The sequence below is a fragment of the Camellia sinensis genome, chromosome 1 (assembly GCF_055761805.1).
Source record: "Camellia sinensis isolate YWXY chromosome 1, ASM5576180v1, whole genome shotgun sequence".
Taxonomy (NCBI): Eukaryota; Viridiplantae; Streptophyta; class Magnoliopsida; order Ericales; family Theaceae; genus Camellia; species Camellia sinensis.
The window spans coordinates 64,494,638-64,566,726 of record NC_138961.1 but is presented as its reverse complement, the minus strand read 5'-3'; the positions used below and the strand labels follow the sequence as shown (position 1 = coordinate 64,566,726).

The 72,089-nt window shown below is 33.8% G+C and overlaps 2 protein-coding genes across 2 annotated transcripts; one reads left to right on the top strand and one right to left on the bottom strand.

The window, feature by feature from the left end:
• Positions 1–15,062: 15,062 nt before the first annotated feature.
• LOC114304387 (cyclin-U4-1) lies at positions 15,063–19,514 on the bottom strand. Its single transcript, XM_028249550.2, has 2 exons — positions 19,102–19,514; positions 15,063–15,456 (listed from the first exon to the last, which is right to left on the bottom strand). The coding sequence occupies exons 1-2, from the start codon at positions 19,452–19,454 to the stop codon at positions 15,204–15,206; spliced, it is 606 nt and encodes a 201-aa protein (XP_028105351.2). The 5' UTR covers positions 19,455–19,514; the 3' UTR covers positions 15,063–15,203.
• Positions 19,515–48,035: 28,521 nt separating this feature from the next.
• On the top strand, positions 48,036–52,072 carry LOC114268670 (nucleoside diphosphate kinase 1). The gene is made up of 4 exons (XM_028209868.2): positions 48,036–48,378; positions 48,992–49,040; positions 50,783–51,014; positions 51,740–52,072. Exons 1-4 carry the CDS (start codon positions 48,328–48,330, stop codon positions 51,852–51,854), a joined length of 447 nt encoding a protein of 148 aa, XP_028065669.2. The 5' UTR covers positions 48,036–48,327; the 3' UTR covers positions 51,855–52,072.
• Positions 52,073–72,089: the final 20,017 nt, after the last annotated feature.

The following is a 72,089-nucleotide window of genomic DNA, read 5'->3' as shown; positions in this document are numbered from 1 at the left end:
CCCCGATTCCCCTATGGATAATTGCATTTCTCTTGAAGATGACACCAGTCCAAGTGTTGGTAATAATCCAACTGTTGGTGAGGGTAGTGTCTCTGCAAGGGGTAAAAGGCCGATAGGTAGGAAATCTGCAAAAGAATTATTTCGGAAAAATCAAGTCGTTCAAGCTGAAGTTCAAAATATGAGCACACAATTGGACACATTTAACCAATACCTTGCTGAGAAGGAAAAGAAAAAAGATGAAAGAGAAGAAAAAAAGATTCAAGCAATGCAGGAGATGAAAGAACTTGAGATGAAAAAACATGACTTCGAAATCAGAAGACAAGAACATGAGATGAAAAAACATGACTTCGAGATCAGAAGACAAGAACATGAGATGAGAAAGGAAGAACACCAAATAATGACTGCGGACATTTCTCATTTGGACCCTCAGATGAAAGTGTATTACACAATGCGAAAAAATGAGATTTTTGCCAAGTGGTCCTCAAATGTGAGCAGCCCAAATTTTTATTTCCCCCTACCTCCTGATGAATAATTACGGGATAAATGTTAGTCTTTATTTTTTGCAATATCATTTATTTTTTGATGTAATTGTTAGCCTTTTTTTATGTAATTATGGGATAAATGTTAGTCTTTATTTTTTGATGTAATTTTTAATGAAATTTCATGTTGTTTTAACAATCCAACCGTATTTCATGTAATTTTTAATGAAATTTCATTTTGGTGGTTGGTTGTTGATGTGTAATTGGTGATTGTTTATTTTTTATGTGTAGTTAAAAAAATTTATTAAATATGTAGTGATATATTTTTTGGTGGGGTGAATTAATCAAACAAATTTTTTTTTTCAATTTTTTTTATTTTTTATATTTGTCTAGTTGGAAATAATATAAATATATAATTTTTTTAACAAACAGATAAAAAAATGTCACAAAAGACAAAAAATAAATAAAAATAAAATCACAAAAAACCTATATCCAAACAACACCTCCAAAGTTGGAGGGAAAGTTGGTTAAGATTTGCCAAAAATAGCAAATGACCATTGGAGCACCATTGCTATAATTTGGCAAAATAACACTATTCATTGCCAAATTATAGCAATAGCAACCCCAATATAGCAACAACCATTGGAGATGCTCTTACAGATGGCCAAAATAGCTCCGGAAATTGTGCTCATCCACCTCGTCATAACGATATTAAGGGCTTGTTTGGTTTTGACTTAAGGCTAAAATAAAAGTTAAAAAAAAATTTAAAAAGCTAAAATATTATAGGTAGCTTTTTTGATAAATCCATTTTCTAAGAGCTTTATTCCATCAAACCCATATTCTTTTTGAGTATTCCATTAGGTCCAATTTGAGATAAGAAGACCAAAATACCCTTTTCATCTACTTATGTTCCATTTAGTTCACATTATTTTCTTATGTTTCAATAAGTTCTATGAGTGACATAATTACCAAAATACCCTTAATGTGAATGTTTACACCGTCAATATAAATGTTTATATCGTCAATGTGTAGGGCCCGGCTCATGTCGATCCTCGTGGGTGCCCGGAAAAATTCGAGTCGGGCCGGGCCGGCCTACAAGCCAAAAAAATAGGCCCGACCCAGCCCATTGATAATATGAATATTCACATTGACAAGTTAACATATAAAATTGGCCTGTGGCCCGTGGGCGGCCCGAAACCAGCCCGTCGCCCGGGGCAGGCCCGGGTCGGCACGTTCACAATATGAATATTCACATTGACATATTAACATTAACATTAACATTGACAAGAGTGTAAAATTGGCCCATGACCCGTGGGCAACCCGAAGCTCGGGCCCGGCCCGTTGACAATGTAAATATTCACATTGACATGTTAACATTTACATTGATAGGAGTGTAAAATTAGCCCGCGGCCTGTGGCAGGCCCGAAACCCGCCTGCGGCTCGTGGGCTGCCCTGGGCGGGCCCGGCCCGACCCGTTGATAATGCAAATATTCACATTGATATGTTAACATTCACATTGATAAGAGTATAAAATTAGCCTGCGCCCCGTGGCTGCCCGAAACTAGCCCACGGCCCGTGGGCGGCCCGGGGCGGGCCCGACCCGGCCTGTTGACAATGTGAATATTCACATTGACATATTAACATTCATATTGATAAGAGTGTAAAATTGACTCGCGTCTCATGGGCGGCCCGGGGCGAGCCCGGTCCGGCCCATTGACAATGTGAATATTCACATTGATAGGAATGTAAAATAGGTCCGTGGCTCGTGGGCGACCCGAAGCCCGCACGCTGCCCAGGGCGGGCCCAGCCCGGTTCGTTGACAATGTAAATATTCACATTAACATATTAACATTAACATTGATAAGAGTGTAAAATTAGCCCGTGACCCGTGGGCAGCCCGAAGCCCGGCCCCGGGCTGACGCGGGCCCGGCCCGTTGACAACGTGAATATTTACATTGACATGTTAACATTCACATTGATAAGAGTGTAACATTAGCCCGTGCCCCGTGGCTACCCGAAACATGTCCACGGCCCGTGGGCGGCCCGAGGAGGGCCCGGCCCGGCCTGTTGACAATGTGAATATTCACATTGACATGTTAACAATCACATTGATAAGAGTGTAAAATTGACTAGCGTCCCATAGGCAGCCCGAAGCCCGTGGGCGGCCTGGGGTGGCTCGGGTTTGGGTCCGGGCCTACCCCGGGCCGCGAGCGAGTTTTGGGCAGCGGACAAGTTTTACACTCCTATCAATGTTAATGTTAACATGTCAATGTGAATATTCACATTGTCACGGGTCGGGCCAAGCCCGCCTCGGGCTGCGATCGGGTTTCGGGCCGCCCACGGGCTGCGGGCTAATTTTACACTCCAATCAATGTGAATGTTAACGTGTCAATGTGAATATTCACATTGCCAATGGGCCGGGCCCGCCCTGGCCCAAGGTCGGGCTTCGGGCTGCCCACGGGTCACGGGCCAATTGTACACTCTTATCAATGTGAATGTTAACATGTCAATGTGAATATTCACATTGTCAACAGGCCGGGCTGGGCCCGCCCCGGGCCGTGGACGGGTTTCGGGCAGCCACGGGACGAGGGCTAATTTTACACTCCTATCAATGTGCATGTTAACATGTCAATGTGAATATTCACATTGTCACGGGTCGGGCCAAGCCCGCTTCGGGCTGCGGTCGGGCTTCGGGCCGCCCACGGGTTGCGGGCCAATTTTACACTCTTATCAATGTGAATGTTAACATGTCAATGTGAATGTTAACATGTCAATGTGAATATTCACATTGTCAACGGGTCGGGCCGGGCCCGGCCCGGGCAGCGGGCGGGCTTTTGGCTGTCCATGGGCTGCGGGCCAATTTTATACTCTTATCAATGTGAATGTTAACATGTCAATGTGAATATTCACATTGTCAACGGGCCGGACTGGGCCCGCCCCGGGCCGCCCATGGGCCGCGGGCGGGTTTCGCACCGCCACGGGACGGGGGCCAATTTTACACTCCTATTAATGTGAATGTTAACATGTCAATGTGAATATTCACATTGTCAACGGGCCGGGCCGGGCTGAGTCGGGCCCGCCCTGGGGGGCTGTCTAGTTTTATACTCTTATCAATGTGAATGTTAACATGTCAATGTGAACATTCACATTGTCAACAGGCCGGGCCGGGCCCGCCCACTGTCCCTGGGCGGGTTTCAGGCAGTTACGAGGCGCGGGCTAATTTTACACTCCTATCAATGTGAATGTTAACATGTCAATGTGAATATTCACATTGTCAACAGGCCGGGCCGGGCCCGCCCCGGGCTGCGGGCGGGCTTTTGGCCCCCTATGGGCTGCGGCCCAATTTTATACTCTTATCAATGTGAATGTTAACATGTCAATGTGAATATTCACATTGTCAACGGGCCGGACCGAGCCTACCCCGGGCCGCCCATGGGCCGCGGGCGGGTTTCACGCCGCCACGGGACGGCGGCCAATTTTACACTCCTATTAATGTGAATTTTAACATGTCAATGTGAATATTCACATTGTCAACGGGCCGGGTCCGCCCTGGTTCGCGGGCGGGTTTCGGGCCGCCCACGGGCCAATTTACATTCCTACAAATGTGAATTTTAAAATATGAATTTTCACATTATTAAATTGCTAATCGTTGAAAAAATATTTATAAGGATATCAAAATTAAATATAAGGGCATAAGTGCCTAAGAAAATAGTGTAAATCAAGAAAATAGACTTTATGGAATAAAACTATACATACATGGGACTAAATGGTTAAAAAATTTCTTCATGGACTTCTTGGGTTAAAACATTTCTAAATTGGACTTATCAATAAAAATCTCAATATTATATTATGCATATCAATCAAATTTATTTTATTTTTTTTATAACAAAAAAAAAAAAAATATTCTAACTTTTTTTACCTTATCAAAAAAAATATATATATATATTTCTAAAAAGTCACTAAAACATAAAAAATTACCAAGCAGGGTGTTTCTCCAGTTGATGCATATATATATATTTCTAAAAAGTCACTAAAAAATTACTAGTGCTCTTTCTCTTCTTTCTTCTGCAAGGTCGAGTTCTAAGGCTATGGCTTCTCCATTTAAGTTTGGATCAAAATTTTCGCTTCGAATTGTGGGGAGGCCAACTTCTAGTGGGATCACTACTTCCATTCCATAGGCCAAGGAGAATGGTGTTTCTCCAGTTGATCGCCGAGGCGGGGTGCGGTAAGCCCATAAGACGTGAGGAAGTTCATCTGCCCACTTGCCTTTTGCTTTCTCTAGCCTTTTCTTTAGTCCATCCAAGACGACTTTATTTGATGCTTCAGCTTGCCCATTTGCTTGGGGATATGCCGGTGTGGAATTGTAGAACTCTATCTTGTATTCTTCACAAAAGCTTCTGAAGATTCTGCCGTCGAACTGAGTACCATTGTCTGAGATTAGTGCTTTTGGTATGCCAAATCGAGTGATGATATTCTGCCAAACAAACTTCTTCACATCTTTTTCTTTGATTGACGCCAATGCCTCTGCTTCCACCCACTTTGTGAAGTAGTCTGTTGCTGCGAGAAAGAATTTTCTGCCGCCAGGTGCTGTTGGAAGTGGTCCTACTATGTCCAAGCCCCACATTGCGAAAGGCCATGGGCTAGTTAATGGTAGGAGTTCTCTTGCCGGTTGATGTATTTGGTGCGCGAATTTTTGGCATTTCTCACACTTCTTCACATATTTTTCTGAGTCTGCTTGCATATATGGCCACCAATATCCTTGCGAAATAGCCCTGTAAGCGAGCGACCTTCCCCCTTGATGACTTCCACACACCCCTTCGTGTATTTCGAACAAGAATGCTTCTACTTTGCTGGGATGAACGCATTTGAGGTAAGGCCCAGAGAATGACTTTTTCTATAATGCTGAAGATGGAGATAGCCAAAATCGCTGCGACTTTGCCCTTATTTTGTTGGCTTCTTTTTTCTCTTCTGGTAGGATGCCGTCTTTCAGGAACAGGATGATGGGATCCATCCAAGAAGGGCCTAATTCTGCGCAACATACTTCTTCTGCTTCGGGGTCTTCTATGCTTGGTCTTGGTAAGAAGTCGATGAGTAATGGATGAGGGATTGATGTATCTGCCATTGAGGCAAGGCCTGCTAGCTCGTCCGCTCGGCTGTTTTCCTCCCTGCCAATTTGTTCTATCCTTACCACATCAAACTTCTTGATCTCTGTTCTGACTAACTCTTGGTACTTGGCCATTCTGTCGTCCTTTGCTTCGTATTCGCCAGAAATTTGGTTTACCACTAGCAGAGAGTCACTGTATACCATTAGTTCGGTTGCTTTCATGAAGTGTGCCGACTTGAGTCCTGCGAGAAGCGCCTCATACTCCGCTTCATTGTTGGATGCTGGGAAGCCAAGGTTGATTGCTTGCTCTATAACCAGGCCGTCTGGAGAGATGAGGACTATGCCAAGCCCTGCTCTATGTCGGTTGGATGCTCCATCCACAAAGAGCTTCCACATCTCTCCAACGAATAGTTTCCAGCAAGTGGAAGGATCAGATGATGTCGTGAGGTCAAGAATGGTGTTTTCTTCAAGGTCCATGTTGGCTGTCTGTCCTTTGTCCTCTGTTTGAACTGTTGGTGAGCCTTTGTTTGTCTCTTCCTTGTTGTCCTTAGTATGGTCTGCCTTGGTGCTTGATTGACTACCTTCTACTAGGGGTTGCGCTATTCCGGCGTCAACTTCCGTCCCTAGTTCGGTTGTGTCAGTTAGGTCGACTGGGCAGATATGATGACTTCCAGGAGTAAACTCTGCGACGAAGTCTGCCAAAGATTGGGCTTTTATTGCGGTTTTGGGTTGGAATTTGATGTCGAATTGTCCCAACTCTACTGCCCACTTCAAAATTCGCCCACTAAAGTTTGCCCTTTCGAACAGAGCTTTTAGTGGAAAGGCTGTGAGGACGACTATGGTGTGGGCGTGAAAGTAGTGCGCCAATTTTCTGGATGCCATCATTAATGCTAATGCTAGTTTCTCCAAGGGCAAGTACCTTGTTTCGGCTCCCAACAATGTCTTGCTGACATAAAAGATGGGCAGGTGTTGTATTCCTTCTGCGCGAACCAACACTGCGCTGACTGCGTGCTGAGAGACTGCCAGGTACAAAAAGAGTTCTTCACCAGGTACTGGTGTAACAAGTAGTGGTGGGGAAGACATGTACTCCTTCAAGCTTTCCAGAACTTGGTCGCATTCTTCATCCCACTCAAACTTGGCTTTTAAAGCTTGGAAGAATGGTCGTAGTCTGTCTGACGACCTGCTTATGAACCGGTTGAGTGCAGCCGCCATACCAGTGAGATGTTGTACTTCTTTGACTGAGTTTGGTCTCTCCAACTCCTGGATTGCTTTGATCTGAGAGGGGTCTGCTTCTATACCTCGGTTGGTCACCAGGAAGCCCAAGAATTTGCCAGATCCAACTCCGAATGCGCATTTGGACGCGTTGAGGCGCAGCTTGTGTTTCTTCAAGATCTGGAACATCTCGCCTAGATCTTTAAGATGGTCATTCTCATCCTTGCTTTTGACCACCATGTCGTCGATGTAAGCCTCCATTGTTCTGCCTAACAATGGTTCAAACATCTTGGTGACCATCCTTTGGAATGTTGCCCCTGCGTTTTTTAGGCCAAAGGGCATGACCTTGTAGCAATATAACCCCCTTGGTGTTGTGAAGGATGTGACCTCCTGGTCTGGTTCGTGCATGGCGATCTGGTGGTAGCCTTTGTATGCATCCAGAAAGCTAAGTCGGTTATGCCCTGCCGTTAAGTCCACCAGTTGATCTATCCTTGGTAGAGGAAAGCTATCTTTCGGGCACGCCTTGTTGACTGTTTTGTAGTCGACGCAGACACGCCATTTACCATTCTTTTTTGGCACTACAACTGTGTTGGAGATCCATCTTGGGTAGTGCACTTCTCTTATTGCTCCTGCCTCCAGCAGGTTGCCTACCTCTTCTGCCACTATTTCGGCGTGGTGGAGTGCCGATCTGCGTGTGCGTTGAATGACAGGTCTGGCGGATGGGTGGACATTGAGTTGGTGACTGATGAAGTTTGGATCAATGCCTGGCATGTCGTAAGGTGTCCAGGCAAACACTTCGATATTAGAGGTCAAGAATTCCAAGACCTCTAATCTCTCAGCGCTGGACAACGATGAGCCAAGCAAGAAGAATTTATCCGGGTTCTTCTCATCTATTTTTACCTCCACCAAGTCCTCCACCGCTTTCTGATTAGCCTATTTGCCGACGTCCGCGAATAGTTCATTACTCTCTGGTTCTTCCACCGAATGAACGTATCCTTTGGCAGCTCGGCTTCCATTCGCTGTGGCGAAGCATTGTTTTGACATGATCTGATCGCCATAGACTTCTTCAATTATGCCGGTGTCGTTGGGGAACCGCATTACCTGATGGTAAGATGACGCTACCGAACGCATGGCATGCAGCCATGTTCTGCCCAAGATGATGTTGTATGTGGAGGGGACCTTCAATACCCAGAACTCCACTTGTTTTGTTACACTCCCTGCTCTGACTGGAAGGATTATTTTGCCGACAGGCCACTCTGGCATGGAGTTGAATCCAATCAGGGGAGAAACTGCAGGTGCCAAGTCTTTGTCTTGCAGCTTCAGTTGTTTGTATGTGTCGTAGTACATGATCTCACATGAACTACCCTGGTCAATCAGAATCCGCTTGACGTCAAAATCCTTGACTCGAAGAGTGACGACCAGTGCGTCATTGTGAGGACAGTATATTCGATCCAAGTCCTTATCTGAAAAGGACATGACATTTGTTGCCTCTGTCTTCCCCTTCTTGGCGGCAGGTTGGGCACTTAACACTTCCCTAAAGTGCTCAGCCTTCTTTATCGATCCCCTGAGCTCGCATACATGCTCAGGTTCAAAGACTCCATGTATTACATTGATGATGCCTTGTGGTGGGGCGTCAACTGGCATTCTGTTGGGATGATTATTATGATCTTGGGGGGCTGGTTGCGTCCCTCCTTCAATGTATTCGTCCAAGTGGCCTGCTGCCACCAATTCTTCCAAGTGCTGTCTCAGTGGTGTGCAATTCTCGGTTCGGTGCCCCTTTTCTTTGTGGAAGGTGCACCGTGATCTGTCATCGTAATTTTTCTGACCTTCCCCTAGCTTGGCTGGCCACTTGACAAAAGGCTCGTCTTTTATTTCGCTCAGAATCCGATATATTGGTTTTTTGAACACCGTTGTTATGGCAGTGCGGATTCTCAACCATCTTTTGTCTGGGTCTTCTCCGTTATCTCGTCTGCCACGCCCGTTTTTGTTCTGCCTATCTACTGTATTGACCTTTGCTGAGGCCTTCTTTTCTGGTACCGTGGTTGCACTAGATTTTGCTTTTGCACGTGCGCCATCCTCTTCTACCCTGATGTGCTGATGCACTCTTTCCATCAGGGCCTCCATGGTGAGGGGTGGCGTCATGGTAATCGAATCCCTTAGTCTGTTCCCTACTGGTAGGCCTCTTTTATATTGCGCAATGGCTAGATTGGTGGGGCAGTCTCCAATCTGGTTGAATGTTTCCCAGTAGCGACTGTTGTAAGATCTGAGGGTCTCTTTTTCACCCATGTCGATGGAGAGTAACTGGTCTATCTCCACCGGTGTTTTAGTATTTGTCCGAAACCTCGTTACGAACGCTTCTGCCAATTGGGCCCAGGAGGCTATGCTGCCCTCTGGGAGCTTTTCGAACCAAGTCAAGCCTAGGTCGCCAAGACTTGACGGGAAGAGTATGCACATTAAGGCCTCGTTTCGCCTGTACACAGCCATGACTTGGCGAAAGTGGCTCAGGTGTGAATACGGGTCCGTCTTCCCTTCATATGTATTGAATTTCGGCTGAAGGAAGCCTGATGGTAGGGGCGCGTTTTCGATTGCTGGAACAAACGGCGAAGTCTGTAGTCTTGCCAATGCCTTGTCCGTTGGTTCGTAGGCCGGTCGTGGTATTGGCATTCCAACCTCGACGCTTCCATGCGTCCGAGGAGCCAACCGTTGTAAGGCCGAAACTCGGTGTGGATCCCTTGCCCTGGCGTCCTCCTTGCATCGTGCTTTTTCTTCGAGTACGGTTCGTAAGTCGGATGACCTGGGCAGCTCCGTTTGTCTAGATCTGGTTTGGTGTGAATGTGAAGGCCAATACGTGCTTCCTTCAGTGTATGATCTTTCGGATCTCGTCCTCTCAGACCTGGAGTGACGAGTCCTTGAAGATAAGGAGTGAGTGTCGCCTGTCCTGAGGCTTCTGCTCTCTCCCTGGGAGGGTGTAGTATTCCTACTACGATTCTCTGAGTGGCGAGGGGGCGTCTTGTGCTTGTGCCCTTCTCCTGTCGCCACATCTTTAGTCTTCATCTGGCGTTTCAAAGTCTCCATGTCCGCCGCCATCTTTTGAATTAGTTCATCTTGTTCCTTCACGCGATCTTCCAGGGCTTGAGGATCAATCCTTCTCCTTTGCCTGTCAGGACTTTGAGAATGGGATTGACGGGGGCTGTGAGTCCGTCTCCCCCTAGCATCCCTCCTGGAGGTATGTCTTTGGGGCTCCAAGTCCGCCATGGGAGGGACAGAAGGTAATCCTTCACGCCTTGCGCCCCCCTCTGGAGTTAGTCCGTCGACGGCGGACTGCGGCAAGTCTTCAATGTGTGCCATTGAATGAGAAAAGGAGAAGCTTAGTCAAGAGGTTTTTGTTCTTGTCTGTTCTTCCCACAGACGGCGCCAATTGTACGGGGAGGAAATAATTCTCCTCGTATAATCCTGTTGACCAAGTCCACGCTCCTCCGTACGACGTCGCTTTGTCACCTGAAAACACAAACGTGAGCTAGCCGGCGGGTGTGTGCCGGAAACCTCTCCGATGCCTAAGTCAGAAAAATTGACAAATAGACAAAGCTCTAAGTTCACAGGAAAATTGTGTTCAATTCCCTCCTCCAAGGTGATGTTTATGGGCTTTTATAAGTTTCCCGTGGCACAATCCTAGTAGGACTTGTATTTCTCCATGCAGAGTCCTCCTAGGATTCATACTCCAAAGGATAATGCTTATCCTTTTACACCCTCCCCCACTGCTTAAACCAAGTGGGATGGTTTTTACTTTGGCCGAACTACTACATGACCGAAATAAGCTTGGCTATGCAGAGCCACTGAATAAACCGAACTCATCCTTAGTTCGGTCCTTCTGTTTTTCCCTTTCTTATCTCAGCTTTCCATGTAGAACCTATAGTACAGTCTTGGACCGAACCAACGACTTTCGGCCGGTCTAACCCCAAACCGGTATACCTCTAAGGTCGGTATAACTTCAAGGCCGGTCTAACTTCAATTTGCTCCCAGACCGAAGTACATTTACAATCCTCTAACCGAAGTAACTTTATCATTTGTGAGCCGAAGTAATTTCACCTCCTTGGGCCGGAGTAACTTTATCTCCCCAAGGCCGGAGTAACCTTGCTCTCCTGGGCCGGAGTATCCTTTACGGCCTTCTTACTTAGTCCTTCACGTTTTGGGCCTCAAAGCCCAACTCGTAGCTCGGCCCAATTTTTCCCAAAAATTACCCTCTCAAGATTGAAAAGGCCGAACTTTCGTTTCCAGAGAAGAAAGATGACACTACAAACAAAATTCTTGTACTCTGTTTCTGTGATTTACCAATGTTGCAAATTTGCAAGACAATCCGCTTATAATATAAAATTGGAAAATTACAAAAAAATCTTAGAATTTGACCATTGTAACAAAGAGCCCCTTTGGAAAGCTGGTAAAAAATCAACTTTTTAGTTTTTTGATTTTTTTAAAGCACATCAACTCTCTATTTTTTCATATAAAAAAGTCACAAAAAGCCAAAAAAATCAATTTTTTATCAACTTCTCAAAACAACACAAAATTCGTTTGAGAATTGGTTATTTTAATTAGTTTTTTGATTTTTTACGAAATGATATGCAAAAAAGTAGAGAGACTGATGTAACAACTTTCAGTAACTTTTTGGTTATTATAACCACTCCCCAAACAAGACTCTTGCATTTTTAATTTTGTCAATTTAGACCCTAATCTTTTAATTTGTTTTCAATCTAAATCATCAGCTTATTTTTGTCAAGTAAAATTGACGAATAAATAGTATTTTTGTCATTAAATTCAATGTAAGTGTACATAAAATGCCTAAAATATCATTTTTCGTTGAATTTAATGATTAAAATATTATTTTTTTCATCGTTTTACAACACGAAAATAGGCAAATAATTTGAATTGAAAATAAATAAATAAATTTAGTATTTAAATTGATAAAATTAAAATCTTAAATTTATTTTGTTATAAGGATCAAATCCTACATTTTTTTAAAAAAATTTATTTTTCCTATTATATTTTAGGGATAAGATCCCCTATATACCTCATCTCTCTATATCTCTCCTTATCTTTGGATTAGCATTGATGATCCGAACTATCTATCTCATAGGCCCCATAATAAAGGTCATCAATGTAAAAAATTAGCTTCATCGGACAACTATAACTATAGGAACCAATTGCATTTTGTTATATAAAATAGATTATTCAAATTTAATTATACTTACCATTCATTTTATAAAACAAAATGCACTTTATTTTTGTATTTATAATTTTTTGATTAGTTCATTTTCACAAAGGATCCTCTAGAGTGTTTTTTTTCCTAAAGTTTTCTAAAGTAATATATTGTGTGGTTGAGATTTAATGTTGAAAAATTGATGTGACTTGTCATTAAATCTCAACCACACAATGCACCACTCTAGGAAACTTTAGGAAAAAAAAACTCTAGAGGATCCTTGCTCGTTGATTTTTTGCATGGATGACTTTTATTGTGAGGCCTACAAGATAAACAGCTCAGATCATCTATGCGGATTCAGATTAAAATCTATAAGAAGAGTGTGGAGAGGTATGGACAGATGAAATATGGAGGAGAGCTTATCCCTATATGTTAGAGGAAGCTTCCTTCCAATCCAAAATCTAAACTGGAGGGGGCTATTTGGACTAGCGTGGGCCACGACGGGTCTTGTTTCGATGATCTGAACTGTTTATTTTGTTAGGCATTTCATGTATTTTATTCAAAACAAAAACAAAAACGAAAAAATAGGTTGATCCGATAAGTGTAACTTGTTCAATTTACTGTAGTTTTCACTAAAAAAATTGGACAATAATTATGTTTAAAAAAAATAAATCATATATTTTTTTATGACAAAAATAATAAATTGAACAAGTAGCAGTTATCAGATTAATTTTTTTTTTTTTTTTGTAAATGAAATACACGAAATACTTAACAAAATGAACGATTTAAATTATTGAAACGACACTCGTAATGGCCCCCACAGGCCTAACACAACCCTCTCCAATCCAAATTTTGGAAGAGACATCGGAAAAAGACTATGGTATAACCCTATGCACTTTATAATTAAAGAAGAAATTTATATAATTTTATATTTTTAAATTATTACTAAATTAAGGTCATAATTAACAAAAATTAATTATAATTAAAAAAAAAATAACATAACTAAAAGGTGAATATATAAGCATTGCCATAATTCCCCTCCTATATTTTGGACCTTTGTGCAAAGTTGGCACCCGTGGAGAGATCTCTAAGGGTCCGTTTGTTTTGGGTTATGTAGATGGAAGGAGATTAGGATGGTGGAGGTGTTATTTAGTGTTGTGTTTGTTTGTAGAGTTAGGGAGGGGATTAGGATGGTAGAGGTGATATAGATGGAGGTTGGGGAGGGGATTGAAATGGAGGTTGGGGAGATGGTATTAGAAAAATATTGAGGGGATTAGAAATTTTTTTATTTTTTTTATTTTTTATATATTGGGAATTTTTTTTATGAATATTAATGTTTAATTTTTTATATTTTTTTATTTGTTTTATTATTTAATATAAAAAAAATTAACAATTCCTACACTAACAATTATCATCAAAACAAACACAATTTTACTTAACCTCCTCACTAACAATCCCTTCACTATTAATCCTTTCACTATGAATCTCCTCTATTCTACCTCTAAAAACAAACGGGGCTAATAGCTGTCAACAAGGGGGAAGCCATTCAGGGAAATCTAAGCTAAGTTCAGGATGGGTTTGGTAATTGGATTTTTTAACTCTTTTTTTTTTAGTATTTTTTTTATTTAAAAATTTCAAAAAAGACTTCACATTTAGTAATTGAACAGATTTAAAAACCTTGAAGAATAATTTAAAAGTTCATTAAAAATAAAATAAATAAATAAATAAAATAAAATTTTATGACACATTTAAAATTTTTAATTAAAGACAAAATAGTTTGAAAAAAAAGTTGACTTTTTAACTATTGCCAAAACATTTCAATCTTGCATTACATATAAAAAAAAAGATCAATCTTGCATGTAGCAATTTTCCTTTCCTTGCTAGTGACCAAAGGAGTATCTCGCCCCTGAGGAACCAAATATAGGTCCTGTTTGGTAGAGTTGTGGAAAACTTATTATAATTTATAGCCTAACAACTTATAACTTATAACTGTGAACATAAGCTGATTTTTTACTTATAAATTAAGTTTCTCCTCCCTCACTCAAAGAATAAGTTGATTTTTAAACTGTATTGTTAAGCTGAACCAAACACATCAAAATAGCTTAAGTTAAGCTAAAAACTGAAATAAGCTGGAAATAAGCCCTACCAAACATAGCCATAAAGAGTTGCGTAGGAACTTAAAAAGGGCCTAGACATGCTTGACAATGGAGTAATGTTAAGAATTATGAAAAACATATTATGAAAATGATTATGAAAGATTTTTTATATTTGGATTATATATACAATAAAATATGACACACTAATTAAATAATGTAAAATCTTTATGATATATTTTATAATATTTTTTTCATGATTACTAATATTATTCTTGACGAAGTGTCCTTTCATTGGGAGTGACCAAATAAGTCTCTACCTTTTGAGGAACTGAGGAAGAAGGGCCTAGAAATGCTTGACAAGGCGGAGGTATACATGGGAAATTGTAAGTACTCCTTCAAGTCGAAGTAAATATTAAATATAACAGTAATATCATATGGTGGCATCATTATCTAACAATCTTTATTTGTGGTAGGGCCCATAATAGTCTTGAAATAGTGGGAGACAAAGTTTGTCCATCCAATTTTATTTGTGACTTTTTATTGGTCGATGATATCACATAAGATGATGTCATCATTACACAAAATATTTGCGTTATAACCTAACCCCGGTCTAACAAGTGTACGGAACAAAGAACACAGTGGGAGTGAGCTCCCACCCGCTAAACTACCACTCTTTGTAATATCAATCTTGTTAGCTTGATATAATATTTGATGATCTAACATAGTATCAAAATTTGATTTCAAGTTTTTCCAAGTTAAAGTCTTGTTATCTCATTTTACATATATACTCTATGTTGTTTGTGTTATACTTCTCAATAAAAATTCTAACTATCCATATAGGGGAGAATGTCCAAATTTAGATGACAAAGAAGAAAATTAAAGGACAATAGGGCTCTAATTGGGCAAGATTAAGCTTAATAATGAGCTTTGAGCATGCCATAAGATGGATTTTGCTTAATACCACATTAAAGTCAATGACATGGAGATATTTGGAACTTTTTTTTGTTGGCCAATACACTTATGACTTTGAACATGTCCTTGAGCTTACATGGGTTTGAGTGCATCATTGGTTTTCACAAAACTAGGTCTTCATATAGGTTCAAAATGCATCCAAACACCCACTACACAGCCAATTGCTGTTGATGGGTGGTTTCATCTTCACTAGAGCAACAATGGAGCTTTGGTGTTCTCACTATATTTAGAGGAGATCCCAATTGCAACATCTCTGTTTGGAGACAACAACAGTAGGTGTGGAATGTGTTTGGTGTCACATTCAATTGGAAGCCCAAACCAAACAAGAAATCCACTTCAAGGAGGTTCATTTCCCTTGTGCTGATTCCCCCAACCTTGGCATAGTAAGCATTGTTGTAATACCTAGAATTCCAAGACAAAGTGGGAACATATTAAGTAACATTCAGAAGGAAATTGTATTCATATAAACCCATGAAAATTACAAATAAAGAATATTAAAAAAAGGATGGCCCTATTGCGCTACGCAGGGACGGAATCAGGATTTCATTACCGGAGGAGCCAAAAGAAAAATAATTTTTTTTCACCATATACCCAAAACACACACGTATGTATATATGATATATAAATTATATATACATAAAAAATAAAAAGTAAATATCATAGAAGCAATTTCTAATAGGGTGAATAAGTATTTTTTGATGTAAAATAGAAAGAGAATTCAAGATGAAAAAAAATGACATATATATTTTTTATACTGGGGCCATTTTATAAATAAAATGATATATATATATATATATATATATTTTAAAGTTCTATAATAAATAATAATGTTCACAGAAACAGGGACCATGACGCTCCATTATTTTCTCCTATTTCTGTCCATGGTGCTAAGAATAAAAAATTACAAATTAAGAATAAAAAACAAAAAAACGAATTCTCTATTTGGTCACTCATTCATTTAGAAAACAAAAAATACTGTTAACAATTGAGTGAACAAGTGTTAGTCTATGATGAAAAAGTTCATATAATGCACGAGTCATTATGTAGATCCTAACAATGGATCTGTTTTCCACCACACTTCTTAAGCTGAAAATTAATAATTAAAAATTAAAAATTAAAAGTATATTCTTTTCCAATTTTCAAAATCTCAATTTTCTTCATATTTAAACTATTTATCCTTTATAAATTATAAGTAGAAATTACACCAAATACTCTAATATAAATTCCTAAAATAATATATATATATATATATATATATATATATAAATAATTATAAACAACTTAGTAACTTGCACAAAATAGGGCCAATATGGACTTGATATTGCATGTGATTTCCGATCACATAGTGAAAAAAATTGAGTTTTGGCGAGAATAATTCAAAATTATTTTAATTTTTATGGAGGTGTAAATGGTGGGCTATATTTCGTGCAAGTAAAAGTCGTCTCATATACTTGCATTAGCAATTATTTTAAGGTACTTCTACATAAACTATTATGTTCTATAAAACACGTAGTTCAAAAGTTCATAACAATTTTTTTGATTTTTTAACATATTTTTAACTGTTAAATAGTTTTTTTTAACATAATTTTCATTCATTAAATTGCCTTAAAATTTAAATATATAACTCATAGTGTTTGCGTCATGCATTCAGTATTAGTAAAGATTAGGATAAATTACATTCACCTCTCTCTTGAGATTTGAGAAAAATATTGTTAACTCCACACTTTTGACATAATTACAGTACTCTCCATTTTAATTAGATAAACAAAGATAAATATGTATATTTTAGCAAAAAAGTGATGACAACATCATATTTTGATTCTTAGGACTAACAAATTAATGATAAAAAAAAATGTTTAATAGCTATGTAAATTAAAAGCTCAAAAAAATCTAGTGTAATTATATTAAAAGTGTAAAATTAAAAAGAATATAAAAAAAAGAAAGATTGAGGCGTGAAGATAGGATGGATGGTGGTTGTCACACAGCAAAAAAATGGGGTGGGTTGGGGGGATAGTCAAAGGAGTAGCGTGAATTGTGCAAAGAAGAAGCAAAGCTGTGTTCTCTTCTCTTTTTTTTCCTTTTCTAAACTTTATAAATCATTAAAACAGCCAACTAGAAAAGTAGTAGTAGTATAGTAGTAATATGTGACCTTTTCCACACAACCGCACACACAAACACAAACACAACACCAGACAGCTGTGCAGGATGCACGGTCTCAATGGGGCTGTCAAAATGCTAATAACGACAATACATGTAATATACAACATGTGTGCATATTTATGTATCCAGGTAATGTGTTCATTGATGACAGACAGACAAAGACAATGCCAACAACACCACAACTGCATCTTTGGTGTGGGACTCAGTCTCCTCGATATCTTTACGAAATCACCCCATGTTTTCACATGCCTCCCGCATTATGCGCCATGCCTTCTATTTCTCGCCCTTTTTGGCTTCCACAATTCTAGATCTAATCATGGTTTAAAACGAATCGAATCGTGTAGTAAATTGTTGATTTGATAATATATACGCTTTAACTTATTTATTTAATGAGTCAATCTCAAATGAGTGTTTAACTAACCAAATACAAGTCAGAGTTTGAATAACTTGATTTTTTTTTATAGTGCATATATGAGTTTATTGAGTCGAGTGGTAAGTTATTTAACCTTAACTTGAAAATTTGACGAATTTGAAATTTTATTTAAATTTGACTTATTTACTTAACGAATCAATCTCCAACGAAATAGTTTGGTTTGTTTAAGAGTCATATCTCTAATGGAATGTTAAAAGTGTGTTAGAATGTGTATTACTAACGAAAAATAAATGATAAAAAATAAGATTTAATTTTATTTGTTACAAGTTTTGTTAATTTAATAAGTGAACAAGTGTTCCAATGAAAATATTAAATTGTTTACAAGTAAGAGTGGGGTGTACCTAGAGTAGGGGTGGGTGAGCATGATCTAACAAACTTGCATTTTTAGGAAGCTAGGATTGATATGTAATATAAATTCGTAAGGCTAAGCTAAGCTAAACTTAACTTTTAGGTCTCTGTATTAAATGGATTGAGATTGAAAATATTAGTCTTTGAGCCCGGCTAGGCTCGGCGTAATAATTAACATATTTTATATAATTTATATATTATTTAATCATAAAGTTAAACACAAAACACTCACAATGCTATGGGTAACCACTTTTATGATCAGATTAATGTGTTTGTAGAATTAACCTAGATTTATTATTACTTTAACTTAGCTTTGTTATTTGTGTTCACTTCATGATTGGTTGTGGACTAACCAGATTCATTCTATGACAACAAATGCTCTATTATTATTATTATTATTATTATTTTTTGGGTTTAAACAGAACTTTAAAAATTATATTGTTTACAAAAAAAATAAACAGAACTTTAGCTTCCGGTCTTAACAAAAATAAAATATAAATATATGATTACCCACTTTTGAAAGAAGATAATAATCGAACATATGTAAATATACAAGTCAAAAAAAAAAAGAGAAGAAGATCTTATTCATTTGATGGCAATGGAAAAAAAAAAGGATATAAGGAAATAAATAAATTAAGGAAAGTCAATTCACAAGAGAAATTTTAAAAAAAATAAAATCAAAGAAGTATAAACCTAGAATTCAATTGAATGAAAATAGAAAAAAGAATGATCAAATTGAAGTGGGAGAATTACATACAAATTCATATGACAGCCCAATTTAACTTTAGAAATGTATGTACATAAGAATTTCAATTAATGTATATAGGAGTATTTAAATTTAGCATAGTGTGAATTACACATAATGAATCAAATCTACACATTTTAAAATTTGACCTTTTTTTTTAAAAATATTTATTCTAAGTTTAATTGATAGAGGAAGCTCCCAACAAAAAAACAAACTTCAATACAATTAAGTTAACATCTAAATCCACTTTGCTAACTAAAAAACTAAATAATTCATGTATAACCACAAGAATAGATCAAAGAATTTCAATCACTAAAAAAAAAAATAAAAAAAAAAAAGAAGAAAAGTGAAGAGAACTCACATATCATCCATGAACTTGACAGAAACCAAGACACTGGTAATGAGCAACCGATGCACATTGAAGGAATTGATCGGCAAAAGTGGTTGGCTGTGCACGAACCGATCAAGATAAATGTAGGCGACAACGAAGCACGATGAGCTACAATTGGCGAACTTGAAGATCCTCTCTAGGTAGCTTTGGATTGAGATTGTAGGTCTGGCGAGGCCATGAAATACAGAGACTTTCTGGGCATCAAAGGGACGGTTGAGATCGTTGGACTCGGCCACTCTGTGAAGGAGAGAAGAGAGCAAGGTTATGACCCTGGGCATGATCACCTGAGGAGTAGGGTTTTCATGCTCAAGATTATCACCCATTGTTGCAGTGGTTTAGATTGTTTGGTCTGTTTTGCTCTTTTATATGTAAATAATACCCTGTTTTGGTATTTTTTTTCTTTTGTGGGAAAAGCTATAGAGCCAATGAAAAGTGTTGAGGAAGTTTGGGGAAATTCTAATGAAAAAAAAAAAAAAAAAAAGTTAGGAATGATGAAATTTTTTTCATGAAAATGGTTATGAAAAAGTTATGATCCTTAGATTACCTTCATTTGTGTGTGGTGTTTTATTCTAAGTATAGTTCAAGAAAAATGTTAGAGATCATGAAAATTTTATCATGAAAATGATCATGAAAAATTTGTGATCCTTAGATTACCTTGATTAGTGTGTGGTGCTTTATTGTAAGTGTAATCCAAAGGTCACAAATCTTTCATGACTATTTTCATGAAAGACTTTTCATGATACTTAGCATTGCTGATAATTCAAAGGTCACAAAACTTTCATGATTATTTTCATGAAAAGTTATTCATGATACATACCATTGCTGAATTCTAATATACACCCCCATTGAAATTTTTGGGCAAATTACAAGCACCGTCTTGAGGTTTGGTGAAAATACAGATTCTCTCCTGAAGTTTGAAAAATTACATCCCACCCCCTGAGGTTTATATTTCCATAACAAATTGCTCCCCGAGGTTTTTATTTTCATACAGATTCCCCCCTAATTTCTCCTAATTTGTTATGAAAATTTGACCCTCAGGGGGCAATTTGTAATTTCACAAACCTCAGGGGGAATCTGTATTTTTACCAAATCTCGAGGGGGTGTTTGTAATTTGCCCGAAATTTTTTGTAACATATGTGTCTCTGGTTATATTATTTTTTTCTTTAGTTATGATCATTTTATTTATTTATTTATGACATTATTTTAGTTATGGTTCATGAGATCTTTAGTTATGTCTCATGTTGTGTTTAGTTATGACATTTTTTTTTTTAGTTATCACTCAAAAAATATGAAATTATGCCATTTTTCTTTAATTATAAGGTGCATATGGTATACACCCTTTGAAAGGAATGCACCATAGTGTTTCTCGGAAGTTTGATTGTTATTTTTTGAAAAGGAAAATGGTTGTGATCCTAAAAGAGTTCCCCAATTTGATCAATAATAATGTGGCATCATAGATGTTAACTTTTGATTTATCATCTACACAATTATGTAGAACCCCGGATAAGGGTGGTTGTTGTGCCATTTGCACAGCAGTCACTATTATTCGGGCAATAGGACCCACTTTGGGTCCTACTTCAATTATCTAAACTGTTCATATTTAGGGTATTTTGAGTAAAACATTCTAGTAAAAAATTAAATTGATCGGACATTGGTAATATTATGATCAAATCAATTTTGTATATTAGTTTTATATTCAAATTTACACTTATCATTTATTTTTACTAATACAAAATTCTTTTGATCATAGTGTTACTGATGCCCAATAAACTTGTTTTTTACATGGATGTTCTACTCAAAAAATTCTAAATATTGAACAGTTCAGATCATTGAAATAAGACCCGAAGTAGACCTCATTGCCTGAACAACAATGATTGTTGTGCAAATGGCATAGCAACCACCTTTCATCCTAAGACCCCACTACTTTGCCATATCATTATGAGTTAATTTAGGGTTTAAATTATGGGTCTCTAGCATTTCTCTTTTAAATAAATTACACTTACCACTCTTTACAATTAACCTCTTATTATTAACATAATTACATTGATATTTCTTTTAATAAGGTTAAAGTGATTGAAACTAATATAGATAATAAGCCAACACTGAAATAAACAAAAATAAATATATATTTTAGTAAAAAAAAAATGACAACTAACAATTATTGATAAAAATGACTTACCTATTATATAAATTAAAACATCAAGGGAGATCAATGCAATTATATCAAAAGTGTGGGACTAATTATATTTTGAATAAATTACAAATACACTCCCTGAGATTTGTTTAAAATATGAGTTGCCTATGTGGTTTTGAAAATTACAAATACCTCATTGTCAGAGTTTTTTATTTAACAAAATTAATTGAAAAAATAAAATTCCTTATTACTTTCATATACAATAATAAAATTACCTAAATTGAAATAAATTTTTGATATCATTAAAAACTGTTAATTGATTTAATAATTTATTAATAACAGTAGATATTTGCTATGAAATTATAAATTTCAAGAGGAGAGACATAATTTTCAAAATTATAAAGAGTAGTTTATATTTTAAATAAATTCTAAAAAATATATTTATAATTTACCTTTATATTTTTTTTTTCCAAATTTTAATAGGAGGGAGGGTAATTTACTCTTTATTTATTTATTATATTGGGGTGTTTTGAGAAGTTAGTAAAAAATTAATTTTTTGACTTTTTTAACTTATTTTATTTTTTTGTGTGTAAGTTATGTGAGAAGTGATGTGACTCAAAATTAATAAAAAATAAAAAATTAATTTTTTACCAACTTTCCAAAAGAGCACATATTAAAAATGTGAGATGCCACCTAGTGAAATTGATATTTTGGTAACAATTTTCATAGAAACTTTTCGTTGTCAGTAAAAGGGCTCTTTGTTTGTTGTAACTCCGTACGATTCTCGACAATAACATTCTTGTCTCGCAATAATTAAGATTAGAAAATGCTATGCATCTTAATTAAATTATCAAATTTTTTATATGAGTGTGAGATTCATACACATCAAATCATACAAATCACATGTGCGTGAATTCCATACCCATGTAAGAGATTTGATAAAAAAAATTGATAATTTATTTGAAATGCCTAACATAACTCTTAAGATTATTGTAAAAGTGATTATTTTGGAGTTAAAGCAATTAATTATGTTTTGGGAATAAATTACCATTGCAAGATTAATGGAATCATCATTATTCCTACAGAGTATCTTAATATGGGAAAATTAATCAGTAATTTTGGAATATCACATGATCATATTTTCTTACCGAGCATTGATAGAGACCTCCTCCAATCACCACCCCACAACCCCCACACACACGTGGTGGGCGGTGATTAGAGGAGAAGGAAAAAAAAAAAAGCAAAAGAAAAAGTAGCCAATTAAAAAAGAAAGGGGGTCAAAGGGGTGAGGGGAAATGAGGTCTTAAACATTTTTGTTTCTTACCAATCACAATTTATTATGTCTCATTATATTTTTCAATCACCTAATACAAATAATTAATACTCCACATTCTCTACCAATCATACTACCATGGGTTACTATGTAGCCATACTCCCAGATTACCGAATAATCACCCATTAATCGGGATAAGCTCCCCTCCATACCTTATCTTACTACGCCAAAACAGGACATTAACGGCGGTTTTCGTTACAGCCGTTAAAGATACTATTAACGGCGGTAACGAAACCGCTATTAATGTATCTTTAATGGTGGTTTCGTTACCGCCGTTAAAAAAACTGCTACTAAAGCCCTCTTTTATCGGCGGTAACGAAACCGCCGCTAAAGCCCTCTCATTACCGCCGTTAATGACGATGGTCTTTGCCGGCAGAGTTTCGGCAGAACTCCGGTGAGTGGTGACCACACGCGGCCAGAGGTTGAACATGACCATCTACAATAAAGCAAAAGTAATGTTTAAATATTTATTTAGGGAATATATTTCATATAGAGTGGCTGTAGTGAAGTGGTTGGCATGCGTGGATTAGAGGTCAAGGGTTTGAGACCTGGGGGTGCAAGAAGAGAGAATTACTTTTTTAAAAATTTGAACCTATTTACGGCGGTAAAGACCTGCCGTTTTTGGTCGACTTTTAACAATGGTAATTTACCTTTTTACGACGGTTGTACTTTTTCCGACACAAGTATAAACGGCAGTCCTAAATTACCGTCGTTAGTGGCGGCAAAAAACCGCCGCTAAAGGCCAATTTTGGTGTAGTATACATCTTCATACTCTTCTTGTAAATTTCAATTCGGATCTGTATCAATGATTTGAACTGTTTATCTCGTAGACCCTACAATAAAGATCATTCATACAAAAAATAAACTCATTAGAAAATTATAAATACAAAAATAAATCGTATTATGTTTTATAAAATGAATGGTAAATATAATTAAATTTAAACCATCTATTTTATAAAATAAAATGCGATTTGTTCCCATATTTATAGTTGTTCAATAAAACTAATTTTTTTTGCATGAATGACCTTTATTGCAAGCCCTACGACATAGATGGCTCAGATCATCTGTGTGTATTCGAATTAAAATTCATAAAATGAGTATGGAGAAATATGGAGAGGTGAGGTATGGAGGGGAGTTTATCCCTCCTTAATTTGGGTTGTTTAGAGCTACTTAATGATGAATTGTCAAAATTGAAATTCAGGCCTCGTTTGGGATAAAAAAAATTAACTTGATTTTTGGCTATTTTAACTTGATTAAAAAAGTTATGTTTAGGATAAATTTTTATTTTTATTTTTTTGTAATTGATTTGATAATTATGAGAGAAAAAATAAAATTATTATGATTTAAATATGACATTTTATTTTATTGACTAAATTAACCTATTTTATCTTTTTCTTAGTCAATTTAGTCCAACCCATATACCAAATGAGACCTTAATATGCTGAAGTACTCAAAATATTAAAATTTGGTAATTCTATTATAATGGAGAAATGCTACTTTCACAAAAATCAGATACAAATGACCCCAATAAAAGTGAGATAGGGAGAAGGATTTTTGATGGCTTGCCAAACCTTGTATTATATTTGGCACAAGCCATAACAACACCAAAATTTAGCATCTCCTATGGCAATTGTATTTGAGCTGTTTTTTTATTTTTATTTTTATTATTATTATTATTATTTTTTTGGAGGTCCAAACTGCTATATTATATGATTATGGCAGTTGCATTAGAGATATTCTTATAACTTTTTTATTTTGTCAACTGTTTGATATAACTTGTATGTTGAAAAAATAATTTAAATAATTAAAAAATTAATTATCTTGAAATTGAAGAAGTAATACTTTCAAATTCTACTTAGATATTATGAGTTTTCAATTACAAAAACAACAATGTACATGAGCTGGTTTTATTGCCCAATTTAGTTCAAGCATTTTAAATTATGGCATTAATGTCCTTCCAGTTGGAATGTAGCTTTCTATCAATTTCTATTTTGATTTTAGGCATCATGATAGATGTGTCCATTACAGACTGGATTTTTCACTCTCATTAGTGACACTTTAAGTTGAAGTGGGATTTGAAGTTTGGTAGTAACTTACCTTCTAAAAGAAGAAAAGGGAGAGATCTACTGGTATAGCAACTTTTAGAGAATGATTTGTGTAAATAGCTAGTGCCTAGAGACACAACAAAAATCATTTCAAGTGCCTATCAGAAAACTGAAATTATATATGTTTTGGCATAAACTTCAATAAGAGAGAAATCCCATGAAATTCATATTACCATACTTCAATGAAGTAAAATAAAAATGGATTGGATCTTGAAGGTTTGGTTTGGATGAGGTTGAATATTTTGTAGATATTTACTTTTTATGTAATATACTTGTTACAATATTTCACCATATTTCTAAGGGTTATATTATTTTTTTTGACAACCAATCATATTTGACCATTTGTATTTTTAATAAGATTTTTAATAAAATTGTTGGTATATATAGAATTATTTTAATGGTGTAGTGAAAAAGAACCAGATTCTTAAGGGTTAATCAAGCTTAACACTTGACCTCTTAATCCCATCTCTTATCCCTTTTCCATTTCTTGACAAATATATATAAATATGTGTCTACGACAAAGCAAGATTTATGGGTTAAGTTCATCTTAAATTTCATATTAGTTACTCTTATTTAATTATAATTATCTACACTTTATACTTAGAATTAAGTTGTAATGTCATTCTTCGATGAGTCACTATTACATGGGGATAAAAAAAATATAAACATGGTAATTGTAAATGGAATTATGTGTGTGTCATATGAACATTTTCCATCAATTCGTATAATAGAAAGTCATGAACATGTGACATTACAGTTTAATTGTAAGAATAGGAGTTCGATATTACAATTGAAAACTGAGGAATTAATATGAAATATAGGATAAAATGTATGAGCACAAATTCTATTTAACCCCAAGATTTCTTAATTAAAAAATTCCATGTAATAATTTGGATATGGATTCAAATCGAAGTGAATTCTTCTTGATCAAACTTCATAATGGTATGCTCTACTGCGTTTAGTGTAGAGTTCAATCATCACATTGCTAGCTCTCCCTAACTATAATCATGTGCCAATAGAATACATTGAACACACTTGTGTGGTGCTCATACATATCATAATAGTCTCTTGGAAAATTCTAAAAGTATCATAAACACTAGTTATGAAATCTTCTAATTTTAGTTATAAAATATTTAATTGTGAAATGTTGTGATGATTAAATTTGTGACAAACTTAATTATGAGGTTTTATAGTGGTTGGTTATGTGATTCTTTTGATTCTTAAAATTTTTGTTATAAACTAAATTGGTATTAATTATAAGATTTTGTGGTATTTTGTTACGAACATTATAAAATTTTATGGTATTTTGTTATGGACTGAAATCGTAGTAGTTATAAAATTCTTATATTTTGTAGTATTCGATCATGACTCTTCTTTCTGTTAAAGAAGTTCTTTTCTTTGACAGTTATAAATTGAAAAAACAACTTTAAATGATAATGAAAAACTTGATTTTCGAGTCTTAACCATTACAATTAAAATATTCAAAATCAAGTAAACATTTGTTAAATTATATCAAGATGATTACATCATGTTTTTGAACTTCATACGTAAAAATATTCATTCAATTTCACCAACTAGAACGAAAAAAAGAACATACCCATGTCATGTCCTCCATTCAATAATAATTAATAATCATGGCAATAGATGGATAACCCACAGATTGTTAGTGTAGTTAGAATTAATTTGGTTAGCCACCAAACTGATCTTTTCTACTATTATTGCTTTCTTGTAAACCAGGCTAACAGTGTCTACTTTGCACTTTCTACTTTTAAGTGATGGAAGGGTATTATTGGGATAATAGAAAATTGCTTAGAAAAGATTAATGGATGGTTCCAAATACACTAATAAAACAAAATATAATAAGTTTTGAATTTTTGGTATAATTACAACGATTACTGTTTTAATAAGGTTAAAGAAATCAAAATTAATGTAGATAGTGTGAATATATAAAGATAAATTAAAAAATATAAATTTAATCAAAAAAAATGACAATATCATTTTTTTTTGTCCATATGACTAATAAAATTTTTATGAAAATAACGTCAATTGTTATGTGAATTAAAATCTTAAAATTTTAAAAAGTTTAATGTAATTATACTAATTTTGTAAAACTTATTATATTTTTTTTAAAAGTTAAGAAGGTCAATTTAATTTACCCTAAGAAAATGAAATAAAAAAACATCACATTCTTCAAAATTTATAGATAGATGTTGGGTCTATGTGCCTGAATGTTTGTGATCTCGAAGTTGAAAGAGATACAAATGAAATAGGCACATCATTTGGACTTGGACCGATCAAGGCCCATGTCGCATCTTCGAATTCTAAATTGTGTTTCATCAAGGAAAAATAGAGAACTTACCAATAATTCAAAATCTATCTAATCTCAAAATAAAATATTTGTACCAATTAGTCTTATATATTTTTAATTATTACCAAAAAATTCTATTTTTTTTTAAAAAAAAATTACAGATGCTCTTACAACCCACTACCGTCGGACTTCTGTCAGACGGTTACCGGAGACTCGCCGTAATGTTCAACATCACCGGGAAGTCGCCGGAGTATCATTGGAAAGTCGTCAGAAGGTCGCCGGACTGTTATGAACGCCAATAAAAGTCCAGAATATTGCCCAAAAAAAAAAAAAGAATAAATGGAGAAATTAGAACGTAAAAACATAGCAAAATGTGCTAAATATTGATAAACTAAAAGAAAAAAAAATGTAACAACAAAAAACAGCAACAATGGAAAAAATATATGTTAATTTTCAATTTTTGTAGTGTTTAAACAAATAATCTCCAATATTAATCAAATTGAAAAACAAGTTTTGAAACTGTAAAATGTTACAGTTTCAGAGCAAAAATCTATTAAGTATTTATCCTTATTAATTAAACTGAAAAACATGTTATGAAATTGTAAAATTTTACAGTTCTAAAGAATGTTATGAAATTGTAAAATTTTGTAGTTTTAAACCATGATTCATTCCAGCACCAAAAAAAATTAAAACTGTAAAATTTTACAGTTTTCACTGCCTATAACTAATATTCAAAAATAACTTATTCAGAATTTGAAAATTTTCTCCATTAAAACAGAAAAATAGACTTGTGTAACAGAGAAAAAGTAGAAAAATTGAGAAATCGAAGAAAAGAATAGATATAGAAAGAATATTGTATTCCGACAACTATTTTTGGTTTAGATCTAGTCGGATCTTATGTAGATCTATTCATCATATTTGAGTAGATCTACTCATCATCTTCTCTGTCGGTGAAGATGAAGTCACGAGTTGATGTCGATGGTTAGTGATCGCCGATGAATCCCAAACAATGGTGGTCGTCGATCACCAGTGACTATATATTAGAAAGAGAAAGAGAATAAGAAATGTGTGATCACCGGTCGTCGTCGTCCATGACAAAGAAAAGGAGAGGAAAACGTAGAAGAGAAAAAAAAGAGAGAAAAACGTAAAGAATGAGGCAAAAAGCAGAGAGAAAGAGAGAGGAAAAGTAAAACTTTTGGGTCTACTCAAAAAGTTGTTTGATTAAATGGTGTACATATATTTCAAACAAGACCTATGAGTAATTTTCCCAAAAATAAATATAAAAAAAGAAACAAAAAAAAAAAAAAAAAGAAAGTGAAAGCTCATTATGTGCAAGCTGTGTTTGGCTCTGGATGAGAAAAGGGAAAATTAGAAGGAAAAGAAAACAAAGAAGAGGAAAAGTTTAATTATTTTCCACCACTTATTTTTTTGTGCAGAACAAAATGAGTGAAAATTATGAAAAATAAAAATGATTAGAACTAAAAAGTTAAAAATTTGAAATATTCTTTCTTTTTATTTTCCTTTTTCACTTTTCATTATGGGGTGGGATTGTTTGGGCTTGTGAGGCTCACTATAGATTCTGTTTCGATGAATTAAATCGTATATTTTGTAGAGATTTTTGTGTATATCATTTATGAAAAAAATTAATTCAATCTTATAATTGTAATGCTTTTATTTTGTCGTGTTTGTTTCCGAAAAAACGAATAAAAAATGCATTTAAAAAAAAAAGATCATCTATTTTTTTTTTTAAAACAGAAGTGATAAAATAAAAGATTATTATTATCAGATTGATTTAATTTTTTTCATAAATGATATATATGGAAAGTTTTAAAGTTTCACAAACCTAAACAGTTCCATCAAATTTAAATTTGAAGATAAGAAAAGTCTAACCTTTACTGATTTTTCAAACCAAAGAAGGGAAAGTGTTTTCGGGTGCACTTATATAGGGAAAGAAAGTAAACATTTTCATTTTGGATTGTTTTGTTTTTTATAATTTCAAAATTATAAATAATGAAAAAATAAAACGCTAGGAGAGGTGGACTCCCTAGTTTAGTTCTTTTTATAATTGTCTAAGCAACATAATTGTTCCAATATTCAAAGATAATATGTGAAAAGTCTAATTTAAAGAGAGTGTGTAAGGTATTACATTTACGGAAAAATTTTATTGCGAAAAAATTATTTTTACCCCTATATTTTTCCTTGGTTTTCAATGACACTTTTAAATTTCGAATAATTTCAATTTTACTTTCAAAATTTTTGAAATCTTATCATTTTTGTCCCTACCGTCACATTTGTAACGGAAAAAGTTAAAAAAAATTACATTTTGACCCCAAAATTTAAAGAAAGATGTCAACCCACCATCTCTTACTCAAACTCACCATCTCTCATCTTCCTTAAATTCTTCCCTTTCCTCCTCCCTTGCAAGCGCTATCACCACCATCAACCACCACCGCAATCACTTAATTCTCCAACCCAACTTCTCTCAACTCAAATTCACTCATTCAATATATATATATATATATATATGTGTGTGTGTGTGTGTGTGTGTATCATCTCTTCATCAACTTTTCTCAAACCCAAATTCACTCACTCAATAGTCTCTCAAACACATATTAATTATAACAATTATGTATCTATCTATCTATCTCTCTCTATATATACACATATCATCTCTTCATCAACTTCATCACCTTTATCAACTTCACCAATATTACCACTCGAACCACCAACTTCACTACTACCGAACTCCATTACTGCCACCATGAGCATCACCATTACCACCACCTTTCAACACCAAATCCACATCTTTCACAACCAAGTTCCATTACCACTACTATCAAGCTCTACGACCACCATTACCACAAGTTCTCTAGCTATCGCCGGACTGCCACCACCACTATCACCAACTCCGTTACCACCTAGAACCATGCTTCACATCATGTTATAAGTGAAGATGAAGAAGAAGAAGAAGAATGAGGAAGATAGAGGAGAAAGAAACAAAAGATGAATGTTTCAGAATTTTTGAAGTTAGTTTTCGAACAACTTTCGGCATACCGAAACTGCTCATTACATAAAGAAGTGAGAAAGCGAGGTAGTGTAGGAAAAAGTAGAAAGTGATGTGAAGAGAATGGTGAAATAATGAAGTAGAACTGTCAAGAATCGAGAAAGATATGAAATTCGAAAGATGGCTCGAAGAAAAGTCAGAAACGAGGAAGAAAAGTCTTATTTATTTATTTTATCAACTTTCGGAACTTCGACGACATGAAAAAAGAGAAAGAACAAGACGCGTGAAAGGTGATACGAAAACTAAGCCGTGAGGTGAATCCAACTATGTAAAAATAAGGCGAAACAGAGTTATGATGAAGGAAATAAAATGATTTGAAGTGGTGGTTTGGTGGTGGTGGTGGCAGCGCTTGGGAAAATTCTGGGTTTATCAATGACATTCATTTCTTTGATGTATGGAGGTTTTGGAGTTTTGGGTTACATGGCATTGAGAATGGTTTCATTGATAAACCTAGAATGGTTTTTTTGATATATCAATGACATTCATTTATGATTTTAAATTATGGATAACAATTTATGAAAAAATTCATGGTCATTGTAGAAGATGACAGCAGGGAAGGGAGGAGGAGGCTAGCCAAAGTGGAAAATGGGTAGGGAATGAGGGTTATTGGAGGAAGAAGTGGAAGGGGTGATAAAAGAAGGTGAGTTTGGGTAGGAAAGGGTGAGTTTGTATATTTCTTTTGAAATTTGAGGCCAAAATGTAGTTTTTTTTTTGAACTTTTTTTGTTACAAATGTGATTGTAGGGGTAAAAATGATACAATTTCAAAAATTTTGGAGGTATAATTGAAATTATTCAAAGTCTGGGGTGCCATTGAAAATTGAGAAAAAGTATAGTAGTAAAAATGAAATTTTCTCTGTCTTATTTGGTAATAAGGACATTTATTGGTAAAAAAGACATTATTTGTTAATTTTTTTTTATATATAACCTATATGTTTAAAATATCTATTTGTTGAAATTCTATCTGTTATTATTTGTTCAAATAATCTATTTGTTGAAATTATCTGTTCAAAAAACCTATCTGTTAAAAATATCTGTTCAAAAAAATTGAATCTATCTGTACAAATTATAGTAACTCATTTTGTCCCATAATTTGTACAAATAAACATGGCTGAATTTTTATCTATTCAAATTCTTTTAATGTATATATCTTAATTTTTTTTCTCGTCTGTGCAAGTTAAAGAGATGAAAGAGAGAGGATTATTTGTTTATTTATTTATTTATTGTTTTCAACACACAGATCATATGTGATCTTGCTCTTTTTGTGAGTGACGGTGACGACATCCTTGAGAGTAGAACTTACTATTTCTTGGACTTTTGATGCTCATCATTCGGAGCAACACTCGATTCCGACAAAATAGAGGAGGAGTTGGGCATGGTAGGTTGGTTATTCATCAACAAAACCTTTGATGACTCTAGAGCCAACGAACTCTGAGTCACATAATTTTAAAATGAAAAAATTTAAAATTGAATTTATGGACTGACTCCCATATTCAAATTTACAGTATTACATTTATTAGTAAATTCAACCACAAAAGTCACATTACTTCTTAAAAGTCATTATAAGTTGTTATATCATTCTCTTTATTTTTTTATACATTTTTATTTTTATTTTTTATAAAAAGTTACAAAAATTAACTAAAGTAGCCACTTCCCAAACCAACCCTAAGGCCCTGTTTACTTTCAAGATATAAATGGCTAGATTGGATATCATATACCCTGGGACTCACATATTCTTTGTTTGCAATTTTTTTTTGAAAAGTATATAATACACCGTGGGATTGTATATCCCTCTATTATATCATATCTTGTGGGATGGGATAAGAATTAAAAAGTCAAATGTACCCTCCACCCTTTTCATTGTTTATGTCAAGTCTTTGATTTCTTTTCTTTATATTTTTTTATAGATGCTTTTTATTGTAGCTGAATAATCCTTCCTCTTCAATGTTTTTTGTTTTATATGTTGTTGATCTAGAAATCAATGAAGCTTCTATAAACAAACAAAAATGATTTATTTATTATTTTTTCATAAACAATGAGAAATCTGATATAATTGTATGTATATGACCAAAAAAATTATTTCTCAGAGTTTTTATTTACCTTTTTTATTTTTACAGTTAGTTGATGTCGTAGATGAATGGTTTGAGACATTTCTTTGTTTAGGTGAAGAGTTTTATTTTTTTTATTTACATAAACCAAAAATATATATACAAAATCAGACTCTTCACCTAAAACAATCTAATTGTTTATAAAAAGCTGTTATTTTTAGAATCAAAATACTTGTTTAAAATGGGTTATTTTATTTTACTTTTATTATCAAGTTAGCGTTAATATAATAAAAAAAATTTGGGGGGGAGAAATTGTTGGATTTAATATGAATCTTTGATTTGTATATATTAGCATTAGTTGTGAAGTATATTCTTTCCAGATATGTGGCAGTGGCCATTAATGGGCATAAGGGCAAGATAGGTATTAACATAATGTTATTAAGGCAATCTTGAAAATTCATTACTTATATCCTACAATGCATTTTATAAAGAGGGTTACCATTAGTATCTACCTAATTTCTTTGGGCCCCTCATTTCTTTGAGGCCCCACCCTAAATCCTAAATTTCAATAAGATTTTTTTGAACACCCCACTTAATACCAAATTTACCCCTATTCATAATATTATTACACCCAAGACAAACCCACCTAATTTTGCACACCCTCTCTTTTTCATGACCGTCCATCTCCTATTGAAAAGAACGCCAACGGTTATTGCATCAGTAAACACCATTGCCTCAATGAAAAGCATTGCATCGACGACCTATCATTAAAATTCCTGTCAACTCTCAATGAAAAGAGGAATCGACTCGACGATGTCTAAAGAATACTGTCGAAAAACTCATCAAAATCTTGTCCACTATTGTAGAAAACTCATTGAAAATTCCTCTTAGATAAATACCGACTCTCCATCTTATCAACAGCGTTGCCTCTTTTCTTTCTATTACATTTTTGTTTTTTGGTTTATTTTATAGCGATTTTGGTTTAAATCCAACCCGTTCATTGTTTTGGATCCGGGTTTTCTTGTCTTGATGGTTATTCATGTCTTATTTCGTTTCATTCCTTGTTGAGTTTGGTTATCGGAATGTCTTGGTTGTGTTTGAAATAGGTTGGGAGTTAGTTTTTCAAAACTATTGCTGCCCAGATTTTGGCTTGTTCGCTCGAGTGAACTTTGAGAACTTCTAGTACTTTTGCAGGTCTGCAAAACTACTGGGAGTATGGCATTCTTAGCTCGAGTGGTGTTTCTTGCGCTCGAGCAGTCTTGACTCGAGCGGTGCTTCTTGCTAGGGCTATTCACGAGTCGAGTCGGCTCGAGTTTACTGTCAAACCGGCAACTGAACTGACCTTTTTGGGTGGAGAAAAATGGCATCTGTTCTCGACCGAGTACTGTTTGAAACCGCAAAGTATTGGGCCACGGTTTTCACGGTCATAATCGGTTGGTGTGCACACAGAAAACAGAGACATGAAAGAGAGCAAGAGAAACTGAGGGTTGATTGGTTAAGTGGCTAGTGGTGTTGCGAATAACCCTCGTCTATAGAGTAAGAGGAGATCTGAGAGGGGTATAGGAGGTCAGGAGATTTGAGAGGTGAGGGAATGTGAGGGAGAGATCTGAATAGGGAAGGAAATGGTGAGAGGAAATACCAAAAAAAAAAACTATGATAACAATGGAGCAATCTTGTAGTAATGGGTGTCATGGATCTTGTATCAACGGCAAAACAGTGATCAATGTATTCGATGAAGATTGATAAAGAGAAGAAAATATAATGAAAGAGATAGAGAGGATATACTTGCATCTCACAAAGGAGGGTGAGAAAGATGAAGATGATTCAAATGAGGTCAAAGTGAGAAGAGAGAACAATATATAAAAATAATTAAAAAAATGAAAAGACTAGACTGTGATAGAACAGAGTAAGGAGAGAGAGCAATATACAAAAACAATTAAAAAATGAAAAGATTAGTCTGTGATAGAACAACTAGCTCTTTCATGAAGAAAACATAAATATCATACAAAGGGGTGATTTGAGAAGGTAGTTAACTTTTAATCCATTTTGGATCATATTATTTTTTATATCCTTTACACATAAAAAGAAAAAAAAAGTCCCCCCCAAAAAAAAAGAAGCTTTCAACTAACTTTCTAAATCACTCCAAAATTAAATAAAAGTAAGAATAGATAAAATTTAAATGGACTATTATATATCAATTGGTATATCAATTAGTGTATCAATATATATTATAACATTATTGCTTTATTACTAACCTCATTTATTATAAAAATTATAAATATTTAAAATCTCTAAAACTATATCATATCGTCTATTAATACACTAATTAATATATATAACATTATTCAAAAATAAATATTAAAAAAATTTGAAATGAAAAGACTGGTAGTTAGCTCTCTGACCAAGAGCTACTAGCTCTCTTACCAACAAAACGCAAAGTACCATATAAAATTAAATAATAGTTCTTTAGTTCCATATAAAATTAAATAAAAGTAAAGAAGTAGCTCTTCCATCAAGAAATCACATAGTCCTATGTGTGAAAAGAATAAAAAATAATAATGACAAGAAAGAACGGTGCATCTACCTATGCATCTCTAATATTTTTTTATATAAAATTTCGGTCGGTCGGTCGATTTCAATGAATACAATTACTTGAGACCCGATAGCCAACCAAGAATCTGAACTTTTGGTATTTTCTTATCCGATTCCAACAGAATTAATGTTCAAAATCGACTGCAGGTAGACGGGTTGGACCGGGTCAGTCGGGTTTTTCGGGTCAGATAAAATTTTGAACAATCCTACTTCTTGCACTCGAGTGGTCTTTTGGAACTCTCAATACTTTTGCAGGCCTGCAAAACTACTAGGAGGGTGGTGTTTTTAGCTTGAGCAATCCTTCTTGCACTCGAGCGGTGTTGGCTTGAGCGGTTCTTCTTGTGCTCGAACGGTTAGCCTTTGTCTGCAAAACTTCTATGAGTATGTTACTGTGCGCTCGAGTGGTATTTTTTTCGCTCAAGCGGTCTCACTTTTTGTGTCTGGTTGCTCGAGCGGTGTTTTGGTCACTCTAGCGGTCTGCGTGTATATTAGTTCCGAAAAGTCACTTTTTGAGTCACTTTTTCATATCTTTCTCTCTAAACATTTCAAAACTTTAGATCTACACTCTCTCTCTAGTTCTTGAACATTTGAACCAAATACTTTCGATCTATACATTTCCTCACCCAAGTTCCTTTGATAAAAAGGTAGAGCACGTTGAGAGCTTCGTTTTAATCGGAGAAGTTCGCATTTCCGGTACCGTCAAGTTCTACTCATGTTTCCTTTGTGTCTTCTTCTTTGAGGTAGGGATTACTTTGACTCTTTTTATGATTTTTAACTTAGTTATTTGTCTTTCAAAAAAGATATTGTGATTTGGGAATTTTTAATAAAAATCTAGGGTTTTGGTTGGAAATCAAAAGAGGGGTTTTCAAAATGGGTTCTTGAATATGTATATGGGTTTGTAAATGTGATTGAGTTGTAATAAAGTGGTGGATTTTCATCCTTGGAATTGATTTTTAAAGAAAGGGGATTTTGCCCTAAATTGTGAACATTTGATTTTGTAAAGAGAAAATGGAATTAATGTTAGTTTTATGAAATTGGAACGATGATGATGATGGTGGTGGAGTTGGATATGAATTATCACTCTTATCTTGAAATGTTGAAAAGTATATCTGTATTGAAAATTATTTATTTGTTTAGAGATATCTGTTTTGGGCTATCGGTGGAGGATAGCTATGATTATTGTAGAAATTGCATGAGAATTAGGTAACTGAAACTAATTTTTCATCCATTTGCATTGAGCATTGTAACATATTTAACAAATTGAAAATGTTTACTGTTTTGAGAAAAATAGGTGAATACCTTGGTGAATCTGGGTAGAGAGTGTAGTTGTGGTTTAAGTTGGTTTGTGTATCATTGGTGAAAGTCTAGAAACCCATGCGAATAGGTGTTGAGCCTTCCAGTTAGTACCGGTAAAAACGGCAATTGGTAGTGCTTGTAGCCTACTTGCAGAGACATCCTAGAGATTTCTAATGTTGTATCCACTGCTCTGTTTTCTATTGCAAAGCAAATGAATTCAAGAATTGTGATAGAACCTGGCATTGCATGGTTTTGGAAAGAGATGTAAAATGTTTTGGCATGAGCATTGTATATGCATTCACCTTATAACTTTGTTAAGCTTCATACACTGTGTTAGAGTATCTCTACTGGGTTTTGGCTCACCCTATGCGGAAAATAATTTTTAGGTGCAGATGATATGCCTTACCAAGGCTGTAGCTTGGGAGGACTTAGAGCCGAGAGCTTCTTGTTTTGTTTTTGTTGTATTTATTTTGTACAAGCCTAGAGCTTTGTTTGTATAGAGTTCAAACTCACTTTTGTTGTAACCAAGTATCGTCTTGGAAAGTTGTAGCCATTAGGACATTTATATATTTGTTTGATTTTTATTTCATATATTTTGCTATGACACATGCTATATATTTAGGGTTGAGACTTATGAATGTATTGAATGTATTTTATTGCATGTGTTACATTTTTGTAAAACAGAATCATATGAATGAAAGGATATTATGTTCGGAAATGTATTGTTGTTTAATAATTATCATGTGATAAATAATGGTTATTATTTTGGGGCGTTACAACTTGGTATTAGAGCTATCAGGTTTGAATACTTTAGGTTCATGGGTAGTGGTTATTACCACAATGGGTTCCCTTACTAGATGATATTTGGAATAAAATTGGTATGCTATGTGATAGCATGCTTACATGACTAAGTGGGTATAGAATTTAATTTCTAAAATATTGATTGGGTCTACGAGTTTCTAGAAGTCCTGTTAGAAGGGCCTTTGATCACTACTATTTCTAACTGGAACTCTGGTAACGTTGCGGGACAATCATTATCTAAAAAGAAGTTCGCATGTGTTTATGTGACTATGTGCTTATGTGGGGTGAATTAATTGTTATGCACCGACGCGAGTGAGTTAGCTTTAGTACATTTGTAAATATGCTAATCGCTGTAGACACCCAATTCTCAGTGAAAAGATGGAATGTAAACTTTAATCTCAACCTTACACCCATTTTTGCTAAATTATTTTAGATCCATTCTCAATTTTCTTTTACTTTTTTTTATATCATATTATATTATATATATAGTGTGTTATATTATTATATATAATATTTTATTTATTCGGTGCCGTGGTTGCACCAACGCACCATACTTTTGTATATATATATATATATATTAAATAATAAATATTTTATATATTATTATATTATATAAAGTTACTATTCCTCATTTGAAATTTCCCAACATTCCACCGTTTGTTTTTTTTTTGTTTTCGCTTGCTTTAGACCTGCTTTGGTCAAATTATATTACATATTGCTAAAATTTATTTTATCAGTCCATTTATCTTGTTATTTTATAATTTAAATGTTTTTGTGTGTTTTTACATTTTTTTTGGATATTTGTACATATATTTATGCTAATTATACATTTTATATATTATTATATTATAAAGTTACTATGCACATTTTGAAAAATTTCTCTCCTCTACCGTTTAATGTTTTGTTTGTTTGTGTGTTTTTATTACCTATGAAAGAGGCAGATGGGTGAAGAAAAGAGAGGGCCTTCTTTTTGGGAAGAGAATCAAAGAGAGAGAAAGAATTGGTGCAAGAGGAGGATTGAGGAAAATAATCAGAAAGAGAGGATTGAGAGAAAAAAAAGAATTAGAGAGAAAAGAAAAGAAGGAAAATTAGTTTTTGAGAGAGGGAGAAAATAAAATATTTTCTTAGATATTTTATTTTTCTGAACCAAACTTTTATTTCCATTTCATCAATACACCATTCAAAAACCAACCACTAAAGCTGAAATTCCAAATTTTGGACTGAGAATTGAGAACACATTCCACAACCTTGAGGGTAATCAAAAGAAAGTTTGTGAATCAGAAAATTCAACATTTCCCCGAAAAGTGAATTTTCGTAAACTTTCATTCAATTTAAAAATGCGATATAACTTGTTTAAATACTTCCTTTACTGCTTTTCATAACTATTTTTTATCGCTTTAATAGGAAGGCTGCACTACCCATATATCTGTTGTACTTTATTATTATTTTTTTTATATAACTATTTTATTGCTTTAACGGGAAGGCTGCACCACCTACATATTTGCTGTAATTTACTGTTGTATATAAACTGTTGTAATTTATTTATTGCTTTAAATAAAAAGTTATAATTTATTACTTGTATATAAATTGTTGTAATTTTACCGCTTTAAATGGTTAGTCGAACCACATAATTTGTGAAAGGTGTGACCCCATTGGATGAATAGCGATCGGTGGTAAATAGTAACCTCCGACGATGAATAGTAACCTCCAAAGGTGAATAGTAACCCCAACAATAAAATAGTGCCTCCGGCGATGAATAGTAACCACGGACGATAAATGCTCAGTAAGATGAATAACGACCAAGAATGGTGAATAGTAATTGTCGTGGTGAATTTTGAAAAAATAGAACTAATTTAATGAAAACAAAAAGAATCACCCATTACATAATTATCATTCAAATACATAATAAAAATTAATTTGGTAAAAAAAAAATATCCAAAAGATTTATCAATTTTAGATAATTTTATCTTTAGTCAGTAGAAATAATTTTTAAAAATTCAAAAATATTTTTTTGACATTTATTATTGTCAAATTAGTTTATATTTTATCAATTTGACGATTTTGAACTTGAAAAATCCAATGGTATCTTTAATTATCCTTATTTAAAACAAAATTCAAAATTCAAAATTAAATGTATCACAATTAAAAAATTAAGAATCAAAATAACACAAACTCTAAACTCGCAAACTGTAAGAATCGTTTGTAAAATTCATCCATAATTTTATTATTTTGCTCAAACCCTTAAAAAGATTTATGTAGAGTCGTCACCTGATGTAAAGCTTGGGTGTGTTAGGCTACCCAAAAAAAAAAAAAAAACAATTATCCAACTCCCTAAAAACAATCACACAGCATATGACCACTTAATTTTATTAAAAATATTTAAAAAATAAATTTTTTGTTAGAAACCCACAAAAGTGTATGTGTGTAAATTATATGTATAAATTAAATAAACAATAAATAAAATAATTCAAAAAATAATTATATAAATTATTTTCAGAATTAAAACTTACAGAAAATAATGTTGAGGCTTGTGTTGGACACAATCTCCTTAAAGTAGACTTCGCTCTTGCTCCGGTGCTTCGAGTTTTACAGCATCTATTTCCCAGGATACAACGACGGATACTTAAATTTGCAGCACTACAAATTTAAGCATGGCGAACCAACTTTGTTGTAACTCTTTATTTTTCTTTCTAAAATATAAATGCAAAAATTGATGCAAGAGCACAGGAAAAGAAGGACGAAAATATGCGAGAAAAATTGAGTGAAATGAATTGCTGGAAGCATACTTTATATAGACAGAAAGGTGGCTGTTCCGAACAGGTGCCAACAGATAAGAAACTGTTCGAAGAGATAGACAATCTGTTTGGACAGATTCAATTGGAATGCAACAGGTAGAAACCTGTTTGAACCTTTTGAACCAATTCGGATGGTATGGACCTGTAAAGGCCTTGTTTGGGTGAAGAAAAATTCTGGACCAAATTTATCTTGTATTTTGAAACCAAAATTAAAAAATAAAAAATAAATTACAAATGTTCTTGGCCCAAAAAGATAAGTATTGGGCCGAACAAGCCCAATCCAATCTCACACCACACACCCGCGTGCAAGCCCAGGCCTAGTCCCAGCCCAGCCTGACCGGACGGGCGGCTGCGGCAGCGCGCGCGCGTGGTTTTAATTTTGGGTCCAATGGGTCTAGCCTATTACACCCATAACATCACCCTTCTACAAACTTGGGTACCCCTTGGGGCCTATCCCAAGTATCCAAGGCTAAGGCTTATAAACCCAAACAATTCCTCAAGCCTTTCTAATGTGGGACAAGCACATTTCACAAATGTGTAGTAAACCCACCAAAATACATTTCTACGAACCCGAAAACGTGCGTTGAGTTCTTATTCTTCTGGAAATGGTTTTGAGCAACCAAATACATGAATTTATTCACTACGCGACATTAAACATGAACCCATTAGAAACGTTAAAAATAGCGCTTGGGTCCCACCTTAATTAATGCTCAAAGTTAGCAAAAAATAAGGATTTTTCAAAACCATTTTCCAACAATCCCCCACATGAATGAAATTCACGATAACGGACATGCAACAAGATACAGACAAAGAAAGAGTACATTAAGAAAATACACCACATTGAGATAGGGAGCTTTCGGTTTTGAACCTTCTCTAGTGAAAGCCTATCGGACTTATTGGCTAACCAGTGGACGCGATGCCTTGAACTGTTCAGCTGCTTGTGTAATCCAAGACAATAGACTACACATAATCTATCCGCAGACACAGTTTGGTTCTTACGGTGGTGTTCATTTTGGCCTTGAACAACGCATGGTAATTCATGAGTGCTCAAGAGAATTTAGCCTTTTCAATTCTCACAGAATCGGCCCAGTTCACACTCATATATGCGATTTCTTATTAAGAGTATCCTGCTATACCCCACTTAGATGTCCAAGCTATAAGAATCATTAAAGCAAAGCTTATCCTATTAACGTTGCAAATATCACTCTTCTTATTATAAAAATAGATAGGAGTAAACCTCCTTAGTGATACATGAAGTCATTCATAATTCAGTTGTACCTTTGAACTTAGATCTTGGGATCTCCAGTCAACTAGGTTGGGTTACCATTATGGCGACTTTTAAGTAACAGGTTTTAATCCCATTCCCCTCGATAAATAGTACACTTGCTCTCTGGCTAGTCCTTTAGTCAATGGATTCGCAATATTCTCCTTTGGCTTTACATATTCTATGGAAATTATTCCATGTAAATGCCTAACGGTATTATGTCTTCGACGAATGTGTCGAGGCTTACCGTTATACATATGATCCTGTGCTCGTCCTATTGCTGCTTCACTATCACAGTATATGCATATAGCTGGCACAGGTTTAGGCCACATTGGAATGTTTTCTAAGAAATTACGAACCCATTCTGCTTCTTCTCTTATTTTATCTAATGTGATAAACTTAGATTCCATTGTTGACCTTGTTATGCATGTCTGCTTGGATGATTTTCGAGAGACTACAGCACCTTCTAGGGTAAAGACATATCCACTAGTGGATTTTGAGTCTTTAGTATCCGATATCCAATTTGCATCACTATATCCCTCGAGTACTGCTGGATATTTGGTATAATGTAAGCCATAATTCTGGGCATGTCTTAGATACCTAGGTACCATAATTATCGCTTTCCAATGATCGGACCCTGGATTACTTGTGTACTTACTCAATTTGCTTACAACATAGGCTATATCTGGCCTAATGCAATTCATTAAGTACATCAAGCTTCCGATTATCCGAGAGTACTCTAATTGTGATATGCTTGCACCTGTATTTTTTGACAAATGAAGACTAATGTCCACAGGTGTTTTAGCAGGACGATCGTCATGCTTTCCAAATTTCTCCAGAATCTTCTCAACATAGTGAGACTGAGATAACACATATCCTTCAGATGTTCTAGTAATTTTTATTCCTAGAATTATATCTGCTACTCCCAGATCTTTCATGTCAAACTTTTTGTTCAACATTTTCTTTGTAGATTTAATCATGTCATTATTGCTTCCAATAATGAGCATGTCATCCACATAAAGACAAACTATGACATAGCCTTCGTCTGTGCTTTTGACATAGACGCATTTGTCACATTCGTTTATCTTAAAACTATTCGAAAGCATAGCGTGATCAAATTTTTCATGCCATTGTTTCGGAGCTTGTTTTAATCCATAAAGGGATTTGACAAGTTTACAAACCTTTTTCTCTTGGCCGGAAAATTGAAACCCTTCCGGTTGTTCCATATAGATTCCTCATCTAACCCGCCATTCAAAAAAGCTATTTTAACATCCATTTGATGTATTTCTAGATTATACAAAGCTGCAATCATAATCAACATGCGAATGGATGTTATTCTTGTCACTGGTGAATAGGTGTCAAATAATCAAGGCCTTCCTTTTGCCTGTATCCCTTAACAACAAGTCTAGCCTTATATTTATCTATTGAGCCATCTGCTTTCATTTTTCTCTTGAATTTCCACTTATATCCAAGAGGTTTACATCCTGGTGGAAGATCCACCAGTTCTCAAGTATGATTTTGCAGTATTGATTCAATTTCACTATTCACAGTCTTTCTTCACAATGGAGCTTCAGGACTTGACATTGCTTCCTTGAAGTTTTGAGGCTCATTTTCTAACAAGTATGTCAGAAAATCTAGAACAAATAATTTTGAGATCCTAGCCCTCTTGTTACGTCTAGGTTCATCTGATTCATTATCATTGTGGTTTTCACTGCTACCCATAGCAGTATCAAAAGTTCTTTTATTTAAACTTTTCTCTTCAATTTCCTTGCTAGGAAAAATGTGTTAAAAAAATGATGCATTTCTTGACTCAATAATAGTGTTTACATGCATATCCAGATTTCAGATCTATGAACTAAAAATTTATATGCACTATTATTATTTGCATAACCAATGAACACACAATCAACGGTCTTTAGTCCTATCTTAGTCGTTTTGAGACTAGGGACTGTAACCTTGGCCAAACACCTTCACACTTTGAGGTAATTAGAAGTAGGTCGTCAACCTTTCCATAATTCATAAGGTGTTGATTGAGTTTCTTGTGGGGTACCATGTTACGGATAAAGTTAGCAGGCAAAATTGCCTCCTCCCTACAAGTTCCAAGGTAACCCTGAACTAATCAACATGGCATTCATCATCTCTTTAAGAGTTCGATTCTTTCTCTCAGCAACACCATTTGACTGAGGAGAATAGGGTCCAGTGGTTTGGTGAATGATACCATGTTTAGAACAAAATTCTTCAAATGGTGCATCATACTCACCACCTTTGTCACTCCTCACTATCTTAATAGTTTTGCCAAGTTGATTTTCAACCTCAAGTTTATATTGCCTAAAAGCTTCTACGGCTTTGTCTTTACTCCTCAATAAGTAAACATAGCAATATCGAGTGCAATCATTAATAAAAGTAATAAAGTACTTCTTACCTCCTCGAGTTTGAATAAATTTTAAATCACAGATATCTGTGTGAATTAAACTTAGAGGTTCAGTACTTCTTTCAACTTTATTAAATGGTGCCTTTGTGAGTTTTGCCTTAACACGAATCTCACATTTATGATTAGGATCAAATTCTAAATTTGGTAAACATTCTAAAGCAGCAAATCTACGCAAAGAATGTAAATTAACATATCCTAATCTACTATGCCATAAAAAAGAAGACTCAGCAATATAAACAGAAGAAGTGTTCTTATTGTTAAAAGCTAAATTAGGTACAACAATTATTACATTGAGTTTAAAAAGCCCATCACTCATGTAACCTCGCCCCACATACATTCCACTCTTGGAGAGTACAACTTTATCAGATTCAAAGATTAATTTAAACCCATTCTTAATCAACAATGACCCAGAAATCAAATTCTTGCGAATCTTTGGCACATAGAGTACATTGTTAAGAGTGAGTTTTTTCCCTGAGGTCATTTTCAACACAATCTTTCCTTGTCCTTCTACAGTTGAAGTGGAGGAGTTTCCCATAAAAAGTTGTTCTCCACTTTTCACCACTTTGTAGGTTGTGAACATCTTCTGATCTGCACAGATATTGCGGGTTGCTCTAGTATTCACCCACCATTCCTTGGGATTGCCACCAAATTTGCTTCAGAGACAACTGCAACAAGATTGATGTCAGCCACTCCATCAGAAAGATAAAAATCCTCGGCTATGTTGGCTTGTGTTAGTTTTTTTCTTAAACTCCCTCCGTCTTTGCGAACGTGACAATCCTTAGCGTGACGCCCATCTTTGCCGCACACAAAACATTTGCCTTTGAACCTCTTGTTGAACCTGTTGTTGATCCCTTTGTTGATCTTACTAGTGGATCCTTGTTTAGGATCATTGCTATCATACTTCCGCTTCTTGTTGTTGAACTTTGACCCTTGTCTATGTTCCACAACATTTGCTTTAGCCTGCATGACATGGTTTCCTGACTTCTTGTTAAAACCTCGGTTGTCCTCCTCAATTCGGAGCCGCACTATCAATTCCTCCAATTCATCTCCTTGCGCTTACGCTTCAGATAATTCTTGAATTCTTTCCACGATGGTGGCAATTTTTCAATGATTGTCACTACTTGGAAAGATTTACTGAGAACCATCCATTCCGCACGTATGTCATGGAGAATTAATTGGAGATCTTGAACTTAGTTAATAATCGTTTTGGAATCTATCATTTTAAAATCCAGAAAATGGCCGATAACAAATTTCTTTGTACCGGCGTCCTCTGTCTTATACTTAAGATCCAGAGATTCCCACAGTTCTTTAGCTGTGCCTTTCACACTATACACATTATACAGTGTATTGTCCAACCCATTGAAGATATAGTTTCGACACAGAAAATCACCATATTTCCATACATCGACTGCGGCAACCACTTGCCGGTCAGTTTTTTCCTCGTTCAGTGCCGGTGCCTTTTCACGAGTGAAGCGAGCCAAATTCAATGTGGTAAGATAAAACATCATCTGATCTTTTAAAATCATTACCATTGAATTTTTCTAGCTTCTCCTCATGATTTATCAGTACTGCCGAAGTCATCACTAGTACAACAGGTGTGGGGGTTTGAGTAATAACAGTCTCAGTACTGTTAATTTCAGTTGTCATAATTCTGACGAAATAAAAATAATACACTAATCACAAAATTATACAAAAAATCAATTTACACACAAAATAAACAGAATAATATTTTGTAACAAAATTTCAATAATAAATAGTATATTATTACTATGTTATCAAAGAAATCGTTAAACAGTACATTACTACTATTTAAGAAATTAAACAGTATATTACTACTATTTAATTTCCCGAAACAAAATATTTGTCTGTAGAAAATAAAAATAAGAATCTACTTTAAGATTGTTAGAAACCCACAAAGGTGTATGTGTGTAAATTATATGTATAAATTAGACAAACAATAAAATAAAATAATTCAGAAAATAATTATATAAATTATTTTCAGAATTAAAACTTACTGAAAATAATGTCGAGGCTTGTGTTGGACACAATCTCCTTAAAGTAGATTTCGCCCTCGTTCTGGTGCATCGAGTTTTATCGGCGTCTACTTCCTAGGATGCAACGACTAACACTTAAATTTGCAGCACTACAAATTTAAGCCTGGCGAACCAACTTTGTTGTAACTCTTTCTTTTTCTTCCTAAAATATAAATGCATAAATTGATGCAAGAACACAGGAAAAGAAGGACGAAAATATGAGAGAAAAATTGAGTGAAATGAATTGTTAGAAGCATGCTTTATATAGACAGAAAGGTGGCTGTTCCGAACAGGTGCCAACAGATAGGCAACTGTTTGGACAAATAGACAATCTGTTTGGACAGATTCGGTTGGAATACAACAGGTAGAAACCTGTTTGAACTAGTTCGGATGGTATGGACTTGTAAGGGCCTTGTTTGGGTAAAGAAAAATTTTGGACCAAATTTATTTTGAATTTTGAAACCAAAATTAAAAAATAAATTACAAATGTTTTTTGCCCAAAAAGATAAGTATTGGGTCGGACAAGCCCAATTCAACCTCACACCACGCACCTATGCCCAGCTCGGCCGATCGGACGGACGGCGGCGTGTGGTTTTAATTTTGGGTCCAATGGGTCGCGCCCACTACACCCATAATCTCACCCTTCCACAAACTTGGGTATCTCTTGGGGCCTATACCAAATATCCAATGCTAAGGTTTATAAACCCAAACAATTCCTCAAGCCTTTCTAACGTGGGACAAGCACATTTCACAAATGTGCAGTAAACCCACTAAAATACATTTCCACAAATCCGAAAACGCGCGTTGAATTCTCATTCATCCGGAAATGGTTTTGAGCAACCAAATATATGAATTTATTCACTACGCGGCATTAAACATGAATCCAATTAGAAACGTTAAAAATAACGCTTGGGTCTCACCTTAATTAATGCTCAAAATTAGTAAAAAACAAGGATTTTTCAAAACCATTTTCCAACAATTTTTAATTCACTAATATGTGTGCTATTGTTTGATTATTAATCTTTCTTACTTATGGGGGCAAATTACATTAATAATCCCTATAATTTAGGATTTATATCATTTTGATCATTAACTTTTTAATTGTGACACATTTGACCTTAAATTTTGAATTTTGTCCCAAATAAGGGCAATTGAAGATACCATTGTTTAATTTCAAAAGCAAAATCTTTAATTTGAGAAAATATAAACTAATTTGACAAAAATAAATGTCAAAAAAATATTTTTGAATTTTTAAAAATTATTTCTACACACTAAAGATAAAATTATGTAAAATTGATAAATTTTTTAAACATTTATTTATTTTACCAAATTAATTTTTATTATGTGTTTGGATGATGATCATGTAATGGGTGATTATTTTTATTTTCATTAAATTAGTTTCTATTTTTTCAAAAGTCAAATATTGCGACAACTTTGATATCATTATTAAACCAATCAATTAAATCACAAAATCTGAAATTAAAAACATTTCATATATTAAATATATCGATCACACATTAAAATCCTAACAATCACCCATTACTTGATCATCATCCAAACACATACTATTAGAAATTAGGGTAAGTTACACTTACACACCATGCGAATTGGGTTTAATACATATCACCTCCTGACGTTTGGAAAATTACACTGACCCCTTATCATTATAATTATTTAGATGGAATTAACGTTGGTATCAAAAAAATATTAAATTCATACATTTTCTCTTTTCTTATTTTGCTTTACTTCTTCTATTTTTTTTCCCTTTCCTTTCCTTTCCTCTATTTTTTTTTTCAATGTAATTTCTTTTATTTTTCTACCAGGAGTTGTTGCCTTTTTATATAACTAAAGGGTTTGTAAAATGAGACTATCAACCATAGGGGAGATAATGTAATTTCTATAACGTCAGGGGGTAGTATGTAATCGGACTAAACCTCAGGGGGTGTCAGTGTAATTTACCCTAAAAATTAATTTGGTAAAACAAAAAATAAATATCTAAAAGATTTATCAATCTTACATAATTTTATCTTTAGTGAGTAGAAATAATTTTTTAATTTTTTTTTGTTATTTATTTTTGTCAAATTAGTTTATATTTTATCAAATTGACGATTTTGTCCTTAAAATTAAATAATTGTATTTTTAATTATCCTTATTTGGAACAAGATTTAAAATTTAAGATCAAATATATTACAATTAAAAAATTAAGAATTAAAATAATATAGTCTCAAACTATGGGATAGTATAATTCGCCCTACTTATTGGTGATATATATATTCCACTAGCACGAATTATATGATTTATTTTGTTTTTTTTCATGTAGATTATATATAAGATACTAGAATTTAAATAATTGAAATATAAATAAAGATTGAAAATCTCTTCCCACTATCCAAACACAATATAAGGCCTTATTTGGTAATATCATTTTTTATTTTTTGGTAAAGATAAAAATTTGGTAAAGATTTAAATAAAGATTTTTTATTTTTTTACTTTTTGGTAAAGATTTAAAAAACCAATAATCTATTCCAAAAAATAAAAATAAATTTTTTTTTAATTTTTTACACATCTTTTTATAAAAATATAAAAATTCATTCTAAACATACTAATTTTTTTAAATTATATTTTATCTAAAACGTCAAAAAAATATTAAAAAATTCTGGTCCCAAATGAGTCTTAAATATCTCTCAAAACAAAGGTGTTTTAGGAAGAAAAAAAAAGGAAAATGAAAACAGTTACCATAAGAAAATATATATATACATATATATATTTGTGAATCATTTCGGTTTGATTCTCCATCATTTTCCGAAAAAGAAACCAAACATACATAGGGTTAGGGTTTGGTTTGGTATCAATCACTTCCACACTATAAAGGGCTTCCGGCTTTTCAGTCTGTCTGTCTTCTCTCTCGCTCCGGTAGAAAATTGCACAGCCGAAGCTACAGAGAGAGAGAGAGAGAGAGAGAGAGAGAGAGAGAGAGCGAGCTAATCAGCGAAAATGGAGCAGACTTTTATCATGATCAAACCCGATGGCGTCCAGCGAGGCTTGGTCCGTCTCTCTTTCTATATATTTGTGCTTTATACTTATCTTCGTTCATTCACATATAGGGAATTTACCGTAATTTCGCTTCATGTATGTTGAAATTTTTTAGAAACCCTGTAATCTGTGAGTAAACAGACCAAGTTTCGCATTTGTCAGTTTAATTTTGCTGAAATCTATAGGGAATTTGTTGGCAAAAAATTGATCTTGCCTTACTATTAACTCTGCAAATCTATATATATATATAGTTGTGTCACTTCAGCCAAAATTTATGTATTCTTTTTGTAAAATTTATGTGATAGTCCGTTTGGACTGAGTGATTTGGTAAGAAAGTATAAGAAATGAAGAGAAAGAGAATGATAAATGTAGTTTACATTACAGGTTTTATTTCTCACAAAAGTGGAACTGTTTGGTTGTGTAATACCAAGATTTTCGTTAAAATACAATGGAAGAAAATTTTCTCACATATATGCCTATATCACATACCTTGCTTTCTTACTTATTCAAACATGATTAGAGTACAATCATTTTTTTTTTCTCACTTAGCGATCCAAACAGAGTGTGAGGTGTTTGCTTTGGTAGAAAATGGAGATATGACTGACACTTGAGTCTCTCCTTTCAGGTTGGTGAGATTATTTGCCGATTTGAGAAGAAGGGTTTCTCGTTGAAAGGTATTATAAGTTTGTAGTTCTTTACTTATGCTCTGCTTTTACAATTGTGTTCGTGTCTGTCTGCAGACGTGTTTGTGTGTAATTTAGGTGTGCAATTCGGTCGGGTTCAGGCAGATTGAGAAGTTGTCCAAATTCAACTCGAGTTGTGCTAAGAGTTATCAAGTCCGACTTGCAACCCAACCCAAGTTAGGCATGAGTTGCCTGAATTGCACATAAAGTCAAGTTTATATATATGTATATATATATTTATTTATTTATACAATTCGAGTTTCGGGTTGTTTTGTATCTTTGTTCAGGTCCGTCCAAATTTAATTCGAATTTTTAGTCCAAGCTCGCACTAAATTCAAAAATATGTTGCCCAAGTCTTAAAAAATTCATGCTTAACTCGAGTTACTCCCGCCCAAGTTGCACCCCTAGTGTAAATTGGGTGTGTATAATTTTAATTTTAAGGGGCGTTTGCACGTAAGTCCTAATTTATAAATTTATACTCCATTAACTCCTAGCTAAGATTTTTTGGACCTTCAAGTCTCATAAAATTTTTAGTAGTCGGAATTGCCCTTCAAACAATAATTGTTCATCATTTATGATTATCTATAAAGGAACATGATGATTTGACATTTATTTTGATTTTCAAAATTTTAAAATATCAACTTTCAAATCGGAAAAAGGAAAAAAAAAAAAAATTGTGTAAATTTTTTTTTTTCCTGAAAAAATTGAAAAAACTGAATTATTTTTTTATGCAAAACTAAAAATTTGTGTCTATCAGTGTTATTAAAGGCGATAGGCGCACCAAGTTGCCAAGGTTTCTTGGGGCTTAGGCTCAAGGCGCAAGGTAAGGCGCAGGTTTCACCGAAGTGAGGCGTACTTTGTACAGAAAAAATGTATAATTTAATATAAATAAATAATTTAGTGTTCAACATGAACAAAATAAAATGTTAAACATTTATTGTTTTTTGGAGATTAGAATTAGGATTAATTTTTCTTCTATCATTGATTTGGAGTTGAATGTCCAATGTATTAGCATCTGTAATAATAGTAGGGATCTTTTGTAGCTGCACCATATTAAATCAATGGTTAGATTTTAAACAAAATCAATTAAAACAACAATAAAAAAAAAAAAAAAAACACCTCAAGACGCAAGCCTTGGGCCAATCAGACGCCTTATCACAGTCGTCTGACTTGGAGCACTATAAGGCACAAACCTTGGGCCTAAGCGTGTCTTATCGAAGTCGCCTGGCCTGGAACACTACAAGGCACAAACCCGAGAACCTGGATAGGACATGGGCCTAGGCGCACGCCTAGACGCGCCTTTAATAACATTGGTTTCTATAAAGAAGCATGATGATGCAACATTGATGTGCAAAATTGAAAAAAAAAAATAAATAAATAAAATTTTAAAAATGAAAAAACTGATAATGTTCCCAGTTTTAAAATTGGAAAAACTGATAATGTTCTCTATTTTATTGGATAGTTAAATTAAACCAATAACTAGAAGAGCAAAAACATTTAATCCCATGCTCTGTTTTTTCTAATCAGTTAGTGAAACAATTATTTGGAAAAATTGATAATGTTCTTAGTTTTATAAAATGGGAAAAATTGATAATATTATCAGTTTTACTAAATAGGACTTATGGATTCAAAAAATCTTAGATACGACCTGAGCTACCATAACATTTGTAAATAGGACTTTTAGGTAATTAACTCTAATTTTAATTGCAATGTGCTCAAATTTTACATGTTAGGTTTGAAGCTTATGAATGTGGAGAGGGCTTTTGCCGAGAAGCACTATGAGGATTTGTCAGCAAAGCCATTCTTCAATGGCCTGGTTGAGTATATTGTCTCTGGTTCTGTGGTTGCCATGGTATGGGAAGGTAAAGATGTGGTTGCCACGGGACGGAAGATTATTGGTGCCACTAACCCATCAGAGTCGGCTCCTGGCACAATCCGTGGTGATTTTGCTGTTGAGATTGGCAGGTACGTTGCTGTGATCTAATCTACTGACTAAGTAACATTTGTTGTGTTTCTAATGGTGTTTGGCTTTCAATTGTTTGTTGTTCTTTGTTTAATAGGAAAATGGCAATATATAGGACTTAATATTGTCTTCTTTAATTTGTTTTTTTTTTTTTTTTTTTTGTTGTTGAATTAGTTGAGGATTTTTTGATAGTCTACATTGAATTATGCAGTGTGATGCAGTTGGCTTTAATTATCATTTAAATATGCATATGATTCCCACGCCTAATAGTCAACTTTGAACTTGTCTGAATTTGGAAATTTGAACATTTGTATAATAGTAGATTTATCCTTTCTTGGTTGAAGTATTCTACTTTGCCACTGAAATTTTCACCTTTTTTTTTTTATAAATTTTTTAATATGATTGAAGTCATTTTATGAATCTGGATATAGTTTTTATTCTTTTGGAGCATGTTCATATCATCTTAGAAGCTGCATTGTCCATTGAACAGGATCAACTAAAATTTCAACTTTCAACCCAATTTGTTCACTTTTGTATGGGCCATATTGGTCATGAATGCATTCTAAGTTTTTTTTTTTTTTTTTTTTTTTTCTCATGTTATTTACTTCATATGGTTTGCTTAGTTGATACTTCCGGTGCTTGATCAGATTCATTGTTTTGGAGGTCTCAAAATCTTATATCTGTTTGTTTTTTTTCTCTCTTTTCTTTTCTTTTCCCTTAATTGCAGGAATGTCATTCATGGAAGTGATTCGGTTGAGAGTGCTAGGAAAGAGATTGCATTGTGGTTCCCTGATGGCACTGTAAACTGGCAGAGTAGCCTTCATCCATGGATCTATGAGTAAAATCCCCATCGTGCTTCGGTTGGTGGTGGAAAATTTGACCTGCAGTTTCTAAATTATTCTACTTCATGGTTGTAGTGTATATTGTGATTCAGTTGTTGATTTGAGTTTTAATAGACTTGGTGGTATGGTATGTTGCTAGCATTTGTGGAGGAACATCAGCTTGTTTTCAGTTATTGCTAATTTTATATAGTAATTGGCATGAGTTGTGGTGATGATGATATCATATTTCTGTTGGTGTTAGTGACATCAAATAATAGCTTAGAGCTTTACATCGTGGCCTGCTTCCAGTCTGGATTCTGGGTTTTCTTTGGAAAGAAGGGTCCTTTGCTGAATTTTATTGGGAAATTACAAATCAATGAAAAGTAGAGAAAATACATTAGAAAACGTGAATGTGCAAGAGTCCTCTGTAAAGTGTACTCACAATTTATGCTTATACTAGAGCAGAGATCCACTCATTTTTTATGTGTTTATAATTACGTTCTCTACATTTTACTGATGATTTGTGACTTCAATTTTATTTACTAGTTGACTTCTTCAATCAGGAGTAGTCAGATCTGATTCTGCCTAGATGTTGGATGCCTTTATAGAAGTACACTATACATGACCCCTGGATAAAATAATGTAAATATCTTTAATGGGCCTTATCAATGTACTTTTTTTTCTTCAAAAAAATATGTTTTTGTTATTAGTTTTGTGCATGAGGGAAGATCTTAAGTTCTATACAGGTCTTTCGGAAATTGACTACTCCTTTCGGTTTAAAATATTAGTCATTTATTTTATTTTTTATTGTATTAAAATATTAATCTATTTTCAAAAATTAATGAATAAAATAATATGATTTTTTTTATTTTATTTTGTCATTCTTTTAAATTTATAAACAATACAAAAAGTACAATTATGACAATTAATATTCTCTGAAAAATTACTTTCAAAAGGTAATTTTGAAAAATTAATTTTTTTTAAAAAGTAATAATTGTATTACCAAAAAATGTTAGATTTCTCAAAAGGGACAATTATTTTAGGACGGATGGAGTATTTTAATTGATTTTTTAATTTTTTTTAAAAAGATATATAAAAAGATAGAAATAAGAGTTACCTTTCTAGTAGTGATTTTTTTGACTATATTAGCTAACTCTCCAAATAGCCTCTGAGATTTGGAAAGGGTCTTGTAACTTGTGAGGAAGAACCAAGGTAGATATTTGAAAATTATCCTAAAATGATTGTGATATATAGATGTGTTTTCTTTAAATAATTAAAAACTTTTAAAAGGAGTCTAGTTTGTTTCAATGGCCATTTGGGGGATAAATTGACTGGCATATATAATCAATAATTCAAAGAAGAGCTGAATGGTAAACAGGACAGAAGTTTTGAGTAGGTAATTTAAACTCAAAACACAATCAATAATGGTTCAAGTAGATGATTTAATCATTCTTGTAATCTATTGTTGCAAAGAACCCTATTTCAAAAAATATGAGACTTAAATGTTAGCTTCATTTTATTGACTTCAATCATCCTTAAAGATTTAGGATCACACATATTACATTTTGTAGTAATACTATATTTACCAAATTTGATCTTGCTCGAATTGATCAAATTTGTGCATGATGGTCGTTCGGCTAGTCATTTGGGAGAATACCGGTTATCCGGATGGATGCCAGTTGACACATCGATTGACAAGAGTGACAACTCCAATTGACAAGGGAGACACAGGTCATCCATCCATATCATTCGGGCGGTGTTGGGCTCCCCCTATTTTGGTGGACCAATCATTTTTCTTACATTTTGGTCAATAATTTTACGTCAAACCACAACCTAAATTATGCTTTGTTAGATGTAAATTCTAATTAAAATTCACGCCTTGTTGATCCAACATAGCATGAAAATCAGTAAAAAATTTACATCTCATGAAGGTGTGATTTGAGAGATGCCTCTAGGCTTAATTTGAATGATCTGGTGACCAAGCTACTCATCCCAATGTCCACATTACCTCTCCATTGTATATCAAATAGAAAGAATTTGAAGCAAAACAAACAAGACAGGGTATGCTTAATAACAAAATTGTTCGTAATAGAAATCATATATTCATATGCTTTACTTTAGTAGGTATAAAAATAATTAATTTATTAATTTTTTAACTTATTTAAGTTATATCATTTTTTTTATATGTATTTTCGTAATGAGTAACAAAAATTCAACATTTTTAACCCTTCATAAAGTCAAAAGTTTACAACGAATGAAATGATACTCACAGCTTCTGAAAAAAGCATTATGGACAAGTGGTTACACAGAATTCTCAATAATAAATTCAGATAGTACGAAAATCTCTTAGTTTGCAAGTAGACTTACTAATTTTAGAAAATCATTGGAGAATTTGCCCGTGTTAGATATGAACTGTGTTTGTCAATTCATGTCAGTGTGGTGTGGTTATATTTTTTTCCGCACAAAAATATTATATATATATATATATATTAATAATTAAATATTCAGATAAACTTATTATCGTTAAAAATCTCTTAACAGTAACTCAAGCTATCAATGTCCACTTGGACGCCTGCAGTTGAGAGAGAGAGAGAGAGTAATTGCAGTGGTATAAATAGAAGAGGAGAGGGAAATGATACTTATTCCATTTGTCATAATTAAAAAAATTTGAATTACTCCCATCTCAAAATATTAGTTTTTTTGAAAATTTATTTATTTTTTTTATAGTACAATTACTACATTTTAAAAGTATTAAAAATATTAATTGTCATAACTTATGAATAAATTTAACTTTTTTAATAGTATAATTATTACACTTCAAAAGTATTAAAAATATCAATTATTATAGTTAGCCTCCGTTTGGGAAGTGGGTTGGCTTTTTGGCTTTTTGGCTATTTTAGCCTGGGCTATTTTAGCCTGGTTTGGGAAGGGCTTTTTGGCTTTTTGGCTTTTTTGACTTTTTTTGTGAGAGAGGATTGTAATGATTATGGGTTGGATTTGATGTTTTGTTTTTTGTGGCTAAAATAGCCTATTTTGTTTTTTGTGACTATTTTAGCCAAAAAAGCCCAAAAAAGCCAATCCCAAACAGAGGCTTAATAATTTCAAAACAATGACAAAATAAGAAATTCATGTTATTTTAGTCATTAAAATTTTAAAAATTGACTAATATTTTAAAATGATAAAAAATAGAATTAGGAGTGTTTTGGGAAGTTGGTAAAACATTGACTTTTTGACTTTTTTGACAAAAAGCTAGCTTCTTTTGGATAAAAAAGCTAATTTTTTTTGGCTAAAAAAGTTAAAAAGTCAAAAAACTAGCTTTTTAGCATGCTGCCAAAATGAAGTAACTAATATTTTGAGACAGAGAAAATATAATCAAACATCAAGTATAACTAAACAATTATTGAATCATAATCAAAATGATATCATAATATCACAATATGTCATAATAAAAATACTAGAAGTCATAATCAAAGACACATGCTTATAGAATTTTTCTTATTTATGTACTATACAATAAGGGTAATGCTAGGGATATCAAATTTTCTACCAAACAAATGACCAAATGTCTCACATGGGTGTGGGGTCCGCAATTTTGAGGGCCCCACACCCATGTGAGACATTTGGTCATTTATTTAGTAGAAAATTTGGGACCTCTAGCATTTTCCATACAAATTAACACGGTAACACAACATATGTTTTTTGATCCCCAGCCCCATCCATTTCCTGGACTTGATCCCCAACCCCATGCATTTTTGGGTCCATTTCCGGGACTTGATCCCCAACCCCAGCCCCAATTAGGACCGTGAGCCGACCCACTATCCCCCGTTCTCTCCCCACCAGACTCCACCTTTCTTCCACCGCCACCCGGGTTGGAGGCCCATGAAGGCCCAGATAGCAAGAAGAAAAGGATGAGAGTGAAATACAACATGTTGGGCTGCATTGTTATTTTGTTTGTGCTGCTGCTAGGCATAAGTCCTCTGGTGTAGGCTTTGTGAGTTTGTGAAGGCTGCAGTGTTATTTTGTTTGGGCTTTATTTTTTTAAGATAGATAAATCATGATTATTGTTCAAACTAAGAAAGAAATAAACAACTATATATGCAGTATATTGTTATTTTCTTAAGATAGATAAATTATGATTATTTGCCCAAACTAAGAAAGAAATAAAGACTATTAAAAATTTCTATATTGTTATTATATTAATTACAAATATGAAATAGATCAAGCTTAACAATCATAGCCAGTCCAATAATACACCACCAACCATAGCTCAAAACATAAAAACAATAATAATGTCATAAAAGATATCAAATTTTGTTATTTTTTTAAGATGGATAAATTATGATTATTGTTCAAATTAAGAAAGAAATAAACAACTATATATGCACTATATTGTTATTTTCTTAAGGTAGATAAATTATGATTGTTTGTCCAAACAAAGAAAGAAATAAAGAATATACCCCTCTATTGTGGTGTTACACAACTATTAAAAATGTCTATATTATTATTTTATTAATTACAAATATGAGGTAGACCAAGTTTAACAATCATAGCCAGTCCAATAATACACCACCAAGCATAGCCCAAACATGGAAAGAATAATAATGTCATAAAAGAAATCAATTTTTTTTTTTCATAATAATTAAACTCACAACTTTATATTATAAAATGGTACTATATATACAATCATTACATTAAAAGTCTGAATTGATCTTGGTTATTATAAGAATTTTCTATTCTCGTATTTTTAACTTTATGTCCCAAAATATTAACAGTCATATATCTTATCTCAAATATTCAAAGTTATTAAATCAATATATAAAAATTTTAAAATTATTTTCAGACATGTACAAACGAATTACTCTCTTCATTTCAAATTATTTGTCTATTTTACACTTTAAGCGGGTCAATAGGTATGTGTTCTCATAAATAAAAAAAGAAAAAGAAAAAAGGATCTCATTTGTGTCTGTAGACATCATTAGTTTCTCTAGATAAAGTTTTTAAAATCATTAAAAAGAGAATAAGTTAAAAATTACAGTTACTTCCTCTGAAGTTATTGACAATTACATGCCTCCCTTATAATTTCAATAATTACACTAACATCTCTTACATTTGAAACTATTATCAAGATTCTCCCACTGTTACCTTTTGTTAGGCTATTTAACATATTTTGCTAATGTCATGCTATATTAAAAATGATGAAAGTGCCCATTACCTTATGTATTCAAATGAAAAATTTTATTTACCTTCTTGAAGTTTTGCATAATATTATTAAACATCCATACATATTTTAGCATTATTTAATAAAATTCTTAAATTTTATGCAATATTAAATAAAACCCTTAAATTGTCAAGACATTATTAAATTATTTAATGGAAAAAATTTAATTTTCATTTATAAAATACTTAAAAATAAACAATCTCTCTAAAATTAATATTAAATAATATCCTAATAATTTAATATAAGATTTATTCCACACTACATAAACAATATAAAATTTATCATTATTATTATTGAGGTATTTAGTTTAACATCTCTCTCAAACTTTTAGTAATATGAGAGGTCCACAGTAATTTTTTGTAATCCAAGGTCCCTCTATATATCATACCTCTCTCTCTCTCTCTCTCTCTCTCTTAGATTTTACTTTCTCTCTCATAAATTGATCAAAACACAGTGAAATTGTGAGCAAATCAGAGAAATTTCAAAATACAAAGAAAATCTGAAGACATAGAGAAAATCAGAGAAATTGAGCAAATCAAAGAAATTTCACTATGTTTTAAAATTTCTCTAGATTAAAATTTTTTTTTTGATCAAAGTTTCTCCAGACTGAAATTTTTCTAGAAGAAACCCCAACCACTATAAAAATATTGCATGTCCTTTATCCTATAAAACCTTCATACCAAGGACTCTAAAAAAAATTCCCCTTTATTATTTGATTTTTTTTTTAAGTTGAAATAAATGGATTTATTTTTCTTTCCTGACAATTTGCATTACTTATTTATTTGCGTGTAAAAAAATTATTATTCTCAAATTTTAATTTTTATCTTTAAGTCATTAAACTTCTAGTCGATGCATATTTAAAAAAAAAAGAAGAGAAAATTAGTCTAACATTCCAATCTAACTTTAGGAAGTAGGAGAGATCCATAAATTTTTTCCCCCCCTATTAAATAAGGTCTCTCACATTCTTTACTTCTATCTTACTCAAAAAAAAAAAAAAAAAAAAAAACTTTATCCTTACAATTCTTTTGCTACATATTTGGGTCTCTCTTTTCTCTTTCTCTCTCATCCATGTCTGTGATCTCTCTCTTCCCAAACCCTAAAACCCAAATCTACTATCTCCTTACTCTCTGACATCGTCACCTTTGCCTATCGCAGCCATTAGTTTCTATTCTGGCATTGTCTTTCTATTTTTCTTCAATTATCTTTTCTCTTTCTACAGATTTGAATCTCTCTACCACCTCACACTCTTTTCTTTCCAAACCCTAGAATCCAATTCCATTATCTCCCCATTCTCCGACACTGCCACCTCCCCTCCTTTCGTTCCGACGATGGCTTTGTCTATGTCTTCAATGCCAAGTTTCGAACCCCCTTTATCACCTTCGTAGCCACGTTCGCCTCGTTGACCTCATCCACTATCATGAGGATGGGTCCTTGATTTATTTGTTGAAGAATAAGGAGTAGGTAATCATGGACAACAATAAACTCATGAATCTAGAAGAATTTGGAGAACCTGTTAAAATTTCTGTAGACCTATACTAGATAAATTTCACGAGACCTTTTGCTGAAATTTCTTTGGACCTATACTAGTTAAATTCATCTGAATTTTGTTCATAGAGTAATTTGTGAAAAATTTGTATAAAATTTCACTGGACTTATACCAGAGAAATTTATTCGTAAAGAGAATTTTTTTGAAATTTCACTAGACACATACCAGAGAAATTTCACTGGACCTATATCTAAAATTTCTATGTTATATTCATTTTCTTTGGTCATCACACACTTGCAATTTGAAATTTCACTGGACCTATATCTAAAATTTCTATGTCATGTTAGATTTTCTTTGAATTTTCTCTACAAATATAGTCAGAGAAATTTACTTGCATATTGATTTTTTTTTTTCTAACACATTTGAGTTTTCTCTGAAATTTTTCTGCAAACGTAGCCAAGAATTGATTTGCATGTTGATTTTCTCGAACTCATTTGATTTTTTTTTTTCCTGAAATTTCTCTACAAATGTAGTCAAAGAAATTTACTTGCATATTGATTTTTTCTAACACATTTAATTTTTCTTTAAAATTTTCCTGCAAATGTAGTTAGAGAAATTTACTTTCATGTTGATTTTCTCTAACACATTTGACTTTTTCTGAAATTTATCTGCAAATATATTTAGAGAAATTTACTTTCATGTTGATTTCTAACTTAGTGAAATTTTTTCAATTTTTTTTCTTCTGAATTTCATATTCATTATGAATCTTGTTTGCTAGTTCTCAAAGAGAGCATTTCATAAATATAATTTTTTGTTGAAAATGGACATCTAAATCAAAAGTTATTGAATTTTTAAGTTTTAAAAATTTTCAAAAAGTGAAAGACGTTAGATTGAATGTAAAACGTAAGGATATTTTGGTCCAATAATTTTGGAGGGAAGAGCCTCATGTTTTTGATGGACCTGAGATAGTATGAAAGTTTGGAGTGTCCTTGATCTCCTAAAATTGTAATAATAGGAACCTCAAAAAAAATCCCTTAAAAAACACAGGTTAATATTTCTTACATGATTAAAACAATTTAAAAAATACATATAGAAGTGAAAAAAAAAAAAAAATCTAATCATCTCACAAGAAATTAAAATTAGTTGATAGAGAATGTAGGATTAAGAAATCATTTGAGAATGATAAACAATTCAAACAATTTGTCATTTCTTATACTTAAAATTAAAATTAATCTTTACGTGAATAGATAAACTATTTAAGAATAATAAAATACTCAATTAATTTGTTATGTATGATACTTAAAATATATTTCTCCATCTTTATTTATTTCATTTAAACTATTTTTATTAAATTAAATCTTAAAATTAAATTTTAACCTTCATTAATGGTTGAATTTATTTATTTATTTTTTTATATTTAAAAGTTCAAAAACTTGTTGTGAAAAAAAAAATAGAGTCAAGAAGTTACTTTTATATTTTGAAAAGTTATGAAAAATGAATAATAATTTCATATATATATATATATATAAATTAAATATTTGTGCATTTAAGGTTAAGATTAATGTTGATAATGAATGAGTTTGGTTTAATTGTCAGAAATTTCAAGAGAGGTAAGATTTTTTTTACTTCTATATTTATTTTTTATTTTTTTTAATCATGTAAGAAATATTAACTTGCTTTTTTTAATAAAAAAAATGCATCGATTAGAAGTTTGATGACTCAAAGACAAAAATTAAAATTTGAGAATAATATATCATTGATAAAAGATAAAATAATAATTGTTTTACATATTGTTGGGACAAATTGTTTTAAATAAGTGATGCAAATTGTTGGGACAAAAATTAATCCATTTATTTTAAATTTTAAAAAAAAATTCAAATAATAAATATGTTACTTAAAATGATAAGTTTTACATTGTTTATGCAGTGTGAAACAAGTTTTATATTAAATTATTAGGATGTTATCTAATATTAATTTTAGAAAGATTGTTTATTTTTAACTATTTTATCAATAAAAATTAAATTTTTTTAATTAAATGTTTTAATAATATCTTAATAATTTAATGATTTTATTTAAGATTGCATGAAATTTAAGAATTTATAAAAATAATGCTAAAATATGTATGGATATTTAATAGTAGGGTAAATTATAGGTTTGATTAAAATACGAATCACCTCCTGTAGTTCTAGAAATTACATTCCTTCCCCTGAGGTTTCTAATTTCATAACAAATCACCAATTTTATTAATAAATCAACAAGTCAATTAATAATTTTTAATGATGTTAGAAATATGTTTCAATTAATAATTTAAGTAATTTTATTATTGTATAGGAGAACAATTATGAATTTTATTTTTTTAGTTAATTCTGTTAAAAAATTCTAACAAGGGGGTATTTGTAATTTTTCAAATCATAGGGGCAATCTGTACTTTTAGCAAACTTCAAGGGATGTATTTATAATTTACTCATAATAATATATATGCAAAATCTTAGGAGTGGTTGGTATATTTTATCTATGTTGATAATGAATGAGACTTCTTGGTTTATGGTTATTCGTTTTTTCACGGGCAAATCAAAGGATGATATGATCATTTTCATACCCAACTAATGCCGTTTTGTATGAACTTAATAGATTGAGGAAATCTTAATAATAATTTTTAAAAAAAATAATATAATTATTAAAATCATAGGAGAGTGTTGAGCATTCCACACCATGTGAAGTTAGAAGTCAAAAATGGTGACTGTAGGTTTGGGCTAGAAATTTTGGAGACATTCAGCCGAGCTATACCGTTGTAGAGTGGTTGTATTGATAGCTCTCCATTTATTTTGGTAGTTAGTTGTTGGCAAGCAGCTCTTCCGTTTGTGTATAAATGGAAGAGCAGTGAGCTGAGATTGTAAGGAGAGAGATCAAGAGTGAAGAAAAGTGAGAGTTGTGAGAAGTGTATGATCTGTGAGTTGAGTTGAGAGAGTGACATTCCTCCTCCTCTATTTTCTATTTGTTTTTGATCATAGTGAAGCTTTATCTCTTTCTCCCGTAGACATAGACATTGGGCCAAACAACGTAAATATTTGTGTCCATTTGCGTGTGTGATTGCTTGTTGATCATTTTCTGGGTGTGTTTTAATCCTAACAAGTGGTATCAGAGTCAAGATGAGCGAGTTTCAGAAAAACAGAGTGTTTTTCTTCGACACTGAAATTTTTGAGTTACTAGAAATCACGCTTTGAGTACACCAGAAGGGCTATCTCGACGAGAGCATTCCAGGCCCAGAAAAATCAATCTAAGAAGATTATCTACGCGCTCTCACAGGTGTCGCCGGAAACTCGTCGAAGGATTGCCAAAAAGTTCAGTCCGATGAAGAAGTTGAAGTTGAAGATGACCCTTCTATTGTTTATGTAATAAATATTTATTGGTGAAGATACAAAACACAAGTCTTTTGTTGGCAGAGTGGGTAAAGCTCAGGTATTGGTGTGGGAAGTCAAGGGCTTAAAATTCTTTGGCAACGATTTTTTTTTTCTTCTTCAAAATCCACTAAAGCCGAGCCGAAACCGAGCCGCCTAAGCCGATGACGTCAACTAATCTGGAGTAATTATCTGGTGCTTCGTAGATGCTCCAGATTTCGACGATCTGAAACGTTAAACTATTTTTGGCTAGATCTGAGCCATTTGAAGTTCGTTTTTGATGATCTAATAGTGCTTTCTAACTATTTGAAATATTCCGGACACATCCATACAGTTAGATTTTACAAATCAAATTTCAAAAATTTGCATTTTTTATTTTGGCAATCCAAAGTGCTTTTCTGGGTAATTTGACCAGTTTGGACTCAACGGTGAAGTCTGATTTTTCAGATAGAGATAAATTTTTGTAGAGACAATTATTGATGGAGGAATCAATATTGACTTCGGGATCCATGATCAAGCTGAATGCTTTCAACTATGCAATTAGGAAGCCCAGAATGGAGGATGTCTTATACTGCCAAGATTTGTTTCACCCCATTGAGCTTAATGGAGTTAAACCAGCTGCGGAGAATGATGAAGACTGGAAGTGGAAGAATTGAAAGACCATTGGTGATATTAGACAATGGATCGATCATAGTGTCTTTTTCATGTCGCTTAAGAAATTGATGTCTATGCTCTTTGGACAAAATTAGAAGGCTTGTACCAGTCGTAGAATACTTGAAATAAAGCCCTCTTAATGAGAAGGCTCATAAATTTGAAGCTGAAATGTGGTGTCTCTGTTGCAGAACACACCAGTGAGTTCCAAAATTCGTGTGAACCAACTAGCAATTGTCAAAATGGAGCTGGATGATAAGATGCAGACCCTATTGGTGTTCAGCTCCTTGCCAGATAGTTGGAAGACATCGGTGGTGTCCCTCAGCAACTTTGCACCTGAAGGAAGACTGACCAGGAACATGGTCATGGATGCTTTATTTGGTGAAGAGGCAAGGAAGAAAGACATGGGTGGAGATCAGTCTCATGCCCTCGTTACAGAAAATAAAGGTAGAGGCAGAGGCAGGGGAAGAAGCAAAAGTAGAAGACGCAGCAGAGGAAGATCTCAAGACAGAGGAAAGTCTAGAGAAGGTAAGAGCCGACCAAGGTTCAAGTGTTACCATTGTGGCCAGGAGGGTCACAAAAAGAAATATTGCTATGCCTTGAAGAAAGGGTCACATGGGACCACTGCAGTTACTGTCTCAGAGGATATTGCATTATTCTCTGTTGAAGAAGAAGAATGCCTCCATATATCAGACAACGACACCGAGTGAGTGGTAGATACAATAGCTTCCTACCAGGCTACACCCCTGAAGAAGTTCTTCATTACGTACCAAGCTAGAGATTTTGGTACAGTGAAGATGGGTAACTCCAGTTTTTCGAAGATTATGGGAATCGCTGATGCTCGCATCCAAACAAAAGTTGGGTGCACGATGATGTTGAAAGATGTCGGGCATGTTCCTAATTTACGCTTGAATCTTATTTTAGGGATAGCCTTAGATCGACAAGGCTATGAGAACTACTTCGGCAAAGGCATGTGGAAATTCAAGGGATCTCTAGTGGTAGCCAGAGGACAAGTAGATGGTACGTTGTACAAGACTCATGTGAACGTGATTTCAGATAGCCTCAACGCAACAGAAGATGAGGCATCACCAAATTTGTGGCGTAAAAGGCTGGGTTACATGAGTAAGAAAGGGTTGCAGATTCTGGGAAAGAAGTCTTTTATTTTCTTTGCCAAAGATGCGAAATTGAACCCTTATGACAATTGCTTATTTGGAAAGCATCATAGAGTTGCCTTCCATTCATCATCTAGAAGACAATCAGAGTTGTTGAGCAGAGTATACTCTGATGTATGCGGTCCCATAGAAGTGGAATCTTTGGGTAGCAGAAAATACTTCCTGATGTTTATTGATGACGCATCACGAAAGGTATGGGTTTATATCCTAAAGACCAAAGCTGAGGTGTTCTACCATTTTCAAACATTCCATGCTTTGGTAAAAAGGGAGACCAGAAAGAAGTTGAAGTGTCTCCGAACAGACAATGGATGCGAGTACACGTCAGAGGAGTTTGAAGCCTACTGTGCTACTCGCGACATCTGGTATGAGAAGACTGTTCTTGGAACCCCACAACACAATGGTATAGCTGAGAGAATGATTCGGACCATTGTGGAGAAGGTTAGATGTATGCTCAAAATGGCAAAGCATTTGCACATGTATCCAAAGAGCACAGGTAGAAACTAGATGATAAAGCGACCCTGTGCATTTTTATTGGTTATGGAGATGAACAATTTGGATGCAGATTGTGGGATCTGAAAAACAAGAAGGTCATTCAAAGCCGAGATGTGGTGTTTCAAGAAGACCAAACCTTAGAAAACGTTAGGCAACCAACCAAACCTAAAGTTGATGAAGTTTCAGAAATTGTTCTGAATCCTACACTATCACAACATGCCACTGATGAAGAAGAGCTATCGCAGCATATAGCCAATGATGTAGTGTTGCAGGATGGATTTCCAGAAGAAGAAGAGGATGTTGAGTAGGGGGGGCCACAACCCTCTTCGCCAGAGACTGTTGGTCTACAGTTACAAAGATCAACAAGAGTGCCTAAGCTGTTGTCAAAATACCCTGTTTCTGAGTATATTTTGCTTACTGATGAGGGGGAGCCATAAAGTTTTCAAGAAGCTCAGAATCATAAGGAGAAGAGTAGCTGGCAGTAAGCTAAGCAAGAAGAGATACAATCCTTGCAAAAAAATCAAACTTATGATTTGATAAAACTTCCCCAGGGTCAAAAAGCACTGAAGAATAAATGGGTGTTCAAGATGAAGAAAGATGGCAGCGGAAAGCTAGTCAACTATAAGGCTCGATTGGTTGTCAAAGGTTTTGGGCAGAAGAAAGGTATTGATTTTGATGAAATCTTTTCACCAGTTGTGAAAATGACATCCATTCAAGTAGGTTTGGGACTAGCGGCCAGTTTGGATTTGGAATTTTAACAAATGGATGTGAAGACGGCATTTCTCCATGGTAATTTGGAGGGAGAAATTTACATAGAGCAACCAAGAGGCTTTGAAATAAAAGGGAAAGAAAACCTAGTCTGTAAATTGAAGAAGAGTCTCTATGCCCTCAAACGAGCGCCGAGACAGTCGTATAAGAAGTTTGACTCATTCATGGTGGGTCATGAGTACAAGAGGACTGCTACAGATAGGTGTGTATATGTCATGAAATTTCCTGGTGGAAACTTTATCATATTCTTGCTCTATGTTGATGACATGCTGATTGTCAAATAGGATGCCACAGCAATCAGATCACTGGAGAAGAAGTTATCACAGTCCGTTGACATGAAGGACCTAGGCCTTGCACAGCAAATTTTGGGTATAAAAATTATACGTGACAGGAAAGCCAAGAAGTTGTGGTTGTCATAGGAAAAGTATGTTGAACGGGTGCTTGAAAAGTTTAACATGAAAGATGCCAAGCCAGTCAGTACTCCGTTGGCTAATCATTTCAAGCTGAGCAAGAGTTCTTGTCCCTCATCTATGAAAGAAAGAGAAGAGATGGAGGCAATTCCCTACTCTTCTGCAGTAGGGAGTTTAATGTATGCAATGGTAATTATCCGACCAGATATTGCTCATGCTGTTGGAGTTATATACTTTATATGGTTTGCTTATTTGATAGTTCCGGTGCTTGATCAGATTCATTGTTTTGGAGGTCTCAAAATCTTATATTTGTTGTTTTTTTTTTTCTTTTCCCTCTTTCCATTTAATTACAAGAATGTCATTCATGGAAGTAATTCGGTTGAGAGTGCTAGGAAAGAGATCGCATTGTGATTCCCTGATGGCACTGTAAACTGGCAGAGCAGCCTTCATCCATGGATCTATGAGTGAAATCCCCATCGTGCTTCGGTTGGTGGTGAAAAATTTGTCCTCTAGCTTCTAAATTATTCTACTTCATGGTTATAGTCTAGATTGTAATTCAGTCGTTGATTTGAGTTTTAATAGACTTGGTGGTATGGTACGTGGCTAGCATTTATGGAGGAACATCAGCTTGTTTTGAGTTACTGCTAATTTTATATAGTAATTGGCATGAGTTGTGGTGATGATGATATCATTTTCTGTTGGTGTTAGTGATATCAAATAATAGTTTAGAGCTTTACATTGTAGCCTGCTTCCAGTCTGGATTCTGGGATTTCTTTGGAAAGAAGGGTTGTTTGCTGAATTTTATTGGGAAATTACAATCAATGAAAAGTATAGAAAATAAATTAAAAACATGAATGTGATGTTGGAAAATTTGGTTTATAAGGCTTATTTTGGGCCGACTTTGAGCCCAAAATTGAGTGGGCCCCAAATATCTTTTGGATTGGGTCCGAAAAGGTGATGTGTTCCTTGCCGCATGGCAAGTCACACGGTGAAGACGATACGTCAAAACCATTTATGAGTGAATAGGAAATTGACGTCGTTTTCGGGTTCGTGGAATTGAACATTTAAGTTTTAAATGTGGGTTTCCTTGTGAGGCTTGTCCCATATTGAAATTTTAAGAAAGTTTTGTTGAGTATATAAGCTCTAGCCTACAACACTTGGGTTGGGCCCCAAGGGGTACCCCAAGTTTGTAGAAGGGAGGAGTTATGGACAAAGTGAACCTTAGCCCAAACCACCACACACACGAGCGCCGCTGGCCGTCCGGCTGTGCCGGGCGCGGGTGTGGGTTATGGGTCGGGTCAGTTTTAATATTAATTTTTTGAACAAAATTCTTTTGAATTTATTTCAAAAATTATTGCGGGAATTTAATTCCAAATTTGAATTTGAAATTCAAAATTTTTCCAAACTTTGTGTCTCTTCCTCATTCCTCAACAGATTCAATTTTTGAACAGGTTAACTACCGAAACTGTCTAGTAGTTCTAGATTGTTTTCAGACAGATTCAGTTATGTAACTGCTGTGAATTTGTTTGAATTTCAAACTATATCTGTTTGAAACAAAATGGTACCTATTCAAATAGGTTCATACCTGTTCGGATTCCTTACAGCACCTGTTTGGGTCAAATTTTTGCCTATAAATATAACCAATTTCCAGCAGTCGGGATCATCCATAAAATCAGTCTGAAATATTGTTCTTGTTGTCCAGATTTTATTTATTTACATTATTCTTCATATTAGTTATTTAGAGAAAAATAAAGAGAGTATAAGAACATAAGGTTCTAGTTCGCCAGAAAAATTTGTTTGGAGTGCTACTACAAATTTTTGAAGATCATTGTATCTTGAGAGATAGACGCCACTCAACCGTAAGCACCGAAACGGGGCGAATCTGTCTTAAGGACAGAGTGTCACACTTGACTTGGTCTTTGATTTTTTTCTATTCGGTTCGATAAATAAATTCGGTACGTTATTTATTTATTTGTTTAGTTTTGTTTCAATTTATTTTATTTACACAGAAGATTGTTCCAACAATCTTAAGACAGGTTCAAATTATTCTGTTTACAAAATTTTTCGTTTGTTTCTCTTTCTCTTTCTTCTTTTTAAAAGCAAAATTATTTTCTGTGGATTTACAAAATAATATTTTGGTTGGAAAAACAATTAGTGATTATATTCTATTTGACAGATAGTAGTAATATACTGTCTATTTTCTTTGACAACTAGTGGTAATATACTGGTGTCATTAACAATTCAGAATATTTATATGTGAAATTTTGTCAGAAATTAATTTTGGTTTTTAGAAATTATTTTCTGAGTGTTCATTAATTAAAAATCTGTTTCAGTTTTTTAATTATTGAAGTATTACAGAAATTTAATTTTCTGTGTGGAATTAATTTGGTTTAATAAAATTTTATTTTATTTCCAAATTAATTGAAAAATAAAAGTTACATTTTTGTTTCTTTTATTTTTACAGAATTTAATTCTGTGAATTTGGATTAACTTTCTGTGTAGTATAAATTCTAATTAAAATTTTGTTTAAAATTTAGAATTCTTGGCTACTGAAACAAATGCTCAAACAAGTACTACTGTGGTGGCTGCAATTGCGCCAACCCCATCTCTTGTTGTGACAGTACCGGTAAATCACGGTGAGAAGCCAGAAAAGTTCTCAGGAACTGATTTTAAAATATGGCAACAGAAAATGTTGTTCTATCTTACAACACTTAACCTGGCTCGCTTCCTCCGTGAGGATGCTCCTATTTTGAAAAAAGATGAAACCGACCGGCAAGTGGTTGATGCGGTCGATGCTTGGAAACACGCCGATTTCCTTTGCCGGAACTACATCTTGAACGGACTTGACAACACATTATACAACATCTACGGTCCTATCAAGACAGCAAAGGAACTTTCGGAGTCTTTGGAGAAAAAATACAAAACAGAAGATGCCGGCTCAAAGAAATTTGTGGTTGGCAAATTCCTGGATTTTGTAATGTTGATTCTAAAATTGTGATCAGCCAAGTTCAAGATCGCCAACTCATTCTGCATGACATTCACACAGAAGGCATGTCTCTCAGTGAATCCTTCCAAGTTGCAGCCTTAATTGAGAAATTACCATAAGGCTGGAAGGATTTCAAGAACTACCTCAAATACAAGCGCAAATAAATGTCTTTAGAAGAATTAATTGTGCGTTTGAGGATTGAGGAGGACAACCGCAATTCTGAAAAGCGGGCTGGTAAGCATCCTATGGGGTCTAAGGCAAATGTGGTGGAACATGCTTCAAAAATCAAGAAACGAAAGTCTTCTGGAGAAAGTTCATCACAAGGCTCTAAAGGGGAGGAAAATAAAAAGTACAAGTTTAATGGCAAATGCTACATCTGTGACAAAGAGGGGCATCGGGCCAAAGATTGCCGTAGCATAGGCAAAAGCAAAAGAAGAACAAGCAAGAAGCCTGCTCAAGTCCATATGACCGAAGTGAACAATATTTCCAATAGTGTAGATGACATCAATCTTTCTACAGTTGTTTCCGAGGCAAATCTTGTCGGAAATCCTAAAGAATGGTGGGTGGACACTGGTGCTACTTGCCATATCTGTGCCGACAAAAAGATGTTCACATCTTATTCTACAGTGGACAATGGTGAACAACTTTTTATGGGCAACTCCTCAACTTTCAAAGTTGAAGGACAAGGGAAAATTGTTCTCAAGATGACATCTGGAAAGGAACTCACTCTCAACAACGTGCTGCATGTACCGGACATTCGCAAGAATCTTGTTTTCGGATCTTTGTTGAGTAAGAATGCGTTTAGGCTAGTGTTTGAGAGTGATAAATTTGTACTTACTAAGAATGTGATGTATGTAGGAAAATGTTACATGTCTGATGGCCTTTTCAAGATGAATGTAATGACCGTTGTACCCTCAGTTAATAATAAAAATACACCTTCTTCTTACTTGCTTGAGTCTTCAAATTTATGGCATGGTAGATTAGGACATGTTAATTATGGATCTTTACGAAGATTAATTAATTTGGAATGTTTACCTAAATTTGACATTGATCCAAATCATAAATGTGAAATTTGCGTTGAGGCAAAATTATCCAAAACTCATTTTCATTCAATTGAAAGAAGTACATGACCACTTGAATTAATTCATAGTGACATTTGTGATTTTAAAGCAATTCAAACTAGAAGTGAGAAAAAATATTTTATCACTTTTATAGATGACTATATTAGATATAGTTATGTTTATTTAATTTGAACCAAGGATGAAGTTTTGGAAAATTTCATTCAATATAAAAATGAAGTTGAAAATCAACTTGGTAAAAAAATCAAGAAACTTAAAAGTGATAGATGTGGTGAATATGAATCACCTTTTGGTGAAATTTGTAAAGAACATGGAATAATTCATCAAACCACCGCTCCTTACTCACCTCAGCAAAATGGAATTGCTGAAAGGAAAAATAGGACTTTAAAAGAAATGATGAATGCCATGTTAATAAGTTTTGGATTACCTCAAAACTTGTGGGGGGAAGCTATACTTTCTGCTAATTATATTTTAAATAAAGTACCCCGAAAGAAAGTGAATCAAACACCTTATGAATTATGGCATGGAAGAGTACCATCCTACAAATACTTAAAAGTATGGTGGTGTTTGGCTAAAGTGGCTATTCTTAGTCCTAAAAAGACTAAGATAGGTCCTAAGACCATTGATTCCATTTTCATTGGTTATGCCAAGAATAGTAGTGCATATCGGTTTTTGATTCATAAATCAGAACATTCCAAAATGCATGTAAATACAATTATTGAATTGAGGAATGCATCTTTCTTTGAACATGTATTTCTAAATAAGACTGGACAAGAGACTAGTAACAATAAAAGATCTCATGATGCTATTACTAGTCAGGATCAAGAACATAATCAAGAAATCAAGAACAAGAGTTAGATCAAAATGAGGAAGATGAACTTAGGCGTAGTAAACGTGCTAGAACCTCCAAATCTTTTGGTCTAGATTTTCTAACATTTTTGTTAGAAAATGAGCCTTTAACTTTCAAAGAGGTTATGTCTAGTCTTGAGGCTCCTTTATGTAAAGAAACTGCCAATAGTGAAGTTGAATCCATCTTGCAAAATCACACTTGGAAATTGGTGGATTTGCCACCAGGTTGTAAACCTCTTGGGTACAAGTGGATTTTCAAAAGAAAAATGAAAGCGGATGGATCAATTGACAAATACAAGGCAAGACTTGTGGTCAAAGGTTTTAGACAAAAAGAAGGTCTTGATTACTTTGACACATACTCATCGGTTACTAGAATAACATCCATTAGAATGCTAATTGCCATTGCATCTCTATACAATTTAAAAATTCATCAAATGGATGTGAAAACCGCTTTCTTAAATGGTGAGTTTAGATGAAGAAATTTACATGGAACAACCAGAAGATTTTTCTGTTCCAGGAAAAGAAAAGAAAGTGTGTAAATTGATTAAATCATTATATGGTTTAAAACAAGCGCCAAAACAATGGCATGAGAAATTTGACAAGGCAATGATGTTAAATGGATTTAAAATTAATGAGTGTGACAAATGTGTTTACATTAAAAACACAAACAAAAGTTACGTCATTGTATGTCTTTATGTGGATGATATGCTCATCATAGGTAGTAATAATGACATGATTAAAACTACCAAGAAAATGTTGAATAAACATTTTGACATGAAGGACATGGGCATTGCTGATGTAATTCTTGGTATGAAAATTATGAAAATATCAGAATGATATGCTTTGTGACAATCTCATTACATTAAGAAAATATTTGACAAATTCAGCAAAGATGGTGACCATCTTGCTAGAACACCTGTAGATGTTAATTTGTTTCTTTCTAAGAATGTACAGGAAAATATTTCTCAATTAGAGTATGTCCAAATTATTGGAAGCTTAATATACTTGACGAACTGCACTCGCCTAGATATAGCTTATGCAGTAAGTAAATTAAGTAAATATACGAGTAATCCAAGAGTAGAACACTGGAAAGCAATTATGAGGGTTCTTAGATATCTTCGTTTTACTCGTAACATTGGACTGAATTATACTAGATATCCAGCAGTACTTGAAGGTTACTGTGATGTAAACTGGATATCAGATACTAAAGACTCAAAGTCCACCAGTGGATATGTCTTTACTCTTGGTGGGGCGGCTGTATCTTGGAAATCTTCCAAACAGACTTGCATTGCTAGGTCTATTTTGGAATCTGAATTCATATCTTTAGACAAAGCTGGAGAAGAAGCGGAATGGTTTCACCACTTCCTTGAAGATATTCCAATATGGCCAAAACCGGTGTCAGCTATATGCATACATTGCGATAGTCAATCAACAATAGGTAGAGCACAGAGTCATATGTATAACGGTAAGTCACGACATATTCGTCGTCGACATAATATCGTAAGACAACTACTCTCTAATGGAATTATTTCCATTGAATATGTGAAGTCTAAAGACAACATAACGGATTCACTAACCAAAGGGTTAGCAAGAGAGTTAGTTGAGAATTCATCGAGGGGAATGAGACTTAAGCCTATTAAATAAGAGTTACCACAATGGCAACACAACCTAGTTGACTGAAGATCCCAAGATCTAGATTCAAAGGGACAACCGAGTTGTGTATGACTCAGAAGGATCACTGGGAGTC

Bases quoted from the DNA above. Each gene is read 5' to 3' on its own strand.
- LOC114304387 (XM_028249550.2), bottom strand. From the start codon at position 19,454: ATGGGTGATAATCTTGAGCATGAAAACCCTACTCCTCAGGTGATCATG. The intron at 15,457-19,101 runs GTGAGTTCTCTT...TTGGAATTCTAG, and splicing joins GTCAAGTTCATGGATGATAT to GTATTACAACAATGCTTACT.
- LOC114268670 (XM_028209868.2), top strand. From the start codon at position 48,328: ATGGAGCAGACTTTTATCATGATCAAACCCGATGGCGTCCAGCGAGGC. The intron at 48,379-48,991 runs GTCCGTCTCTCT...CTCTCCTTTCAG, and splicing joins ATGGCGTCCAGCGAGGCTTG to GTTGGTGAGATTATTTGCCG. The intron at 49,041-50,782 runs GTATTATAAGTT...TTTACATGTTAG, and splicing joins GAAGGGTTTCTCGTTGAAAG to GTTTGAAGCTTATGAATGTG.